The sequence below is a fragment of the Diceros bicornis genome, chromosome X (assembly GCF_020826845.1).
Source record: "Diceros bicornis minor isolate mBicDic1 chromosome X, mDicBic1.mat.cur, whole genome shotgun sequence".
NCBI classification, from domain to species: Eukaryota; Metazoa; Chordata; class Mammalia; order Perissodactyla; family Rhinocerotidae; genus Diceros; species Diceros bicornis.
Window position 1 is genome coordinate 30367310 of NC_080781.1, and position 72089 is coordinate 30439398.

Consider the following 72089-nt stretch of genomic DNA (forward strand, 5'->3'; position numbering starts at 1 on the left):
GTCTTCAACCCACCCTTTTCTTCCTTCCTCAATTTCCATCATCCATTCAGTTCCTCCTTCCTCTTTCTCCTTTTCTTCTTCCTTCCCTGCCTCTCTCCCTCTCCCCTTCTCTCTCTTCCCTCCTTCCTTCCTCCCTTTCTTCCTTCCTTCCTCCCTCTCTCCCTCCCTCCCACTCTCTCTCCCTCCCTTCCACTCTCTCTCTCTCCTTTCCTTCTTCCTTCTTTCCTTCTTTCCTTCCTTCCTCCAAAATTTAAATTTGAAGAGGACAATGTAAAAACTTGAATGTTATTTCTGGGCTTTTGGAAATGAAAATACTGAAATACAATTCTTTCACATTTAGGAAAACAGCTGGATTAATTAGTTCCTGGCATTTAATTATAAAAATAATAGCATAGGAAACATTTCGGGAAGAGTATTTGGAGTAAGAAATGGGAGTGGGAAGTAAGCAGATACTACTGAGTCTGTTGACAGTCTCTCTACCAGCAAAATAGAACAGCCTATTTCTCTCATCTCTTCCATTTTCCTTCACCATTACCAGATGTCACCCTGTAGCCATCACTCTGAGCTAATCCTGGGGTATGATAAAAAGCTGGACCCATGAGAAAGAAGATGGGAAACTGCCTCAGGACATAAAGGACTAGGAAGGATGAGAAAGGTGCAGCAGAATGAAAACTGGTACCAGCTATGTGTGAAAGGAAAAGAAGTCCTTATGAAGAGAGACGGTGAATAACCCGTCTGATTGTTTCTGTGTGTTCATTTATTCAAAGCCCATCAGTTGATCAAAGATGATCTATTTATTACCATGAACAATGAATCTCCCCTGGCATAGAACATTTTGGAGACAGTGCCTTGCAGTGGGCCATTCAGAGACCAGAAGTAATTTTCCAGCAAGGATCCTGAAACATCAGTACTTGCTACCTGAGTGGACTTACATCGATTACAGATTTGCATCATTTAAAAAAACATCTATTTAAAAACTAGAGACTCAAGCACAATATAGGTTAACTCCTTTTAGATTTAGTTTGGAAAACATTTTGCTTGTACATTTAAATAAGTATAGACAAAATATAGGTTCAATTCTAGTTCAAACAGGGTCACTAAACGGTCGGCTTTTGGTTTTTTAATTTGCAGGTTTAGTCCACAGTTCAAAAAAATCTCCAGAGTTCAGCAAATTATTGCCGGTTCATTGCAGTTTTTGACTCATGTTTCAGTACAATTACAGTTCCTACTTAATGCCCAGGGATGGTGGTATATTGTAAAGGATGGTTTATTTTTGTTATTTGGTTTGGCATACATTCTAATCCATAACATACAACACCATTTTTTTCCTTCTCACTAGCCTCCTGGTTAATCCAAAGTATCTAAAGAGGAATCCAAAGCTCCCTGTGTTTGCCAAAACAAGTTAGAATCATAACATTTGTCAGGTGTTTAAGAAGCCAAGTAACAAAATGTCAAAGATTGGCATGATGTTTGGATTTTTATCCTGGCTGTGCTTTTTTCCTCCAGAGATTCCATGAGGCTAACATTCCCAATTGAAGTTATCAGACGTTAAAAACTTAGAATGTCACTTTTGAGTAGTGGAGACCTAAATGTGTCAAGTAAATCCCTAAACGTGCCTTAGCAAATGCCATTCACATAAATTCATCTGGATCCACTTTATTGGCTTGTTGTTTGGTAGCCTTTCTTCCTTTTAAACTCCTGGCAGCTCTAATTTTATTTTGTCCTTAAACTCTGGTTTTTGCTTTCCACCAGCTCAGACCTAATTTTCACTGAACACAATTTAATGTCTTACATCAGTCAGTCCTTCCCAAAGGTGTGTCTTTACCATATGCATTGCATTATGTGGGGGTTTACATCATTCTTAAGCTTTTTACCCTTCCCCAACTTCAGGCTCACTATTTAGGTCTCTGATAGTGCCCTCTTCACCAACTTTTTTCTCTTACTTGACCATTTTACTCAATGTTCAGGTCTCTACAGAATGTCAGCTCCTCTGAGAAGCTTTTGCTAACTCTTTCTCAACTGGCTTAGGTACTTTGCTATCTGCTTCCATTTCGTACTGGAATATCCATGCTGAGTCTCTTATAACACAGTGTTATAATCACAGATACTATGACTGCACCTGAAAATTTCTTGAATAATGAGACTCTTATCATTTACCATCCTATCCCCAGAGCATAGTACAGTGGCTTTTGAAGCGTGGTCCCCAGACCAATGACAACAGCATCACCTGAAGAAATGAGAGTTCTTGTTAGAAGATTAATACAGTTTAGTTGAATGAATAAAGGAATGAAGTTCAGTATTAGGATGTTAAACCCCTGTTTATTCCTGTAAATAATTGGGCAGTGATACCTGTACCTCGTATATGGGGAGAAGCAGAGAGAGTGATCCTTCCCCATAAGGGAAATAATAATGATCCTCTGAATATTATTCGAAGATGCATAATAAAGAGAATATGTGTCAGTTAGAGGTGGAGCAGGTCAACAATGGATGTGTAAAGCAAGGACAGACAAACTCTGGCAATGATTATCCAAGCTCTATCCAGGGAAGGCACCATTTTGGCCAATGAACTTGAGCCATTAAAGTCCCCTTGGCAAGTCTATTACTTTTGTAGACTATCTCAAACCAATGTATGCCATTAACCATTCATACTATGTAACTGCCTTTTTGTGTTCTGATAATTCTTTATTTATCTTCTATGAATGTCTATGCACTGGGTAAAGGTCATCCAGCACACTTTACTATTCAAAATGGAACCCATCTCTCAGATGTCAAATTCCCCTGCCTAGACTGAGCAAGTGAAAGTTTATTCTCACTATTCTTTTGAGTTGTACTCTTAGAAGCCTTTATGTCATGTTTATATTCATAACAATCCCATGAGATAAGTACTGCTATTATCTCTGTATATGAGGAAAATGAGGATCAAAGAAGTTAAGTAATATGCCCAAGCTATGCAGCAAAAAAATGGGAGACTCAGGAACTGAACAGGCCGAGGAAGGAAAGGACTCATGAGTGAAGCGGAAATGTAATGGGCAAGAAGGAATACTAAGTTAGAAACATCATTGAATTTAGGAAGGTGTAATAGGAACCTAATACAAGTAAGACAACAAGAGAGCAAGAGGAACCCACATGTTGAAGAGTTTGCTATATTTAAAGTGGACCATAGCAAATTTAAGATATTTTCTTGTTCAATTTTTTTTCTTTTTGAGAGGAAGATCAGCCCTGAGCTAACATCTGATGCCAATCCTCCTCTTTTTTCTGAGGAAGATTGGCCCTGAGCTAACATCCATGCCCATCTTCCTCTACTTTATATGGGACGTCGCCACAGCATGGCTCGACAAGCAGTACGTCAATGGGCGCCCGGGATCCAAACCAGCGAAACCCAGGCCACCGAAGCGCAGCATGCACATTTAACCGCTTGCGCTACCGGGCCGGCCCCATCTTGTTCAATTTTTAAACCTCATTTGCCTTTGACTTGATCAGAGTTTGTTCATTTGAAACAAAGGAGAAGGCTATATCAATGATTTCCAATGATAGCAGTATTACCTCGAGGAGGTGTTTGGGAAATGTTAAATGACATTTTTGCTGCCAGAAAGATCAGAAGGCACAGTTGGCATTTAGTTTGAGAAATCATCCATGTGTACACAAGGCAGCCACACACAACAAAAGCTTCCCACATTCTCTACACGAATTTCAATTATCTCTCTGGATATTCTTGCTGGTAAAAATCCAGTCTCTGACTATTTGAGCCTGGACCTAATGTGACCCTCTTCAAAGGAATGTTGTGAGCAGCGGTTCACCATTTTCAAAGAATTATGTCATCCGAGAATATACCAATTATAGTTAACTCACCCAAATAGCACTACTGTTTCAGGCAACGTTTGTATATACACTGATTCTCAGTCTAGGAGTGAGCATCCGACCACAGTCATTAAGGACTTCCACTCTGGTTGTGCTGAGGAAAAAAAATATAATATTTTTACTAAGAATATATTTTTCTTTTATATTACACTTAGAGTATTAACACACATACACTATTATGTTCAAGTTAGATTGTATTATCTAAGAATTTTATTTTAGGGTGATAAAATATGTTTTAAAGTTGGGACATTAGTTTTGATGGGGTTGAAAACCTATCTCTAAGATACTCAGATAAAAATCATTACATCCAGCAAATGTCTTTATATAATTGTGATTGTTCAATCATAATTAAAAAAAAAATAAAACTTACAAGAGAAAAGGCTACTCTGTGAAAGAAAAAAGACATTTCTATATAAAAATATGAAATTATACCATCTAGTATTTGTTGGTCAAATATTCACTTTGGAATTGAGGTTTGTATTTGTGAGGTTTAGAATTATTTTTCCTATATTTCAAATTCAGTTCACGGATACTTTGTTTATAATTGAAGGAAATTTTAATCTGGCAACTCACCAGTACCTCAGACTAAGAGCTTTACATGAAACATATCCAATTATATTCCCAGAATAACCACGGGCGTGCTTCCAAAACACAGAGGTTTCCATTTTTCTGCAGGCCTCCATTTAGCAAAGTGAAATCAAAGTGGTCTCTGCATGGTAAAAGATCAATTACAATGTGGGAGGGAGAACTCCACTCTTTAGATCTTCAAATTCTCAAACTGCAGGCTTGGGTATAATTCTCTGATGGACCTTGACAGGACAACCACTTCCCCAGCATCAGAAGCAAAAGGAGGATTTACTTACTGTTTTGGAGTCCTGATGAAAATGATTTCGTTTCTTTCTTTGTGCATATTTATTACCCTTCAGATCACTGCTCTGTAGTGCCAACACGTGACTCCACCTCAGGATGGAGCACAGGAAATTCTTGTTCTGAAACAGATGATTAGGAAAAATCAGACAGCATTTGAAACAAGAACATGAGGGTGAACAAGACCTTCTGAAATGACATATCACAGAAAGTAGAGTAAAATAACACCACTGCTGATTGCTGAGAGTGGAATTATGTCAGATAAGAAGAACACTCATGAGAAAGTAAGAGGATGAAATGCAGCAAAACATTTCTGGGACGTTTCATAAATCTGGATTCTCACACCTGGCTGCACAGTAGAGTCACCTGGAGGGATCTTTGACAACTACCAACTCCTGGTCCCTAATCCCAGAATTCTTATATAAGTGATCTGGGGTAGGGCCCAGATGTCAGTATAAGTTCCTTGGGTGGCCCTAAAGTTCAGTCAGGTTTAAGAACCACTGACCAGCCAATTCATCAGTATCCCTACAGTTCTGACAGAAAGCACCTATGGGAGATTAGCTAATTTGAGTGTTTACCTCAATCCAGATATGGTTTTGCTGTATACCTTGGGGCTATGTGGCCATCTTTTCCAATATTAATAGTATTCTCTCTCCCTTCTTTCCTTCCTTCCTTCCTTCCTTCCTTCCTTCCGTCTTCCTCCTTCCTTCCTTCCTTCCTTCCTTTCTTCTTTCGACTAATATTTATTAAGTGTTTTGCTGTCGTTGGTGATATGCCAGTCGCTGTGCTAGGCACTGGGGAAATAAAGTCTAACAAGCTCTACTCTGTCCCTGAGGTGCTCCCAATCTAAAGTTCTTAGGAATGGACAGAGATGGACCAGGTGATATTTTTCAAAATCATATTTTAAGTCACTACGCATATTGAGGCACTCCATCAAAAATAACAAATTTGCTCATCATATTTTGTCAGGAAAACTATAAGTTTCTCTATCTTGTTGCTTATTATCTTCATAATATATCTTGATTGGCATTCTCTTATTTTTAATCTAAATTCATGATAATTCCTGACAAAGAAGGAAATGTCTCATACATAACAAAAGGAAAACTTAGTGTCTGTGATTTTAGGAAGTAATTTAGTAGTATCTCAAGATTTTCATTGGTAGATGCAGACTCCTCCCCATTAATTTGAAATCGGAAGTTGTGTCACGTGCTATTAAGAAGGAAATTAGTCTTAGAACTTTACTGAGGCTATATTCCATATATTAGTTAAATGACCAGATCATGTAGGAAGAGGTATTTTAAATCATAAATGGATGGCTATGCTTATTTTCTCAATCAGTGCTTTTACTAATTATTAATGTTTGCCCGCCCTTCTATCTAATTTGCATACTTTCCACAAATATGGAACATCTTTGAAATTAAAAATAGAAGCTATTTCTATTAACTTGATGGTGGTGATGGTATCATGGGTGTTTGCACATGTCTAAACCCAACAAATTGTACACATTAAATATGTGCAGTTCTTCGTATATCAATTATACCTCAACAAAGCTGTTAAAAACAAACAAACCAACAAAATAGAAGACAATAAAAATGATACATAAAGGAAGTGATGCCAATGGAAATATTAGAAAAAATGAATCTAGGGTGGGGTAGAAACAGAGGTATAACCTTGATGAAATGATGGAAGTAGATTTCTGAGAAGCACTTCAAGAGCAATAAGGAAAGCTGAGGACTATCAGGCCTTGAAACTATATTCTCTTACATTTGCTACAGGGATTAAGACAAATGTTTCTACGTGGGACCGCTGTTCTGATATGTTCTCTTGTGTTGGAGCAGAGCTAATGTCATTAGGCAGAGGGGTTAAAATTGCTGACTCAGTTGTACCCAGCCAACCTCTAAATGAAATTCTACAATAAGAAGAATCTAAGTACCCTGCCAAGTGCCATGCAAACTTTAAAAAAATTATCTCATCAGTTTAAAATATTTGAACATTCCCCTTAACATATTTTATTTATATATACACTTACACACACACACACACACACATATACATAATAAAGTATATAAAGCATAAAAATTCAAATAGAAATGTAAAAGAATGAGATAAAAACTTAATATAACTAGAGTTTCATTATTTTCCTTCTGCACTCCAACAGATCTTCTTTTGCAATCGCTACTTTGGATACCATTCCTCTATGTTAGTCTATTTCTGAGATCACAATGGTTAGGCTAAGATGAAAGGAGCTAACAAAAGGCTAACTCCTTCCTTTGTAGACAAAAATAAATTTTTAAATTTTAAGGAAACTATTTTATCAGTATTCCAAGTAGATCAGAAACATAGGACAAACTTAACTTTCTACTACCAATACTTACTATGGCCTAGTCCTGTTTTACCTCTGCATTTCCATTTTTAACTGCTTTATATTACCTTTAATTAATATTTAATACTCTTAGTATGAAAAGAAAATGACATTTATTTGATCTTGGTAAAGAGAGAGAAATTTTTTAGTGTCAGACCAGGAAAGAGTTTTGACAATTAATATCGTGTATAGTAAAAGTCCCTGAATAGAACCTTACCATCAGCTTGTTGGGAAACTGAGATGGCCGAGTGAGGTTTTCATATGTAGGTGAATCACTACCTAACTAATCTTCAAGTCATAAATATTTAGCAGTAAATTTTTAAACACTTCATTTCTAAGACATTTTCATAGCCACATTCATAAGTTAATTTTTACACCAGAATCTTGTTTTCTAACATTCACTTACATTTGCTAAAAGAGAAGTTAAAACCACACTATTCAATATAGCAAAAATATGATTTCTTTAATATTTTTTTGTTTTATTGCAACTTCAGTTGCAGAAAGTGGAATTACTAATACACTTAAGTTATAGCATAATACACGATCATTTGTTCACTGAAGCAGCATTTTCCTCTTGTTTTCCTACTTTAAACTCCAACCCCCTTTCCCATTTTCCTTCCATATACATACTCACTCTACTTTGACATCTTGAATATGCTTATAAATTACGTAGTGATGATTTGTGCTTCTATGTGCTTTCTTTTGTAAATTCCACGTAAAGTCTATCTTTATTTCTCCTTAAAGACTGAACCAGTTCTCCCCAAGCTAAGCAATCTGTCACTAAACCAGTGATTTCTCAAAATCTTTGGTCTCAGCAAGCCTTTATAGCTTTTAGTTGAGGAAACTAAAAATCATTTGCTCATGTGAGTTCTATCTATCAACATTTATAGTATTATAATTTTGAACTAAAAATAATTTAATTATTTATTTATAAATTCATTTAGAAATGTTTCTGACCTTACGGACTTCCTGAAGGAGTATCAGAGACCCCCCATGTTTCTGTGGACCAACCTTAAGAATTGCTGAACTAAGCAATCAATTCTATCTCCGCTTATTATATCTCACATTCTGACATACAGGTCTGGTTCTAAGCTCTCATTTCTATTCTATTGGTCTATTTATTTCCTGACCTTTAGTTGTATAAATAAGATGAGAGAAACTATAAATTACGTAAAATTTATAATATTGTACCAGAATTGAGTCCTGCATTTCAGAAATTTTATGTGACCATTTGTGATTTACTTGTCACCTCTGGGCATCAGTTCACTCATCTGTAAATTAGGAGGTGAAGAAGATGTTTCTTAAATACCTTCCTGATCTCTCATTCTATGGTATAAACAAAGTCCAGCACTAACCAACATCAGAGCTCACTGAACACCGAGCAAAATATTCATCTTGCCCTCTACCTGATAGTTGCCATTTCCTCATAAATATTCATTTATTTTCAATATTAATGTTAATTTGCATAGATGAGTGTTCTGAGGACTAAATAAAGTAAGACACATAAAACACTTAAAACAGTAGCTGGCAAAATAAGCCAGACACAGAAAGACAAATACTGTATGATCTCATATATATGTGGAATCTAAAAAAGTCAAAATCGTAGAACCAGAGAGTAGAATGGTAGTTGCCAGGGGCTGGGGGGCTGGGGAAATAGGGAGACGTTGGTCAAAAGGTAAAAACTTCCATTTATGAGATAAATAAGTTCTGGAGATCTAATGTAGAGCCTGGTGGTTATAGTTAATAACACTGGACTTGAGGGGCCAGCCTTGTGGCTTAGCGGTTAAGTGTGCGTGCTCTGCTACTGGCAGCCTGGGCTCAGATCCTGGGCCGCACCAATGCACCGCTTGCCTGGCCATGCTGAGGCCGCGTCCCACATGCAGCAACTAGAAGGGTGTGCAACTATGACATACAACTATCTACTGGGGCTTTGGGGAGAAAAAGGGAAAAAAAAGGAGAAGGATTGGCAATAGATGTTAGCTCAGGGCTGATCTTCCTCACAAAAAATAAATAAATAAATAATACTGGACTTGAAATTTGCTAAGAGAGTGGATCATGAGTGTTCTCACCACACACACAAAAAAGGGTAACTATGTAAGATGATGGATGTGTTTAATTATGAGTTAGAAAAATTCACTGCTGCCACCAACTGAATATTAGGAAAAACTCCAATTCTTCCTTCCTATGTGTCTTTTTCCATTACTTTCACACTACTACCACACTCACACAGAACACTTCACTTCTGATGCTTCTGGTCACCGAATGTGGGGATTTTTCCCCACACCAAGCAACTCTCTGGGGCACCAGCTAGGTGTCCTAAAATTTAACCAGTTTTGACCCTATCCACCTGGAGATAGTGTCAGATCCCACAGGTTAAAGATTCAGTCCCACAAAACTGCCCTCTTCCCCTTTCAGATGCCAATTGCAAGTCCAGGCTGTCATCTGTGCTTCTGACCCATTGGCTATAAATATGAGGTTCCCATAACCCCCTCCTTGGGTTCAATTAATTTGCTAGAGCTGCTCACAAAACTCAGGAAATCTGTTTACTTATTGTTTACCAGTTTATCATAAAAGAAAATGATAAAGGATACAGAATAACATTCAGATGGAAGAGATACATAGGGCAAGCTATGCGGGGAGGACCACGGAGCTCCCATTGACATCTCAGGGCACACCACTCTCCCTGAATCTCCACCTGTTCACCAGCCTGGGAGCTCTCCTAACCCTGTCCTTTTGGGTTTTTGTGGAGGCTTCATTACATAGGCATAGTTGATTAAAGCATAGGTCATTGGCAATTGATTCGACCTCCAGCCCTTCTCCCCTGCCCTGAGGTTATGGGAGGTGTGACTAAAAGTTCCAACCCTCTACTTATGGTTGGTTTCCCTGGCAACCAGCCCCCATCCTTAGGTTACCCAAGGTCTTTCCAAAAGTCACCTCATTAATATCACAAAAGACACTTTGATTACTTTTATCACAGGAAATTCCAAGGATTTTAGGAATGAGGTTGAAGATCAAATATATATTTCTTATTTTAAATCACAATATCACAATTAACTTGATTGTGGTAATCATTTCACAATCATCCAATTGTACATGGTAAAAAAAATCACATTGTACAACCTAAATATATGTGATTTTTTTGTTGTTAATCACATCTCAACAAAGTTGAAAAATAAATAATAAAATAAATATAATAAAATAAAATAAAATACAAAGAACTGTAGCTGGCATATGCTATGTTCCCAGTAGATATCAGATATTATTTTTGTTGTTATCAATGATGTTATTGTAATCATATCATCTGGAAACATATGTCCATGAGGGATAAGTTAGAAGTTCTAGGGAGCCGGCCCTGTGGCTTAGTGTTTGAGTGCTCGCGCTCTGCTGCTGGGCACTGACGCACTGCTTGTCTGGCCATGCTGAGGTGGCGTCCCACATACAGCAACTAGAGGGACGTGCAACTGTGACGTACAACTATTTACTGGGGCTTTGGGGAGAAAAGGGGGAAAAAAAAGGAGGAGGATTCACAATAGATGTTAGTTCAGGGCCGGTCTTCCTCAGCAAAAAGAGGAAGACTGGCATGGATGTTAGCTCAGGGCTGATCTTCCTCACACACACACAAAAAAATCTAAGTTGATATTAAATCAAACTAGAGTGTTATAGATTTAAGATGTTAATTATAATCCTCAGGGTAAACATCACAAACACTATTATTTATATTATTATTATTTTTTTATTTTTTGGTGAGGAAGATTGGCCCTAAGCTAACATCTGTGCCCATCTTCCTTTACTTTGTATATGGGGTGCTGCCACAGCATGGCTTAATGAGCAGTGTGTAGGTCTGTGCTCTGGATCCAAACCAGTGAACCCCAGGCTGCCGAAGCAGAGCACGCAAACTTAACCACTATGCCACCGTGCAAGCCCCATTATTTTTTTAAATACATTATATAAATCAACGATATTATATATTTTCAATTTCACAATTCATATAGAGTCATATCGCCATAGTACATCTACATGTCATTAAAGTTAAACCTAATACGTCTCTCACTAAAACTAAAACTATATATTTCCGTTTATTCAATCAGGAAACAAAGGTCTTTTCCTTTAAATATGACTAAAGACTATTTGAAACAACATTTTCCACAAGTGTGAACATTCCAGGAAATAATTTTTCAATGTGCGGTCAGAATTAGTGAAAAAATAGTGAAATTTGTAGTTTAGTTAATAGTGATGTACCAATGTGAATTTATTAGTTTTTGATAAATGTACCATAATTACATAAAATGTTAACATTAGGGAAAACTGTGTGAAGGGTATACAGGAATTCTCTGGACTATCTTCACAACTTTTCTGTAAATCTAAAATTATTTCAAAATAAATTTAAAAAAAACAGTCAGATTTTGTCTCCAGCCTCTGTGCCTGATATAGGTACCTAATAAAGATTTGAGGAATAAATGGAAGTACACCTGGTCCCATTTCTTTATGCATACTCTTCTCTTTCCTCCCTTTGTAAGAGGTTCTCCCCCATCTATACTTCAGTCTTTGAGAGGCAAGCAGGGAGGCAGTCATGGGCACTCCCACTGACACTCAGGACTAAGGATGGCTTGCCATGACACCCTCCTCCACCAAAGCCTGGTATGTTCAAAACAGCATGGGCTTTGGAACCACACATACATGGGTCCGTGTTTCAGCTCAGCCTTTTTTTTATGACATTTAACCTCTCTGAGTCTCAGTTGCATTACCTGTATGGATAGAAATTATATTTGCTGTGCAGAGCTGATTTAAAAATCAACTAAGACACATAATTGCTTGGCAAATAGTAGGTTTGTAATGTTAGTTTCCTTTCCTTTCAGTTTTTTGTTGATTTTAGGGAGATGACTTTATTATTGGGGAGGAATGACTTATTCATTATGAGGCTGGCCAATGATAACATGGATCTTTGGAAGACACTGGACTCCCCTGGCCAGGTATAGGAGATGGAATGTCTGCTCCCAGTATACCCAAGCCTTCTGTTATCTGATAAGGGAGGCCAGACTAGCCAAGGCAAAATGAGAAGGGGTTGCAGTGTCCCTGCAATGCGCCCTCCCAGTTCTGTTTGTCCATTCACTACTTCATTCATTAATCCAACACTCCATATACTTGGGTGCCTACTGTATCCAGGCAAGGGGATAGGTGCTGGGACTCAGTGGTAAACAGACTTGGCCGCTGCCCTCACAGAGCTTTCAATGTAGTTTATGGATGAGGGTGAAAGGAGAGACTGGCACAGATCACAATGACCCTAATTCCAATTGTGATAAGGGCTATGAATAACAAGTGTGGGCTATGAAAGGGAATAACTGGGGGATCTAGCATAGTCTGGAGGATGAGAGGGTTTCCCTGAGGAAGTGACATTGAAACTGAGGTACAAAAGACAAACGGGAGTTACCCAGGTGTTATGGGCTGAATTGTGTCCCCTAAAATTCATATGTTGAAGCCCTAACCCCCAGTACCTCATAATGTGGCTGTATTTGGAGATAGGGCCTTTAAAGAGGTGAGTACGTTGAAATGAGGCCCTTAGGGTGGGCCCTCATCAACCTGACTGGTGTCCTTATATGAAGAGGAAATGTGGACACACAGAGAGACAGCAGGGATGTGCACACACAGAGGAGAGACCATGTGAAGACACAAGAAGGAGACCGTCTGCAAGCTGCGTAGAGAGGCCTCAGAAGAAACCAAACCTTGATCCTGGACTTCTTTCCCCCAGAAATGTGAGAAAATAAATTTCTGTTGTTTAAAATTTAAAATTAAAAAAAAAAAAAAAAACACAGAGGTTCACCTGCATTATAATGATCTAGGACAGTTTTTTAAATGTAGATTCCTAGGACTCATATCAAACCTAATAAATCAGAATATCAGAAGTGGGCCTTAGGATCTCTAGTTTTAGAAGATTCTCAGGTGTCGCTTTCCTTTTTCAAAGTCTCAGAACTATAATCCAACAGCCTTTCTCAGCCAGGATTGCTTAAGGAAATTAAATCCTACAGAAAATTATTTCAGTGACTATTTTATCAATTCTCCCAAAGATGGTATATAGCCAGTATAATTCTAGATGTATAGAAGGTAATTTTATCCATTACATACAATGGATGTCTTAGGGCAGTAAGGCTTAATTCTTTCAAGAAACCCTGGTTGAAAAAGGCAACTATAATGCAAAATAAATGGCACAGTAACTATTTACCATGAATCATCCAAACAGTAGCAATAATAAAGACACTAGCCAGCATTTTGACCTCAACTTTACTATTAACCAGCTATGTATCATTAGACAACTCACCTAACCACTTTTAACCTATTTCCTCAACTGAAATATCAGTGGAATTAACAAATGACCATTAATAAATTTTCTGTGACCATTGGTACATGGGAGAAATAATGGTACTTATCTCAACGTCGTATAAGTTCCAAATGAAATAATGTAATATAACAGTGTGTAACAAAGAGCCTATCACATAGTAAAAGTCTAATAACTGTTATGTTTTCTTGTTGCTGTCTGTTATCTATATTATACTCCTGTAAATGATATTTGATACCTCTAATATGCCCAGGAGCGAATATTATATACTAAAACCAGAAAATTCTCGTAAGAAGTAGTAACTAAGTTTTTTCTTTTCTTTTTTTTTTTTTTTTAAGGTAGATATACCTGCATGTTCTTGTTTCCGTACTTGCTGCCAATCAAGGCCAGGAATTGGAGATTCCAAGGAAATAACAGACTTCCTTATCAAGTTCAAAACTCTCAAAATGGGTTAAAGTTACTCTCTCCTCACATAGATCACAGCACTCAAAGGGGTTTGTTCTTCAGAATAAACACATTCATTGTTGTTGTTTTGCTTCTTTTGTTTCCTCTCATGGTAGAGCACATATTTTTACCCTCAAGTGGGGCCTGTTTTCCGGGGAAAAAAAAGAGCTCATGCTTTGTCCTTGATGTATGCCTAGGGTCTCACAGCTGCACAGAAGACAGCTTACTTCAAAGCATATCACCAAAGCTTTGAAAATTAAGTAGAAAATATTAAATAAATTTAAACTTCCTTCTTTTTTGTTTGTTTGCTCTGTTTTGAATCTTTGGATGGTGTATTGGTCAGAATTCTCCAGAGAAACAGAACCAATAGGATGTGTATATGTTTTGAAAGATATTTCTTATAAGGAATTGGCTCACGTGAATATGGAGACTGGCAAGTCCAAATCTGCAATGTGGGCCGGCAGACTTGAGACTCAGGAGAGCCAACTGTGCAGAGGAAGTCTGAAGGCAGTCCGCTGGAGAATTCTCCCTTGCTCAGGGAGGCCAGTCTTTTTCTATTTTCGGGCCTTCAACTGAATGGATGAGATGCAGCCACATTTTGGAGGGCAGTCTGCTTACTCAAAGTACACCTCTTTAAATGTTAATCTCATCCAAAACCACCCTCCGAGTCGACACATAAAATCAACCATCACAGACAGTATGCAATAGGGAATACAATTTGCAACATTCATTTTAAAGGAATATGCAACACATAATTCTGTAATGTAAAGCCTGAAATTTCTTAATTCTTCCTTCTTATTTTATTCTTGACTTGTTGCACGATGAAGATGAAATCAGTCATATGCACATTTGAGGAGTGTCGGATATAGGTGAGCATTTAAAGTTAAATTAAATGAGATTGCCAACAGAGTAAACATAGATAGAGAAAAGAACAGATCTGAGACCTGAACTCTAAGGCTTTTCAACATTTAGAAGTTAAGGAATTCCAACCAAGGTGACAGAAGCAGCAACAAATGAGGTAGTAGGTTAAAATAAGACTATGTCATGACCTGGTTGCCAAATAAAGTTTCAAGAAGGAGCTGATCAACAGTGTCAAATGCTACAAGAGGAAAGATGGGAACTGAGTAATGGCCATTGGATTTAACAATGTGACATAATCACTAACCTTACAAGTACAGTTTCTGTGCATGGTAGAAACGAGAGAATTGTGCAACCATCCAATTCTGCGACAACTGGTCTCCCTATTCTTATTTGACTTTCTCAAGTTTATTTTTTGACCACTTGGCATATAAGAAGCTCTTTGATAAGGGGGTTAATCACTCAGATATGTTTAGAAACACTGCATACACATCTCTCCTTGGAGAGTCCTGAAGCAAATGAGCATACTTAAATGACCAAAGAAATCCACAAATAAACCTGTTTACCTCCATTTCACCTAGAAACCTTATTTCCCATAAAGCTCGTGTGTGTGTGTGTGTGTGTGTGTGTGTGTATGTGTGTATATTAGATTCATGACTTCTGACCTATGAATCTGAGCTGAAAGTCAAAAAACGTGCTCATCTTTGGAGTAAAATATCAATATGTGAGTTTGCTAAGTAGCATCTTAAAATTTTAGCAGATGATATTAAATCCAAAGAATGTATGAATTCATGCCATAAGAAAAGAATATAGGTGGGTCCTGCCTGTTGGTGCAACTGTTAAGTGCGCGCACTCCACTTCGGCAGCCTGGGGTTCGCAGGTTCAGATCCTGGGCGCACACCGACACGCCGCTTGTCAGGCCATGCTGTGACGGTGTCCCATACAAAGTAGAGGAAGGTGGGCATGGATGTTAGCACAGGACCAACCTTCCTCCACAAAAAGAGGAGGATTGCCATCTGATGTTAGCTCAGGGCCGATCTTCCTCACAAAAAAAAAAGAAAAGAAAAGAATATAGGTGCATGCTTTATAAAATAATATCAGATACAATGTTTACCTTATGTATTTATACATATATGTATATAATTTTTTAGCGAAGGTTTAGTTTTACAGAAAAATTTAGCAGAAAGTACAGATAATTCCCATATATTCTCTCCCCATCCCTCCCCCACAGCCACTCCACCACCAACACCTTGCACCACAGTGCTTTATTTGTTATAACTGATGAACCAACACCGATTCATCATTATCACCCAAGTCCGTAGTTTACATTAGAGTTCACCCAAATTCTATCAGTTTGGATATATGTATCCATCGTTATAGTATCATACAGAATAGCTTCACTACCCTAAAAATCCCCTATGCTCTACCTATTCATCTCTCCCTTCCTTCAAACCCCTGGCAGTCACTGATCTTTTTACAGTTTTGCCTTTTCCAGAATGTCATATAGCTGGAATCATAAAGTACATAACCTATTTAAATTGGCTTCTTTTGCTTAGTAATATTCTTTTAAGTTTCCTTCATGTCTTTTTGTGGCTTTATAGCTTATTTCTTTTTAGCAATGAAAAGCATTCCATTCTCTGGATGTGTTACAGTTTATTTAACCATTCATCTACTGACATCTTGGTTGCTTCCAAGTTTTGTCAGTTATGAATAAAGCTGCTATAAACTTGTGTGTAGACTTTTGTGTGGACATAAGTTTTCAACTCATTTGGGTAAATACCAAAGAGTGTGATTGCTGGATCATGTGATAAGAGTATATTTAGTTTTGTAAGAAACTTCCAAACTGTCTTCCAAAGTGGCTGTACCAGTTTGCATTCCCGCCAGCAATGAATGAGAGTTCCTGTTGCTTCACATCCTCGCTAGCATTTGGTGTTGTCAGCGTTTTGGAGTTGGGCCATCTATTAAGTTGTAGTGGTATCTCATTGTTTTAATTTGCAATTCCTTAATGCAGTGCAATGTTGAGCATCTTTTCATATACTTATTGGCCATCTGTATATCTTCTTTGGTGAGGTGTTATCTTCTGTACTTTAAAAATGAAAACTAAAAGTAATTAAAGTAACATAGAAAAATACTAAAAAAATAATTTTGAAAACAAAGGTGCTTCCTCATAAAACAAAGATGTAAAATCAATAAACAATTATCAAATACCTATTTCTTACAACACTACATTTAGTGTTATGGGAAATAACAAACAAATAAATAAATAAATAAAACAGCTGCTGTGGCTTCCCTGGAGATTGCAGCTAATAGAATATTCATTACCTTGTAAATTAACCAAAGTAGAGCTCTACAGAGCCCCTGGTAAGAAAAGACTAGGTTCTAGGAAAACCAGTGCTAATCTACTGATGTAAACCATCTTGTCTTAGGCTATTGACTTCATTCAAGTGAATCAGTCAAAAATAGAAACAAAAAAATCCTTGCACTTTTAAACAGTCTCTCTGACTACTATAAGAAATTTTCCACTCAAATGTGATGAATTATCTCCACATTACAATGAGATTCAACAGATGCATTCAGAATTTCTTTACTAACCAAGGCCTAACAGGGAAATTCCACAGAAATGTGTGATAGGTTTAAAAACAGCAATTAAAATAACTTAGTTTCGCTTAGTTTACTTGTGGCTCCTGCGAATGGTAATGAGAAGGATGGGACTGGGAAGGGAAGAAATGAGGACCTCTAATTACAAAAAGAAATACATGTATACATACATAAAATGAAATGAAATGAAATGAAAGGGGAACCTACGTGTATAGAAAATACGAGCCAGGAAGGTTGTGTCACTGAGTATTAGAACACAGAAGGATAGAATGTCACCCCTTCATTTTCTCCTTGCTCTCGTCATGTTTGCTACTGTGGTCACACAACCTTCAGATACTTTCCACACAATCATTCTGCTTGATTTGGTGACTCCTGGTGGGTACAGTTTGTAAATAGTTTGTTGAAAGTTCCATATGAGTAGTGATTGCTTCAGGAAAACTGCAGGAGTCTTCAGGATGAGTCAGGCAGAAGGTGGGATTGTGGGTGGTTACGGGAAAGCCTATGTACGAATGAACCTGCACTTAACATCGGAGTACTGGTTTAAAAGAAATAATCTGACATCATCATTTTCCTCAAAGGAAGAAGGTATGGAAATAGCATACTAAAAACTAAAACAATGCCAAACAGCTTGGAGAAGTGTTTTCACCAACAATATGCTCTACAGGGTAATTACACATTTTAATGCTATGAATTGAACTGTATCTGGAGGTGGGTATTGACCGATGAGTGAAAGCCTCTGGAAGGACATTTGCATGGCTCCTTTGTCACTGTTTGGTATTGTTCTCTCCTATCTCTCAGGATGCAGCACATTTTAGTCATCCTTCGAAGATGTGGCAGCTTCATGAAAACAATCTACTGAACTGTCTACATCACATCTTGCCTTTCCTGGAGAATATCGGAAAAGGAATATATCTAAGAACCACTCTGCAAAACATACTCAATATGTAAATTAAGTTTGATAAAGTAATAAGCAGCTTGGGGGAACAATAACACATTTGTCAGCCTCCTTGATTCACCAGAATGACAACAGCATCCAGAATTGGTGCTGAGCAGGAAGAGGAGGGGAGTGGGTGGAGGAAGAAAGAGATAGCTACTCTCTCTGAAACCCTCATGACAGAGAAGAGGCCTTTGGCTTGGCAAGACATCCCCCTAATTGATTCTTAACCTTATTCCAAGGGACCACCTTCAAGGCTCTATTTTCTTAGGTTGTACTATAAATTCCCTATCATTCATTTTTGGGTTGCTTGAGAGTCAAGAAGTTTAACAGAGAGGCTAGATCAAACCCTCCAGACAACAACTATTGACAGCTTGTTTCCCCAGCTGGTTTATGAGAAGTTGAGTGTTGTTGTGGGAAGAGCGTGGTCCTTGGAGCAGGAGGTGTGGTCTGAGAACGTGGTTCACTCTGCACTAGACCCTGTTAACTTGGACAGACGATCGGCCCTTGCTGAGCCTCAACCTTTTCGTCCATGACGTGAGAGTATTTCTCAGACCTGCCTCACAGAATTATTGTGAGAAATGCAGGAGATGGTGCGAGATAAAGCCATTTGTGCAAGGTAAAGCACCACACAAATACTCATTAGAATTTATTTTTAAATTTTCTATAAAACAGGATGAAGATTTGACCAGGATACAGACCTAATCCTCCCAGAAACAATGAGAAAATTGAATCTAGACAATTATGGTGCTTGTTTTGTAATTTTTGTATCATCTCCTCTCTTCAAGGGCAAACTGATGACTTTCTTTGCATACTATACCCATTCTCTTTGCTAATCTTTAATTCACATTCTCCCAGGGACCCTAACCTCTGTAACTCCCTGTCTAGACGTCTGAATGACTTTCTTTCATCCTTGGTTTTCTAACACTGTCAGTACAAAGTAATTGATAGGCAGATCTAAATAAACCGTCTACTAATCGATGATAAGTGATACCAATATTCACTGCCATTGTGTAGGGGCAAGGTGATGCTTTGCCAAAGTGCCTTGAAAGGGAAGAAGATGCAAGGTTAGAAGGCACTTCAAGGATCCTTCCTGATGATGCTTTGGCCTTCAGTCAAGAAAATATTTAAATCAGTCTCAAACACAGATGGTAATTTAGTTTTTAGGGACCCATAGGAAAACAGAGTACACACACACACACATAAACTTTTCAGTAATTAACAATTCTAAAGATAAAAAATGATAATGTTCATGCCAAAATGATATGAAAATTATGAGGCCATGTATATCACTATATTTAAGAAATTATCTTAATTTTTTAGTAGATTTTATTTTTTAGAGTAGTTTTAGGGTCACAGCAAAATTGAGTGGAAGGTACAGAGATTTCCCATGTAACCCCTGCCCCCACATGTGCACAGCCTCTCCCCATTATCAACGTCTACATGAAATTTTTATGAACATATTGAAAGCAGAAAAACAGAAGGGATGGTTTTGAGAAGGGGAGAGAGAGCACAGGAGGGTAATTTGAGGGATAAAATGATTGAAGGGAAATAAAGGGGGAGAAACACTCGATATAATATCAGAATGAGAATTGAGCAGGGGTGTGGGACTGGCAGAACTTTCTGTTTTCCCTCCTTTTACACCATACTGCCTTGTGTTTTAATGGTTCCTATCTGAGGGTGCATGTCCTCCCCAAGAATGTGAGAGATGCACGATTCTCAATATACTGGCCAGTGCACATTTCGTCGAGATATAGCTCACCATTGCTGGTGATATTGCTTCTACCTACATCATAGAATATAGTTACATTTGTTGTATATTTACGCACTCATATTTGTGCATCCTTGGCCAAGCTCTGAACTTGGGGAGGCTCAATAGTATGTCTTATTCTTTGTGTGTGTGTGTGTGAGGAAGATTAGCCCTGAGTTAACATCTGTTGCCAATCCTCCTCTTTTTGCTGATGAAGGTTGGACTGAGCTAACATCCATGCCCATCCTCCTCTGCTTTATATGTGGGACGCCTGCCACAGCATAGCTTGATAAGTGGTGTGTACATCCACGCCTGGGATCTGAACCCGTGAACCCCAGGCCACCAAAGTGGAGTTACAAAGTTCTACACGTCATAAAATGACATCGAATTACACAGAAATATTTTACCCATGTCAGTTTCCTGATATTTTACTGTAATCTTGCAATATTTAACAATTTGGAAAAATCGAATGAAGCGTATATAATTATTTCAAAAATCTTTAAAAAATGGAAAAAAGTATAAATGATCTAAATAGTTAAATTAAAAACCAAACTTTGTGAGTTTGGATAAAATAGCAAGATGCAATACATGCTCTAGCCAGCCCTGGTAATCTAATGGTTAAGATTTAGCACTCTCACTGCTGAAGCTCAGCTTAGTTTCCCAGTCAGTGAACCACACTACCAGTCTGTCGGTTGTCATACTGTGGAGGCTGCCTGTTGCTGTGATGCTGAAAGCTCTGCCACCAGTATTTCAAATGCCAGCAGGGTCGCCTGTGGTGGACAGGTTTCAGCAGATTTTCCAGACTGAGACACACTAAAAAGATGGACCTGGCCACCCACTTCAGAAAAAAATTGACCATGAAAATCCTCTGAATGGCAGCAAAGTGAGGGACTGTCAGATATAGCACTAGGAAGTGAGAGGATTGTGCAAAAAGACTAGGCAGGGTTCCACTCTGTTGTACACAGGGTCGCTAGGAGTCAGAATCAACTTGATGGCACTAACAGGTACATGCCGCCTACCAGAAATGTGCTTCAACTCTAAAGATACAAATGGATTAAAAGTAAAGGATGAAAAAGTTATATGATGATAATACTAGGCAAAAGGAAATTTTAATAATGATATTAATATCAGACAGTGTTTCAGAGCAAAGACTATTGTCAGGGATAAAGAAGGTGCTTTCACAATAATAATGGGGTCAATTTATCAAGATGACATAATCTTGTATGTTCATGCATCTAATAACAGAGCTTCAAAATACATGATACAAGAACTGATAGAACTACAAGGAGAATTAGATAATCCAAAATGATGGAGATTTCAGTTCCCGTTTTTCAACAATTGATAGAGCAAGTTTGACAGAAAATCAGTAAAAGTATATAAAAAAACACTATCAACAATTTTGACTTTACTGGTATTTACAGAACACTCCATCAACAATAGCAGGATACACATTCTTTTCAAGTGCATAGTGGGCATTCACCCAGATAGAAACTATTTGTGGCTATAAAACAAATCTTGATATATTCACAAATATTTAGGTAATAGAAAATATCTTCTCTGACCATACTACCTAAATTCAAGACTTATATACAGCTACAGTAATCAACATGTAGTGGGACTGGCATAAAAGTTGACAAATAGATCAATGGAAGTGAACAAAAATTCTAGAAATATACTCACACATATTTCAAAAAATGACTTCTGGTAAAGGTAAAACGGCAATCTAGTGGAGAAAAAATTTTATTCAATACATGGTGTTGGCACAAATGGATATCCATATGTCAAAAAATGGAATTTGATCCATACTTTGTGCTATACACACAAAAAATAACTCAAAATGCATCATAGATCTAAATGTAAAACATAAAATTACAAAACTTCTACATAAAAACTATTGTGACCTTGGGTTAGGCAAACATTTCTTAGATGTCACACCAAAGGCATGATCCACAAACGAACAAATTGACAAATTGGATTTCATCAAAATGAAAAATTTGTGCTCTGTGAAATAGTCCATTAAGAGATGAAAAGGCAAGCTACAGACTGGGAGAAATTATTGGCAAATCGCACATCTGACAAAGGGCTCGTGTCTACAATATGTAAATAACTCTTAAAAATAATTGATAGTAAACTAAACAATCCCAAAATATTGGGCACAGACTTGCACAGACACCTGACTAAAGGAGATATACAGAGGGCAAACAAGCACAGGAAAGATGTTCATCTTCAATACTCACTCGAGAAATGCAAAACAAGGTCACAACAGTGTAATATTACACATCTATCAGAAGAGCTAAAATATTTACTTAAAATATGATAATACCAAATGTGAAAGAACTACAACTCTAATGTACTACTGGTGGAGGTGTAAAATAACACAACCACTTTGGAAAACAGTTTGGCAGTTAAAAGTTAAACAGACATCTATCATACCTGTTCCACTCCTAGATATTTACCCCAAAGGAGTAAAAGTATACATCCATATAAATACTTGTACATGAGTGTTTACAGCAGCTTTATTTATAATAGCTCCCAAGTTGAAACAATTATAGGGTCCATCAAAAGATGAAGGAATAAATAAATTGTCATATGTCTACACAGTGGAATACTACTCGACAATAAAATGAATAGATTAGTTTTTTACAATAGTTTTAGATTTACTTTAAAAAGTTGCGAAGATAATTTCCATATATCCCACACCCAGTCTCCTCTACTGTTTTACAGTTTCATTGAGGTATAATTGACATTTCAAAAAACTAGACATATTTAATGTATATAATGAGTTTGGTGATATTCATACATCCATGAAACCATCACCACAAACAAGACAAAGAATATTTCCATCACCTCCATCAATAGGTGAAGGAATAAACGAATTGTCATGCATCTATGCAATGGAATACTACTCCACAATAAAATGAATGGATTATTGATACATACCACAACATGGGTGAATCTCAAAATAATGACTGAAAGAAGCCAGACAAAAAGGATTGCACACTGTGTGATTTCATTTATATAATATGGCAGGAATTGCAAACTAATACTGTATATACTGACAATAAGGCCAGTGCTTACCTGGCAACAGGAGTGGATAGAGAGAGGAATGAGGGAGGGCTTACAAAAGGGAAGGAGAAAACTTTTAGGGGTGATGAATATGTTCTTTATCTTGATTGTGGTGATGTTTTCACAGATAATTGTCAAAACTTACCAAATGGTACAGTTTAAATATATGCAGTCTATGGTATGTCAATTATACTTCAATAAAGCTACTTGAAAAAAACATTAAAAAATTAAACCAATACTACAATTTGGAGGAGTTTGGCCTGCAAAAATTGCCAATACAGAGACTTCTGAAAATGCAACAGTGACTCAACAAAAACTGTGCATCTAGGAGCTGACTCTAATTTTCTGCCCCCAGGAAATAGAAATGATAATTAGCCCAATTAGCCTTATCGTGTAATTAGATATATGGGCTCCTCATTGCCAATTAATTTCATTTGAGAAGTGAACTACAAAGACACTCTTACGATTTGAAACTTGCGGTATATAAGATATTCATTTACTGAAAACATGGGTTTTAGCAGGAGGAAAGTAATGCTTATATTTGGAATAATGATGGAATCTAAGAAGATGAGACCATGCAGAAAAAATTGTCGTATACATTCACAAAATAGTGTTTCTTAAATGGAAATTCTCTGGGCAGAAGAGTGTGAAATGAGAAAAAATAGACTTGTGACTGAGTGTAAGGAATTGGGGAAAAAAAGAGGAGAAAAGAAGAAAAATATATGCATAAGCTAGAATTTTAGATTTTTTAATACCAGAGTTACCCAGAAGAAATATGTATTTTGGTGTTTGTTTGAATTATTGACAAAGATAAATATACTTATACCAAACTAAATGTTTGCACAACCTAAAAATAAATAGTCAATTAGAAAGTTTTTAAATGTATAACCAATTATATCAAGTCCTAAAGATATATTAACCCAATAGAAAAAACTAGCTAAAGTTTCAAATTGCTTCATGGGTTTGACTAAGCGTACAGATGATTTTTCAGTGTTATTAGTATGAAAAGGCTTATACTAAACATTCCTTTTTTATGTATTCAAATACATGCTCAAAGTAGACGTTTCTACCATAAGGAGCTAATATATTTATCTCTCAATTATGATCACAGAGCAATTGTTCCAGTTAACTGAACTGACCACATATTGATCCCCCCAAATTAATTTAGGCACAAACAAGAATTTATTGATAACTTTGCCAGGAATTTTATATGAATTCTTTCAGTATATAATCTTTTTTTTTTTTTTAATTTTTTGTTTATTGCAGTAACATTGGTTTATAACATTGTATAAATTTCAGGTGTACATCATTATACTTCTATATCTGCATAGATTACATCATGTTCACCACCCAAATACTAATTACAACCCATCACCACACACATGTGCCGAATTATCCCTTTCGCCCTCCTCCCTCCCCCCTTCCCCTCTGGTAACCACCAATCCAATCTCTGTCTCTATGTGTTTGTTTATTGTTGTTATTATCTCAGTATATCATCTTTAATTGATACAGAATACAGAATTGAAAGAGAAAAGTGTGCAAAATTGCCATAAATTAGAGATGAAAGTGGTATTCTTTTTCCCTTTTCATAAGTGAGAGGCTCTCAAATTATTTGAGCTGTGTTCCCCAGAGTACTTATAAACCCTATCCCTGTCCAAACTGAAATAATCAGTATTCCCTCTTCATGTAAAGAAAGACCAACGAAGCACAGGAGGAACAGGACAAAACAAAGAGACATGGAACTCAGTGAAGGTTGTAAGCAACTGTTCACACCAATATTTATTGTTTTATCCAAATAAAAGAATCTTCGTATGTATCATTTAAAAAGGGCATATTGCTTGTATATAAAAAAAATCTACTTTCTCTGAGGCATATGCATACTTCTCAGTGCTCCTTTATATATTTCCCTTCTAGACAACGAGTCACTATTTAGTTTTTTAAAAACCATATCATTTAAGAAAAGGTTAAAGAGTAAACAACCGATGGAAATTTAATAAGAACAGTAAGACACTAAATTGTCAGCTGGTCAGATTCCATTGATCACAGGAAGTCATGCTGTGCAAATGACCCCTTGAAGAAACCAGACTCAGAATTCATCCTCAGAGTTACTTTCCTCCAACCGTGCTTTAGTGGCATAATTTTCTCTACTTGCTTCTCATCCCTGGAGGCAGCACCTACTGCACAAATACAAAAGGTCCCTCTGTTACTACCACGTTCATTCTTCATTCAGTTAATTGTTTAATCATGCACACAGCTTAACAGTCATTTGTTGCAAATCTATTATAAGCCAGGTCCCAGCATCGTACTAAATAATGGGGATATAAAAACGAAGGAAATTCAGAACCCCATCCCATCCCTGGGAGAGTTCACAGTCTATCAGGAATGACAATTGTGGGGTCACAAAATGGGGTCAGTAAGTGAATAATAAGCAAAGCTAACTTTTATTGAGCACTTCAAATGTACTGCTTTCTGCATTAACTTAGTTAATCCAGCCAATAGACCTTGTGGTAGGTATGATCTGTGGCCTCATTTTACGGATTAAGAAATTGAGATTTAAGGAAAAGAACTTGTTCAAAGAGCAGATAAACTGTGGAGCTCTCACTGAACCTGGGCACTCCAGAACCTACGTTCTCAGCCCCTGGTCCAGAGGACTGAACACACGCCACCCGCAGTCCTAGTGGAGAACATCACTAGGGAGTCACTTGAGTTGGGTCTAGAAGAAAGAAGAGAGATTTCTAAGAGGATTTGGGGGCCATAAAGGTGGCTGAGAGTGTCTTCTTGGCCGAGGACGGAATCGAGGAATCAAGGAACTTAAACAACAGCCTTGAAGGAAAAAGAAGTCACTAAACTGTGGGATGAAAGTGTTACCTGCGATGGGGAGCAGTATTGCCTGGAAAAATGGCAGAGGAAGGGGAGGTTTGAGAGCCAACAGGTGGCTGCTTAGGAACAGGCTCCTAGGCCACCTGACAGTCATCCTGCCCTCGCCTTACCTCAGGTGAGGCCCCTGCAGAGGCTGGGGTGGGCACTGCTGCTGCATGATTCCTGCCTCCACTGCTTGATATTTTTGCCCCTTCTTCTGGGCACCGTGGCTATAACCAGTGCCCACGCTGCTTCTGCTGGCTATCACTGCTGATGCTTCCTGGTCCCTAAGTGCCAAATCTCTATTTTGTGAAAAATTTCTTTTCTCTTCTGTGTTATACACTGTTAGGTAGGGTAGGAGAAGTGCAAGTCGGGGAATGCAAAGACCCACTGCACTCTTTTATTTCCTAAAGAGGTTTTAGTGAAATTAGCTCTTTGAGAGCACGCTCACATTTTTTCCCTCAAGCTCAGACATGAGTTCATAAAGGGTTGCTCTTTAGACACATCTGAATATCATCCTACACTGGAATTAGAATAATTCCTCTGCCAGCAGATTAAAGCTTAGCTGCCTGCTTGATTAAGGATTCCTTTAAAAAGATTATCTCCAAGAAATTTCCTACGTTCTTCTCGTAATCAGGACTCTGGTGGCCCACGTAGCTAGTTCATTAGGTAGCATGGACAGGCATGAATCCTGCAATGCATGAAGCGTAGGCTTAAGCCTCCCCTGCCACTCCCACAATCCATTCACTGAACCTGAAATAACGAAATAACCGGGGCCATACCTACAGGCCTCTTCTCCCACTATTCCTCCATCAAACTTCCCCAATCTCCCAGCATCCTCTGCTCGGCATTGCAAATACAAACATGGACACGTTGCAGTCTTTGAAAACAAAGACTTTACAAATACAAGAGGGGGCAAAAATCAATTGTAATAAAACAAATCGTAGGTGTGCACTTGGTAGAGCGTTAGCACTAAAGAGGGAAAAATCAACTGTCTGGAGAGAGGGGCGTGAGTGGAGAGGAAAAGCAAATGTACTGTTTAACCAGAGTCTTGAAGGACGAGTGGGAGATAAGGGTGGGGATGGCGGGTGTAGGTAGGGCTAGGGAGGGGGGAGGGGTTGTCAGCGACCTGAGAGACAAAAGGGAAGGTCCAGAGGCACATGGTGGATGCTCAATAAATATTGAATTGGTGGGGGAATGTGTGAACGGGTAATAAACTATATTTTTATAATATTTTACTGCTTTCAAAGTATTTTTGTGTAATTACTTTATTTACTCTTCACAATACTCATGTAAAAAGGCGGGGCTTTCAGGTCATATTTTAGAGATGATGAATTTGAGGTCCTAAGAGGTGTAAATGACATATTCAATGTCACAGGAGTGACACAACTAAAATGCTACCCAGGCCCCATAACTGTGCCATTGCCACTTCAATGACTGCAGAACATCAGTAACGACCTCCACCTAAAGCAGCACTGGGGGCAGAATGGTCCCCTGACTCCTCGATCTCTGGGTGGTAGTGCTTCCGCTTCCACTTTAGCTCTTAGTTTAGATACAAAATGGTCAATGCTTTGTTTGGAATGCTCTTTGCTGTTAAGATTCCTGACATTACACCCCCCCATCTGAGAGGCCAGAACAATTTATTTAGACATCCTAGCTTTGAGAGAATCCCTGTAGCCACATCTGTGTTCTGAAATGCTGCTATGAAGCCAACAAGCTGTAATCTCAAGCCAAATTCCAATATTGAAATTTGACGTGATGAAACAGGTTACTACCTCTACACAAACTCATAATGCACAACACTGTTTATTCTATTGGAAGGTGTTAACATTAATGTTTTCCTTCTGGGTGAGAACAATCCGCTTTGTCCTCTAATAGATGCCACTTTCTTTCCACTGGCTATTGGCATTGCTGCCCATTGTTGAAATTAAATCTTGAGGTTATCACCAATGATTATGGCTGTGAATGTCAGCGAATGTCAGCAATAGTTGGCAACAAAGCCAACATCCGGGAGTTTGTTTGCAGAAAGGGAGCAGCCCAACTCAGGAAAATTAGGTAGAGTAATTGGTTGTGCATGTCAAAATTCCCATCAAAGATTGATGTAATACAATAAGAAATGGATGAAACCTGGGGGGACATCATTCATCAGAAGAGTTATCAGATTGCCTGCCCAAACCATCATTGTCAACTTTGCCAGAAAAATACACATATCATAGAGGAAACGGGAATACAAATGCTGCATGACCCTTGTCTCAATATGTTTGGGATATATCGTGAAGACAGAAAATGCAAAAGTTAACCCAAAAGTCATTGCAGGGAGAAGACTCCACTTAGACTACTAAGTGGAATGGCAAAATGATCCATGTGACAATGAAACAGGAAGGACTAACTTCATGGGGGAAGATTGATGATAGGATTACTTTGAAATATCTCTCTTTTATACAAATCAATGCTTGCAGCTTCATGAAGTGTTTTACTTATCCTGAATATATGAATTGCAAAATTATGTTCTTTTTAGTTTTTCTGATCTGTTATCATAATAGTATTTATCCCATATCAATTCCATGCTCCATTGAATCTATGGAATATTGAAGTTTTCTGCAAAGAAATGCCCATCAAAAAGAACAGGTCATCAGCCTTCTAGGACTAAAAGTATTTCCAGACCCATACAAAGGAATTTTAAAGGAGATATCACCTTTTAAATTGGCTAATGTAGAATCAAGGAATTATTTTTGACGGAAAAGGCTTTCACAATGCTCTTCAAATTTCACTGTGCCAGCAATCACTATCATTTATCTAAAAAAGAGTAGATCTAATTAATTTGAAGTTGATGATGATGACAATAGCAGTGGCAAGGAAGTAATGAGTCTTGGCCTAGTCTTTGAAATGAGAAAATTGAAGACAATGGCAACTCATTCACTCAAAAAGTATTTATTGAACAATTTCCTTTTCTAGGTCCTGAGGACAAAAAGAAATAAGGTATGTTCCACTCTAGTAAGAGCAGAGCAGAATCGAGAAAAATGGACACACCATAGATTTCAAATATTAGCTTCATTTCATAAGAAATGAGTAAAGCCAATTTTTTGGCTATAAGCTTTTATTCTCATATCTTTATATGTAAAATGAGAGATTTAATATTGCATGCATATATTTTTATTTATTTGGAATTATCTTTTATTCTTGACACAACTGGATAGCATTAATTATTTTCACTAAGGATAAAATTATCTTACGTGGATATAGTCGCAAAGTCTTAATCAAAGTATTCTTAAAACTTTTCTCCCTGATTTTCAATTTGGCAATATATTTGTGAGTTTTACATAGGCTTTCTTATCTCTAATTCTCCATTTTTATTTCTATTTTCCAGTTTGACTTTTCAGTTTTCTGAACTAGGCACCTTAAAAACACATTAAGATATTTTAAATATGGTAAAAAAAATAAATCACTCATTCCCAGAAAAAAAAAAGACTTCATTTTTGCATTACTCACTTTCAGAATTTCAATGATTGCAACTGTTGACTGCACTCACCCACTAGCTGACCAATATCAGGGATTGTAAGATATCATGAAGTTATGCTATGAAATCACATGTGAATGACACTAAATATAAGAATTACAAACTGACAAAGGATTCCTCTTTTCCCTGCTTTTCCCTTCCTTCCTTCCTTCCTTCCTTCCTTCCTTCCTTCCTTCCTTCCTTCCTTCCTTCCTTCCTTCCTTCCTTCCTTCCTTCCTCCCTCTCTACCTTCCTCCCACCTCCCTCCTTCCTTCTTTCATTTCTTCCTTTCATCCTTTCATTTGTAATTTCCACTCTGGAGGGCAGTCTATATTGGTTTATATCCCATCATCTGGCAATCCAATTCCAATTTATTACAGTGGTGTTTTATCACACCCTCATACCTTGACACTCTCCAGGAGTGTGCTGAGATGGCCTACTCCTTGATCAAATTCTGAGTAGGGCGAAGCACATAAATAAAAGACTAACTATAATGCAGTATGTGAGTGCTCTAAAGGAGCTATGTGCAACATGCTATGAGATGATAGGAAAGGAGGCAATTGATTCTAACTGCGGGAATTTGGGAGACTTCCTAGAAGAGGTAACATTTGATCTTGCATGGAATAGTGAAGAGAAGTTTGCAAGACAGACAAGATGAGGCAGGATATTCCATTTAGAAGGGGGTAGGGAGAAATGAGATTAATCTAATCAACATCAACAAAACTAATTAGTTGATTTAGTAGGATTTTTGTGAAACCCTACTTTTAATTATGTATTTATACAGTCAGAGTCTGATCCTACGTAGTCCCTGATGGAGTTAAGTGAGACATAAAATTTCATGCTGAGACTGCATTCAAAGGATGCTACACTTAGTCTGAAAGGACAAGCAAGTGCTGTTGACCATCTCATAATGTTGTTCACATGGTGCTGTCAATGCCAGGGTGGCCTGGATTGCCCTCAAGGTGAACAAAGGAGATCCAGGAAATGCCAGTGGGTCATGATGACAAGATGTTGGGGTAACATTCTGAAAACTGGCATTCGTAGATGTTTGTACTCTGATTTGTGAGATTTCTCAGAAATCTGAAACCCCTTTATCTCTGTTGTAATATCAAATGGCTTGTGTTGGGTATTATTTGAGATATTTAAATATTTTGTTACACCTCAAATAATATTGATGGAAATCCTCATCCACATGTGGTATTTTCTTTTAGGAGCAAGGAAGGAGTATTCTTCATGTTTATATTAGATGCTTTCTTTCCCAGATTATTGGTATCTACACTTAAATATTTTATGTACCTCCCAGGTTGCATGCATTATGATTTAATTTTTCTTGTATAAATGTATTTTTATGTATTATTGGTTGTCTACTTTTTATGTCTCTATAAATACAGACTGGAACTCACAGAATAGGTGTATAGGTATACAAAATTGTGAAAAAAAGTGTTATTTGTTGCTATATTTCCTTTACATTATTGACATAGAAATTGAAAATCATAAACTCAGGAGTAAAGTAATCCAAAACCATCTGAATGCAATGAGATTCAAACGTTTTAAAAATTAGAACTTTATAGCTGAATGTCATCTTAGAAATGCTCTTCTGGACTTCAGTCTCCTAATATTGAAAACAGGAAAGTGAGGTTAAATGATGCTATATCTTCCTCAGATTCCTCAGTTATTGTAAAAATCCTGGGATTAGAATATCAATTTCCCAACTCCCAGCCTCCTATTTCTTCCCCAGATCTATTGTTGGTACCCCTATATAACTCACTTTTCTTTAAATATAATAAAATAGAAGTTCAAAAGGGCCCTCAAAAATCACTTAGTAATCCTATTCTTCCAATGGGTAGAGCTCTTATTTTCTGCACAGACTTTAAGCTATTAACTTCTAAAGACATGGATATATTGTAACTTAGAGTATAATTCAAATGTCATCTCCAAATTGTCATCTTCCCCCTTAAATAAACGAGAGAGTTTCATTCTTGAATGCAATGTTATTATATCTTTTTTGTTGTTTCTTATTTCAATATTCAACAATTATTTTTTTATTGAGGTAACATTGGTTTATAATATATACATTTTAGGTGTACATCATTACGTTTCTACTTCTGTATACACTACGTTGTGTTCACCACCAAAAGTCTAATTTCCATATATCACTGTACAAATTGTCCCCCTTTACCCCTTTCACCCTCTCCTCGTCCCTCTTCCCTTCTTGTAACCACCAATCTGTTCTCTGTATCTGTTTGTTGTTGTTTGTTTGCTTTTTTATCTTCCACATATGAGTGAAATTATACAGTATTTGTCTTTCTCTGTATGACTTATTTCACTTAGCATAATACTCTCAAGGTCCATCCATGTTGTCATAAATGACAAGATTTCATCTTTTTTCATGGCTGAGTAGAATTCTGTTGTACCACATCTTCTTTATCCATTTATCCATCAGTGGGCACTTAGGTGTTTCCAAGTCACGGCTATTGTAAATAATGCTGCAATGAACATAGGGGTGCACATATGTTTTCGAATTAGTATTTTCATGTTCTTTGGATAAATACCCAGAATTGGAATAGCTGGATCATATGGTAGTTCTATTTTTAATTTTTTGAGGAATCTCCATACTGTTTCCCAGAGTGGCTGCACCAATCTACATTCCCACCAGCAGTGTACGAGGGTTCCCTTTTCTCCACATCCTCTCCAACACTTGTTATTTCTTGTCTTTTTAATAATAGCCATTCTTACAGGCATGAGGTGTTATCTATTGTGGTTTTGATTTGCGTTTCCTTAATACTGAGTGATGTTGAACATCTTTTCATGTGCCATGTTAACCATCTGTACATCTTCTTTGGAAAAATGTCTGTTCAGATCCTCTGCCCATGTTTTAATAGGGTTGTTTGTTTTTTTATTATTGACTTGTATGAGTTCTTTATATTTTGGATATTAACCCCTTATCAGATATATGATTTGCAAATATCTTCTCCCAACTGATAGATTGTCTTTTCTTTTTGTTGATGATTTCCTTTGCTGTGCAGAAGCTTTTTAGTTTGATATAGTCCCATTTGTTTATCTTTTCTTGTGTTTCCCTTGCCTGAGGAGACATGATATTCAAAAAGATACTGCTAAGGCCGATGTCAAAGAGCGTACTGCCTATATTTCTTCTAGGAGTTGTATGGTTTCAGGTCTTATATTCGTCTTTAATCCATTTCAAGTTAACTTTTGTGTATGGTGTAAGACAGTGGTCTACTTTCATTCTTTTGCATGTGGCTGTCCAGTATTCCCAGGACCATTTATTGAAGAGATTTTCCTTTCTCCATTGTGTGTTCTTGGCACCTTTGTCAAAAATTAGCTGTCCATAAATATGTGGGTTTATTTGTGGCCTCTCATCTCTGTTCCATTGGTCTGTGTGTCTGTTTTTGTGCCAGTACCATGCTGTTGTGTTTACCATAGCTTGGTAGTGTATTTTGAAATCAGGGAGTGTGATACCTCTAGCTTTGTTCTGTTTCTCATGATTGCTTTGGCTATTTGGGGTCTTTTGTTTTTCCACATAGATTTTAGGATTCTTTGTTCTATTTTTGTGAAAAATGTCATTGGGAGTTTGATAGGAATTGCATTGAATCTGTAGATTGTTTAGGTAATATGGACATTTTAACTATGTCCATTCTTCCAGTCCATGAGCATGGAATATCTTTCCATTTCTTTGTGTCTTCATTTTCTTTCAACAATGCCTTATAGTTTTCAATGTATAAGTCTTTCACCTCCTTGGTTAAATATATTCCTAGGTATCTTATTCTACTTATTGTGATTGTAAGTGGGATTGTATTCTTGATTTCTCTTTCTGCTAGTTTGTTGTTAATGTGTAGAAATGCAACTAATTTTTGTATGTTGATTTTGTACTCTGCAACTTTACTGTATTTGTTTATTATTTGTAATAGTTTTTTGGTGGATACTTTAGTGTTTTCTATATAGAAAATCATGTCATCCACAAGTAGTGACAGTTTTGCTCTTTCTTTCCTATTTGGATCCTTTTTATTTCTGTTTCTTGCCTAATTGCTCTGGCTAGGACTTCCAATACTATGTTGAATAAGAGTGGTGAGAGTGGGCATCTTTGTCTTGTTCCTGTTCTTAGAGGAATAGCTTTCATTTTTTCACCATTGAGAATGATGTTGGCTGTGGGTTTGTCACATATGGTCTTTATTATGGTGAAGTACTTTCCTTCTATACTCATTTTATTGAGAGGTTATTTTTTATCGTAAATGGATACTGAATCTTGTCAAATGCTTTCTCTGCATCTATTGAGATGATCATGTGATTTTTATTCTTCATTTTGTTAATGTGGTGTATCACATCTATTGATTTGTGAATATTGAACCATCCTTGCATCCTTGGAACGAATTCTACTTGATCATGGTGTATGATCCTTTTAACGTATTGTATTCAATTTACTAATATTTTGTTGAGGATTTTTGCATCTATGTTCATCAGTGATATTGGCCTGTAATTTTCCTTTTTTGTCTTGTTCTTGTCTGGTTTTGTTATCGGGGTAATGTTAGCCTCATAAAATGAGTTAGGAAGCATCTCCTCCTCTTCAATTTTTTGGAAGAGTTTGAGAAGGATAAGTATTAAATCTTTGAATGTTTGGCAGAATTCACCAGAGAAGCTATCTGGTCCTGGACTTTTGTTTTTGGGGAGTTTTTTGATTACTGTTTCAATCTCTTTACTTGTGATTGGTCTATTCAGATTCTCTATTTCTTCTTGATTCAGTTTTAGAAGATTGCATGATTCTGAGAATTTATCCATTTCTTCTAGTTTATGTAATTTGTTGGTGTATAGCTTTGCATAGTATTCTCTTATAATCCTTTGTATTTCTGTGGTATCTGTTGTAATTTTTCCTCTTTTGTTTTTGATTTTATTTATTTGAGCCTTCTTTCTTTTTTTCTTATTGAGTCTAGCTAAAGGTTTGTTTATATTTTTTAAAAAATTAGCTCTTAGTTTCATTGATCTTTTGTATTATCTTTTTAGTCTCCATTTCATTTATTTCTGCTCTGATTTTTATTATTTAATTCCTTCCACTGACTTTGGCTTTATTTGTTCCTCTTTTTCTAGTTCTTTTAGGCGTAATGTTAGATTATTTATTTGAGATTTTTCTTGTTTGTTAGTGTAGGCCTGTATTGCTATAAACTTTCTTCTTAGAAACATTTTTGCTGTATCCCATAGATTTTGGTATGTTAAGTTTTTATTTTCATTTGTCTCCAGGTATTTTTTGATTTCTCCTTTGATTTCTTCATTGATCTAATAGCTGTTCATTAGCATGTTGTTTAATCTCCACATATTTGTGACTGTTCCAGCTTTCTTCTTGTAGTTGATTTCTAGTTTCATACCATTGTGGTCGGAAAAGAGGCTTGATATGATTTCAGTCTTCTTAAATTTGTTGAGACTTGTTTTGTTTCCCAACTTATGATCTATATTTGAGAATGTTCCATGTGCACTTGAGAAGAATGTACATTCTTCTGCTTTTGGTTGGAATGTTATGCCTATATCCATTAAGTCCATCTGATCTAATGTTTCATTTGAGGTCATTGTTTCTTTGTTTGACTTTCTGTCTGGATGATCCATCCATTGATGTAAGTGGGGTATTAATGTCCCCTATTATTATTGTGCTGCTGTCAGTTTCTCCCTTTAGGTCTGTTAATAGTTGTTTTATATATTTTGTTTCTCCTCTGTTAGGTACATATATATTAATAAAAGTTATGTCTTCTTGATAAATTTTCCCCTATCATTATATAATGTCAATCTTTGTCTCTTCTTATCTTTTTTGGCTTGAAGTCTATTTTGTCAATATAAGTATAGCTACACCCACTTTCTTTTTGTTCCCATTTTCTTGGAGTATCGTCTTCCATCCATTCACTTTGAGCCTATATTTGTCTTTAGAGCTGAGATGGGTCTCCTGGAGGCAGCATGTTTTGGGGTCGTGTTTTTTAATCCATCCAGCTACTCTGTCTTTTAATTTGTGAATTCAATTCGTTTACATTTAAGGTGGTTATTGATATATGAGGACTTAATACTGCCATTTTATTTTTTTTTCTGATTGTTTTATATTTCCATTGTTTCTTTTTCCTTTTCTTTCTGTCTGCCATTTCACTTTGGTGATTTTCTGCAATATTTTTCTCAGTTTCCTCTTTTTTTATGTTTCATGTCTCTGCTCTGAATTTTTGTTTTGTGGGTGCCAAGAGGTTTGTATAAAAGGTCTCATAGGTGAGATAATCCATTTCCTGCTAATAACATCTTATCTTCATTTTCCTATGCTGGTTCTGTCCTTTTCCTCTTCCTCTTTTATGTTTTTGTTGTCAAAAATTATCACTTTTTGTAGTGTAAATTTGTTACCAAATTTGTTATAGTTATTTTTAATGCTTCCTTTCCTTTTAACCATTATGTTATAATTATTAATGTATTTTTACAGAGAGTTGCAATTTTCTCATTCCATCTGTCTATTTATCACCTTGCTCAAAGCTTTGTATAACTTTGCCTTTTTGTTTCATAAGAGAGAGCTCTTTTCAACATTTCTTATAAGGCAGGTGTAGTGGTAATGAACTCCCTTAGCTTTTCTTTGTCTGGGAATGCCTTCATTTCTCCTTCATATCTGAAAGATAACTTTGCTGGATAGAGTATTTGACTGTGTTTTTATCTTTCAATATTTTGAATATATCATTTCACTCTCCCCTGGCCTGTAGAGTTTCTGCTGAGAAATCTGCTGATAGCCTAATAGGGATTTCCTTGTAGGTTATTGTTTTTTTTTTTTTCCCTAGCTGCCTTTAGTACAGGTAAGTGTACTAGTACCTCTTTCTTTGTCATTGATTTTGGACAGTTTTATTATCATGTGTGTTGGAGAAAGTCTTTTTGTGTTGAGATAATTAAGTATTCTATTAGCTTCACAAACTTGTATATCCAGTTTCTTCCCCAGGTTTTGGAAGTTCTCAGCTATTATTTCTTTGAATAAGCTTTCTGCTCCCTTCTTTCTCTCTTTTCCTTTTGGGATACCCATCATCATTATGTTGCCCTCTGTAATGGAGTCAGATAATTCTTCTAGAATTTCTACTTTAAAAAAAAATCTTAGTTCTCTCTCCCCTTTTACATGCATCATTTCTAGGTTTCTATCTTTGAGCTTACTAATTCTCTCTTCCATGTGGTTTCCTCTATTTCCAATGTTTTCTAATACATTCCTCATTTCATTTATTGAGTTCTTCAGCTCCAGAATTTCTGTTTGGTTCTTTTTTAGAGTTTCAGTCTCTTTGGTAAAGTATTTCTTCTGTTCATTAACTTTATTCCTGAGCTCATTGAACTGCCTTTCTGAGTTTTCTTGTAGTTCATTGAGTGTCTTCATGATAGCTATTTTGAGTTCTCTGTCATTTAGATCACAATCTTCCATGACTTTAAGTTTGGTTTTGCGAGAATTGTTATTTTCTTTTTATGATGCCATGTTACCATTGCTTTTTGTGGTGCTTACTGTGTTATTCCCCCGCTGGTGTATTTGTTGTAGCAAACACGTTTTTTATGTATGTATGGCTTTTTTTGATTCAAACTATTCAACTGATTGGAGGTTAGAGGACTTTCTTTTGTTTTTCAGTAGGTAGCAGTATAGCGCTAGTGTTTGTTTTCTCTTACCCGAGCTGCCTGTGGCTATATTTGAGGATCTGCATGTTCCAACCTCCACTGGCTCTATTAGGGGTGTCGCTGTTACTCTTTTCATCATCACCTGTACCTCTGCGGATCACTGATGGCTTGCTGTTGCCAATGTTGCTGCAGTCACTGGCTTTGCTGCCAAGGGTACAGGGAAGTCTGATGCCTCCTCTGTGTCTAGGATCAGCTGGGTCAGAAGCTCTGCTACTGTGGTGGGGGGAGGAGGGGGGGGAAGGAGTCAGGTTTGTGGGATACCACCTCTGCTGTTGTCTGTTACCTTGTGGCCACAGGCACTACTGCAGTTGGGATGTTAGAGTCATGTGTGTGCCTTCACTACTGTTACTAGACTCTAAGCTGCCACTGGGGACCTGGGATCATGGTGCTCCACCACCACTGCTGCTCCACACCCCATAGCCACAGGTGCTGCCACAGCTGGATGGCTGGAGTTGCACATGCACCTCTGCTGCTGTCCACAGGGTTCTCTGGGGCTGAGGACAGCTGGCTCAGCTGTTTCAGCTTGGGGTCCAGGGTCCTAGGCATCACCTTTGCTGTTCCCCTGCTTTGTTGCCTCTATGTGCTCCAATCACCCACCTTTACATGTATCTCCTTGTATGTATCACTGATGTGTGGATCCCTTTGGCATCCTGGTGTGTTATGCAATGCAGCCATTGTTGGGTTATGGATGTCTTACTCACTGTAGATCGAAGGGGAGAGACAAAGTGATCCTCTCATGCTGCCATAATGATTACATGTCTGGACTATTATTATGTCTTGACACAAACATTACTCTGACATTACATTAAAATTTGATAAGAAATGGGGTATAATGTCCATAAATGATTCAGGGAAGTTTGTCAGCAACATAACCATTCGAAAGTAAACGAATCTTATTACTATCCTGGAAGGAGCAATATCATTAAAGGATGCTTATAAATTGTCTCAATTGCCAAGGATTCATCTAATCCAAATGGGTTGTATGTGGCAGAAGTTTTTTTTCTGGGATTTTTGCCGTGAAAAATCAGTCTATATATATTCTTGCAAAAAAAGAAGCAGACTACTCAAAGATAGCCATCAGTTCCCTACAGTTTGTAAGTCAACTCACAAAAGCACTGGAAACTATTTCACCTGTAAAATCAGACATTCAGCAGAAAACTCAAAAGTCTGCTACAGTTGAATTTGGTGGAATGCACATAACTGATATTGTTATATTACTCAACAAGTATCAACTGAGACCATACTCCCTGTGGAGCACTGTGCAACGAATGCACTTTTGCAAATTGGGCTTCAATCTCTATTGGGCTTCATGCTGTCTTGGGACACCCTCTCCTACACTTAGAAGGAGGATTTCGGAGGCAGGGTGTCTGGGTTCCAATCCCTGCTCTGGCACATGCTAGTTGAACAACTCCTCTCTAATCCTCAGTGCCCTTATCTATAAAAGAGAAATAAGAATATGTATCTCATAAGGTTTAGGGAAGGTAAAATAAGATAATACTTGTAAAATACCTAAGCATAGTACCTAGAATATAATGTGGAGTTGGAATATTTAAGCATCAAATTGTGATTCACTTTGGCTAAAGTAAAACCATAAGCAAAATATTTTAATAATATTCAATGAGAAACCTTTAGGAGAGGTAACTGTTTTTGACACAAGTGCTTTTAAGTATCCAGGATACAGCGCTCTTCATTAATCCTTATTGAAAAGATAATAGAGAAGGTTAGAAAATGTTTATGGATCAATTACCATAAAGGCACAAGGTAGAAAGAGCATTAGATATGTACTGATTTAACTAAATCTATAATATTCTTTATCGTGTCATTGTAAAATTGATTTTTGAGCAAATTTGTTGCAAATGGAAGAAATTCTTTTGTAACATTCTGTTTGCGTTCTTGGAGTTTTATTTTTATCTTCAGTGCAATGTAATCATTAACCTCAAGACTCTAATCACTAAGGACTTGTTGTGCATGCTTTTTATAGAAAATGCTATTTGTTAGAATATTTATTATAGGAAATTGGATTTACTCACCAAAATTGTAAAGCACGCACTAGCCTTCTGATGTTTAATTCAATATTTATGTCTGTCCTTGCTAAATGTTGTAACGCATCTACTATAATGTGGAATTGATTTACTTGTCCATCAGAAAGCTTTTTAATCTTAAATTTTTCCTTTTGAAACTTTGCAAAAATAAATTTGTGACTCTTAACACATTTCTCTCTAAACAAAACACAGGTATTCTTTCTTCTACAATGAACGGTAAGTACAAAACCAATGTTGACTGTGGCTAGTTATACTTTCATTATTCATTCTCTCTTCCTTTATTTGACAATTGCTTTAAGGCTGACAGGATAATGAAAGTGGATTAGTTTTGCCATCTCTTAGGTGAAAGAAAATTTAACACACCAGAGCTCAGAATCAAGTTAACTGTCCTGCTGGCACCTGGGCTTTTGTCTTAATCATTGTCCCTACCTTCCTATGATAATTGCCTACAAATATTGAGCCTTCCCCCCCAACCTTAGAATTGGGGACCGTATCTACTCTTGCTATTCACCTTACTAAATATTGGTATTCTGATAAGAAACCCAAGCTATGGCTTGTACCCAGCACCTGCTGAGAGTTCTTCCCATGTCCCAATGCTTGCTGGTCTGTCTGCATCTCTGAACAAGATCTTCCACAAGATTCCCTGGGCATTTGCCTGCCAAAGAAATGACAACTAAACACTGGCTTTTGTTATATTGTGCCTCAATTACATGCCACAGTGAAAAAAAGTAAATGTAAAATCCTGCAGTTTGAATTACAGACCTGGGATTGCTTTTCCCTTTGAGTGTAAGGACCATCCTAGCTACTGGCATCAAGAGAGAGGGCATCAGTTTAGTAATTGGTTAGCCTTGGGAATAGAAAGGTAAAGAGAAACTCAGTTGGTGAATTTGCTAGTTCCCTTTATCTCCACCATTGGAAACAGCCAGGGTTCAATTGTGACATGAATAAACTACAGTTAAAGAGCAAACACAGTCTAACAAGTATAACAGAGAGACCCTGACTTTAGTGTCGCTCTTCAGCAGATGAAGGCTAAATTACTGAAAACATTAACCTTGAACCACTAGTGTTAGAGGCTGATTCCTTTTTTATTTTTCCCTAAATATGGCTTTATGAAGAAACTTTATAAGTTGTAACATATTTATGGAAAGACAATTTTATTCATTATTGAACAAAATATGATAATCAGAACACATCAAATAATAACTTTACTTTTTGAAAAACAAGCTGAAAGCTAATCTGTGAATTTACTCTTTGTTTCACTGCTGCAACCCTAGACTGTATCACAGTGGTTTGAACCCTAGCTGCCTACATTCCCACAAGTCACATAACGTCTTTGGCCGTCAGTCAATCCATCTGTAAAATGATACTTTAAAAATAGGATTCTTCAAAAAGAATAAAATATCTAGGAATAAATCTTACCAAGGAGGTTAAAGACCTATTCAATGAAAACTACAAGACATTATTGAAAGAAATCCATGATGACATAAAGAAATGGAAAGACATCCCATGCACATGGATTGGAAGAATAAACATAGTTAAAATGTCTATATTACCTAAAGCAATCTACAGATTCAATGCAATCCCAATCAGAATCCCAATGACATTCTTCATGGAAATAGAAGAAAGAATACTAAAATTCATATGGGGCAATGAAAGACCCCAAATAGCTAAAACAATCCTAAGAAAAAAGAACAAAGCAGGAGGCATCACAATCCCTGACTTCAAAACATACTACAAAGCAATAGTAATCAAAACAGCATGGCACTGGTACAAAAACAGACACACAGATCAATGGAACAGAATTGAAAGCCCAGAAAGAAAACCACACATATACGGACAGCTAATTTTCTACAAAAGAGCTAAGAACATACAATGCAGAAAGGGAAGTCTCTTCAATAAATGGTGTTGGGAAAACTGGACAACCACATGCAAAAGAATGAAAGTGCATCATCCGCTATCGCCATTGACAAAAACTAACTCAAAATGGATAAAAGACCTGAAGGTGAGACCTGAAACTATAAAACTCATAGAAGAAAATATAGGCAACACACTATCTGGCATTGGTCATAAAGGAATCTTTTCAGATGACATGCGTACCCAGACTAGGGAAACTAAAGAAAAAATAAGCAAGTGGGACTTTATCAGATTAAAGAGCTTCTACAAGACAAACGAAACCAGAATCAAGATGAACAGACAACCCACCAGCTCAGAGAAAATATTTGCAAAACATATATCTGACAAGGGGTTAATCTCCATAATATATAAAGAACTCACACAACTGAACAACAAAAAAACGAACAACTTGATCAAAAAATGGGCAGAGGAAATGAACAGAGACTTCTCCAAAGAAGATATACAGATGGCCAATAGGCACAAGAAAAGATGTTCAACATCACTAATCATCAGGGAAATGCAAATCAAAACAACACTAAGATATGACCTCATGCCCGTTAGAATGGCTATAATCACCAAGACAAAAAACAACAAATGTTGGACAGGATGTGGAGAAACAGGAACCCTCATACACAGCTGGTGGGAATGCAAAGTGGTGCAGCCTCTATGGAAAACGGTATGGAGATTCCTCAAAGAATTAAAAATAGTAATACCCTATGATCCAGCCATCCCACTACTGGGAATCTATCCAACGAACCTGAAATCAACAATCCAAAGAGGCTTATGCACCCCTATGTTCATTGCAGCATTATTCACTATAGCAAAGAAGTGGAAGCAACCTAAGTGTCCCTCAACTGATGATTGCATCAAGAAGATGTGGTATATATATACAATGGAATACTACTCAGCCATAAAAAAAGACAAAATTGTGCCATTTGCAACAACATGGATGGGCCTGGAGGGTATTATGTTAAGTGAAATAAGCCAGAAAGAGAAAGACAAACACTGCATGATCTCACTCATATGTGGAATATAAACCAACACACGGACAGAGAAAACTGCATTGTGTGTATTGTGGTGACCAGGGTCAATGGGGGTAGGGGGGTGGGCACAAGGGGTGAAGGGAGACATATATATGGTGATGGACAAACAAAAATGTACAACCCCAAATTTCACAATGTTATAAACTATTAAAACATCAATTAAAAAAAAATAGGATTCTTGAGAAACTGAAAAGTGAAAACATGTGTGAAGTGCCCTGCAGGTTCCAGGCACTCAGTAAACACTCAGAGCGTGAAGTCACTGTTACTGACCACAGAGCTGTCACACGCACCTGTGTTTGTGTATCACACCTATGAACTGTCTGACTCTTAAGCTCCAGGACTCCAAATTTGTTCTCTTCCATCTTCTACCGTTGGCAGCCCCAGGTTTCATCACCCATCATGCTTCCCGGTTTTTACTGGACACTTTCTCAGTGAACCTAAATTTGTACCATGTGGTCTTTCACCCCTTACAGGGGAAGCTGCAGTCTTAGCAAGCTGGAAGTTGGTGCTAGTTCAAGCTGTTGAGGCTCACATCTCCTCTTGATCTCACTCCTAGGCCAGTCAGCTTCCTGGACAGTCATCCTCTGAGTAGCTCAGTGGGGAGAGGAAAAAAAGATTTTCTACCCTCTTTCACTTTGTTTTGTTTTTGGCTTTTGTTTTGGCAATGTTGAATTTTATCTGAACCCTGTGCTCCTGGAAAACAGTGACGGCTGAAAAAATCCACTCCCCCAACTTTGTATTCAGAGAATGGCTTACTACAAAGAAACATCCTTCCCCATATGACGTAGATAAGACTCACAGATGCTTCCTTTATTTACTTAAGACAAAGCTAGACACACGCCTTCCAAATTCCCCTTCTTGATCTCATAAATGATTAGCTGAACTGCTTGTTCCTATTGATCAATTGGAATAAAATGTTTGCTAATCAAACTTAGGATACACTTCTTTCCTTCCCCCAGACTCCTGACGTTTGACCCACCATCAGTCTGAGCCAGCATACAGCCCCTCCTGAAAACAGTGGCCTTAAGTTAAAATTTTTCTGATGTAATATTCGTTCACACCACCATTTCATCCCACTTCCCCGCATCTAATTCTTTTTAGCTTTGTGTACTTCTCCTTATAAAAGAAAAACCCTTTTGCCTAACCTTTGAAAGGCCTGCAGATCTCTTGGTAAGAGGTTCTCTCATATTGTAATAGTCCCTTTCCTCCCTCTTGAAATAACCATTTTGGGTAAAGTTTCTTTTTATCTACATCTGGATGTCTTTTTTATTCTACAATTTATTGGTTTGCTTTTTGGAAGGGGAGCTGGGCATGACAGATAGGTGATGAGTGGTCAGAAAACTAATAGAAGACAGAAGTAACGAAGCAAATATGTAGATTTTGTGTGTTTCTTTTCATAGACAATGTCCAGATGGAAATGAGAGGTGGAGTGAGAGCAGAGTTGAGGGAGGCATTCCCAGAAGGCTGTAAGGTAGAAGCAGGCTCTGGGTCTCTTAGTCCCAAATTGGGTTCTGTACTCAGATTTGTAAGTACAGTAATCTGCCTTCTGGAAGTAAAAGATGTCTAGAAACACTGCCCCTCTTCATCCTTTTTCCCCTTGGGAGCCTAAGTATAAATCTCTTTACCTTCCTGGGACTTTTCTCGATGCTACATTCCCCTAACCTGTGCTGTCCTACATCTAGGACCATGCTCTGTATTTTGCATAGTTCCAAAACAGACAGACTCTTCTGCCTCTGTTTATGTTACTCAATTTCCTCCTAATCCATTTTCCTGGGGGCTCCCCTTGGCATAACAAAGGAGAAAAATGAGAAGAATTGAGGGAAATTGTTTCCTTGTTTGTTTGTTTGTTTAAAAGAGCATTAGAAATATCGGTCCTTATTTCTTCCAGACCCAGTTCACTCCATGTCTTAGTCCATTTGGGCTGCTATAACAAAATACCAGAGACTGAAAGGCTTATAAACAACAGAAATTTATTTCTCACTGTTCTAGAGGCTAGAAGTCCAACATCAGGGTACCAGTGTGGTCTAATGCAGGCCCTCTTCCAAGTTGCAGATTGTCCTTATATCCTCACATTGCAGAAGGGGCAATCAAGCTCTCTAGGGCCTCTTTTATAATGTCAAGGAGGGGAAAATTTTCCACTGCCCCTCTTGGTTCTTTTGGATGGTCTAATAATTGACACAAGACAGATTAACAGGAGAAAAACAAATTTAATTATGTATGTATGGAGGTCTCATAGATATAGGACCCAAGAAGTGACCAAAGCAGGCTGTTTATATACCTTTTAGACAATGAAACAATAAATTTGTGAAGAACTGACAAGATAAAAAGACTTAGGCGTGGGTACTAACTAGTGAAGAAACTAAGCAGAGTTTGTTTATATAGCTTTCTTGGCCCTGAATTCCCTATCTCTGGAGGTAAGGATATCTCTTTACCTTCTGGTGCAGGGAGGTTACCTTTCACATGGGAGATTTATTTTCTGCTTTCAGGGGGACAGAGAGAAGGATCAGAGTGTCCTTCTTGCACCACCTGTTTCTCAAGTAACTTTAATTCAAAATAATCAATATGCCACTTTTGCATATTTTGGGGTGGCCTGACCTAGGCCCCATTAATAAGGGCACTAATCTCATTCATGAGGGCTCCACCTTCATGACCTAATTATCTCCCAAAGGCCCCACCTCCTATTACCATGACCTTGGGGGTTAGGTTTCAACATGTGAATTTTGGGGGGACACAAACATTCAGATCACAGCATCCCAGAGCAGCTGAATCAAAATCTGCATTTTTACAAGATCCCCAGAGGATTTATGTGCACATTCAAGTTTGATAAGCACCGACTTATAGTATTAGCATATTAAAATTGTGTTCTCTATGATTGAACCACGTATAAAAGTTCAACATTTCATTGAAACAGGGAAGCTAAAAGATAGAGGTTTGCATTTACTCAGGGCCAGCATAGGAATTCATGCCCATGATGTTCCTGTATCATCCCTCTAGTCATTACCGACCGTTGGCATCTTCTTGTATTGCCACAGCAGGGTGTTGTGTCTGGGAGTGAAAGAAGGATTCTAGAGCCATAGATGGTGAAACTGGGAAGGTGTATGCTACCCTCTGCCTCCTCTGTAGAAGAGGCTGAATCCCTGGGTAAGAATGTTTTCTGTCAAGTCAGCAGGAGCCAGAGGAGACAAGAGGAAATAAACCTTGGACCAAGCTGATGAGCTAAATTTCAAAAAAGGCCAGAGGTGTGTCCAAGGCCAAGGGACAGTTTAAAAAAAATGCCCAAGGATTCCCAGAGTTTACCGTTGTATTATTTTGAAATTTAGTCTTATCAGTTCATTCTCACTTCCAGGGCAGAATCCCGTTGGAGTAGACCATTTTCTATCAACACCATAATCACATTCTATTCTTACCATTCTTTTTACTGAATTTGCATTATAGAGACTTACATTGATTGTGCACTCACTATGCCCTAGGCACTATAGACATAGTGTCCTATTCAATCTTTACAGTAAATGAGGCATCAGTGAAGCATTATTATTTCCTTTTTACAGATGAGGAAACTGAGACTCAGAAAAGTTAACTTACAGGAGATTCTAGAGCTAGCAGGCTGTGAAGCAGAAATTTAAATCACTCCAATTAATTATATCTGACTCAAAACATCCAACTATTTCCATTATACCGTGATGCTTCACCACATTCCCAAGTATAGTCTCATCTTCAATTTACACAAAACATTTAATTTTCCTTTTTTCTGCTCTATATCTGCATAAATAATAGTAGTTTAAAGTCATGTGTTACTTAACCATTTAACCATTTTATAAAGCCTATTCACATATTTTGTTTCATTAGTACTTCTCAACAGTTCTGTGAAATAGGCACAAATGGTATTATTTTCTCCAGTTTAAAGATGAATTATTTGAAATTCAGATAGGTTAAGAAATTTTTATAAATTGAGGTAGCTACAAAAATGGCAGTGTCCAGATCTGAACCTAAAACTTCGGATTCCAAATCTATGACCCTCAGAAATATATCACACTGTTTCGGTCAAGTCTGTGTGTCTCTTTGGATATTGTGGTGTCTAAGAAAAGCATCATAATTTATTAAAAATATTTTTATTGTGAGGCAAAATATGTACTGGGGAGAGAGACAACAGAAAAATAAGAATGTTACATTCAGCCAACAGTGGGGTGAGAGTTAAACTACTATATCCAAAAAATATTTGAAATAAATTCTAAAAGTTATTTTTTTACCTTCTTTGATTTTATTACTCTATTGCATATAGAAAAGCACATAAAATATACATGTACAATGTAACAAATGATCAAAATGTAAGCATCTAGTCAAGAACTAGAAATTGCCAGAACATTCAGACTGTAAGTATATCTCTCAGGAAGAAAAAAGAGATTCCGGATGGAAGGTCCAAGATGAAAGAAAAGAGTAATAGCAAAAAACAGTAAATACATAAGTAGATGCACATTGATCGTGTTAAAATATTAATAATGTCTAGTGGATTTATATATAGAATTAAATGCATGGCAATAATAATTTATAAGCTGAAATGGGATAAATTAAATTACAGTGCACTAAACTCCTTGCTTTATTTGGGAATGAGGTAAAAATATTGATTGTCTTTATTTTTTAATCAACTTTATTGTGACATGTAATGCACGTATAGAAAATCCATAAAATGTAAATACATAATTTAATGGAAAATTGAAAAGGGAATACCTGTGTAACCATCCTATTTTTCTGCCAATCACAATCTCCTTCCTCTCCTATACTAGAGTGAAGCTTATTCCGTGTAGTGTAAGTGCCTGACCATTAGCTCTTTTGATAGTAATGTAAGTGCCTGACATTAAGCTTTTGATTGCCCAGGTATACAATTCAAAGACATCCATCTGGAATAAACTCATTGCCAGATACACAAATAGATAAAGAGCCAGGCCGCCCCACCCATGAAGTTCCCCTTTTAGAAAGCTCTGGGTGACCTAGATAACTGACCGTTTGTTTGAGTGACCCTGCTTTTCCCTTCCTGTGCTTTAATTCCCACTCCTGTGTTTTAAATTCACCAATAAAGAGTGAGCCCACGAAACCCTAGGCCCCCACTCTCAACCCCAATAAAGGCAGAATCCCAGGTCCGTGGTTGCTTTCTCCCCACCCCTGGGGTGGAGAGGAAAAAAAAAACTTTGGAAAAAAAACCACTTCTTTTTTCAAAGTTCCCTGATGGTTGTTGCTGACATGTGTCTTGCAATTATAATAAGAATCACAAGGGCTGGTCCAGCCACAATATTGACTCCAAAAGGGATAACGTCTGTGGGGGCTCACTATGAGTAGTATGGGCCCAGGTGAGTGCCCCCAGCATTCCTAGCCAATAGCATCACTGTTGATAGGCCGAGACTGACTTGAAACATCCTATTACAGTAATCACTTTCTTCCTTTTTTTTTTTTTTGCTAAGGAAGATTCTCCCTGAGCTAACATTTCTTGCCAATCTTCCTCTGTTTTGTATGTGAGCCACCACCACAGCATGGCCACTGACAGACAGTGGCGTAGGTCCATGCTGAGAACTGTACCCAGGCCGCTGAAGCAGAGTGTGCCAAACTTAACCACTGGGCCACTGGAGCTGGCTCTCCTTTTTGTTACTAGAACAATTAAATATATCAACTTTATGGCCAATATTTGTAAGTATTCTGTGTGTTAATGAAAATAATGTATATTGTGTTGTTGGGTGAAGTGATTTACACACACACACACACACACAAACACTACACAAATGTAACCATTATGCCATGTTTGTTAGTGATCTTCTATATCCTGATTGATTTTTTGTGTGGTTGTTACGAAAAGAGGAATATGCTAAAATCTCTCAGATGACTGTGGGGTTTATCCATTTCTCATTGTAATTTTGTATATTTTGCCTATGTGTGTGTGTGTGCGTGCATGCACATATGTGCATGCATGCATGCATGTTGAGGCCATGCTATTGTTTTATCTTCCTGATGAAATGCATCATTCATCTTTTTGAACTCTATCTCTTGTAATGCTTTTTTGCCTTAGCAAATCTACAGCAGGGCTGTTTATGGCCATATATAATTGATTTTTTTCTTTTTCTTTTTTCTAAGACTCTGCTCAGCACCAAGATCACTTTCCTGCATCCTCTGGGGATAAGTTTAGTTCTGGTTTTCTCTAATATTAAGGATGTAGCCCTTTTGGATCACAGACTCTCCTGCTTGGGCAGGCCTTGAGCCTTGACTACTACACCCCTGCTTCCCTCTTTCCCTCATTCCTACTCAAGCCAGAGAATCTAATTCCCAAAATGAAGGAAGCACAAAGTCTCTGAGGATTGAGGGGGCGGTGAGCTGAGACTAATTGCTCTGCTTTACAAGTACAACCTTGGCCTGGAATTTTTTCATCATCTTACCTGCTCTTGGATGTTTTTAAAGCGATGTTTTATAAATTTTATTCAATGTTTTGAGTTATTTTTAGTGGGAAGGTTCATCTAAATAATTTAGCTTACTTTAACCAGATATCAAAATTCAACAAATACAGCATTTTAGCACAGAATAAAAAAGTTAACTGCATTTCCAAAGAATTTTAGAACTCTAACGTAATCTTCTTGACGTCCAAAGCTTTTGACTAAAAGTTGAGCTGCTTGAGAAAATTTCTGTTTTTTGTCACCCAGTCTGTAATATTTTGTTATGGTAGCCCTAGCAGACTAAGGCAGATGATATTGGCATCACTGCCAAAAGGCAATTGACCTTAGATATATAGGTTTATTTCTAGACTCTCAATTCTATTCCTATTGGTCTACATGCCTCTCCTTATGCCAGTAGCACACTGTTTGAATTACAACAGCTTTTAAACAAGTTTTGAAATCGGGAAGTGTGATTCCTCCAACTTTGTTCTTTTCTCTCAAAATTGTTTTGGCTATTTGGAGCCTCACACCATTCTATATTAGTTCAAGGTTTGGCTTTTCCATTTCCGCAAAAAAAAACACATTGGAATTTTTATGGTAAGTACCTTGAATTTGTAGGTTGCTTAGGGTAATTTTGTCATTTCAACAATATTAAGTCTTCCAAACCATCAACATAAGATATCTTTCCATTTCCTTATGTCTTCATTAATTTCTTCAGGTCGTCTTGATGAACTAACTCATTTGCCATAATATAAAATCCTTCTTTGTCCCCGTAATGGTTTTAAAAAAAATTTAAGTCTATTTTGTCTGATATTAGTATAGCCACTCCAGCTTTCTTTTGGTTACTATTTATACGTAATATATTTTTCCATTCTTTCAATTTCAACCTATTTGTGTCTTTGGATCTAAAGTGAATCTCTTGTAGAGGGCATATAGTTGAATTGTGTTTTTTTTTATAATCCATTGTGCAAATCTCTGTTTATTGCTTGTGGAGATTAACCCTCTTACATGTAAAGTAATTATCTAAGAGGAAGGATTTACTTGTGTCATTTTGCTACTTTTTTTCTGGGTTTCTTATTCATTTTTTCCATCATTTCTTTCATTTCTGCCTTCTTTTGTGCTTAATTTAATTTTTGAAGTGTACCACTTTGGTTCTTCTCTCATTTTCTTTTGTGTGCACTAATAAAATATTTTCTTAGTGGTTACCATAGGAATTACAATTAACATACTAAATTTATAACCATCCAGTTTGAATTAATACCAACTTAGCTTCAATAGCATATACGAACTCTGCTCCTATAAAGCTCCTCCCACCTTTATGTTATTGTTGTCACAAATTACATCTTCACACATTGCGTGCATATTAACATAGATGTATAATTATTATTTTATACATTTGCATTCTAAATCATGTAGGAATAGAAAAGAGGAGTTCCAAAAAAAATTCAATTGTACTGTATGAGTTGTTTTGCAGAAAATAGTCACTATTTTGGGGTACTAAATTCTGGACAGAAACCTAATCAACATATTCATCAAAGGGTAGAGACATCTGATAACAAGTAAATAATTTTTCCTTAATCAGGAAAGCAAAATCGTCCTAGGTAGAGAAATATTTGAGTATAGTCACCAACCACAAAGGGGCACATATGCCCCTATCTTTTTGCCTCTGTAACTGAACTAAAATTAGATCTTGGAAGCTTTCATTTCAGCTCAGTAGTGAAAAATTTAATCTTTCAAATTGAAGGTAAATTCTGATTTGAAACTCAGTCTCTTTTAGGGTAGCACTTTCTTAGTTCAGGAATTTCCTGTTTCCCCTTTCCTTCTATTTGGCCTAGAAGTGATCTATGTTCCAGAGGGATTTATAAATAAGCTTGAACTTGGGAATATTGTAACTTATTATGTATAACTTAACACTGGAACCAACTGAAAACTGGCTTTGGCCGAAATGAATAATCTTAAACGGTGTTATTGGTTGACATCTATCCACTGCCTCTGTGGCTCAAACGTCCATATCCCTCTGCTTTGCTGTGCCCAGTTTATTGCAGATCAATATATGTCTTCATTTTCTTTCATTTTCAGATCTCTCCAAGTTTCCAGCACACTTATAGCCATTTTTATGTCCCTCTGAATAGTGTAAGCCACTTTTGGATACTCCTCCACCCACCACATTGAGGACGTATACTCACAACTTGCTGCTCTAAACTGAGGTGCCAAAGTAGCCCTGGGACTTCTCCAGGGACCTTTCACAAACCCCTCTTTATGTTTGGTCCCACTGAACCTGTCTGGATTTCCATCATACAACAAGCCCTAGGAAACAGACCAGGGACATTTAATCCACAATTTAACTTCCTCAATCACTTCTGCCAATTATTTTTCTTTCCCTAAAGTAAATGCATGGATTCTGTATCAGGACAGGGGCAGGAAACTGTTCTCACATCCTTATGCAGCCTTTTGAGTAGAATACATATAGCATAAACTCTAGGCCTGTTCCCATCGAGGCTAAGTTTACTGGAATGCCAGGTTTTCACAACTTTTGTGTTTTCTATTAATTTAAAAAATCTACTCAGAAACTCACTTGACTTCTTTATTCTCAGCAGGATTAGCCCTCCTCTGACTCAGTTAACACCAATGACTGAATGGGTGAAGTATTTCAGGTTATAAAAAAAATAGGAGAAAGAAAAGCCTTGATTATTAGCAAAATATTGTCTCCTGCCAAACCCTTAACAAAGACTTGTGGCTAATTGGATGACTGGACTTAAGATATTTATGTTAACATATGTTTAGGGTATTTTCTTGTGAGAAAACTGAAGTTCTGATATGTTAAATGATTTGCCTGAGAGCCCAGTGCTGATTAATAGCAACTCTGGATACAGAAAAGCACAATAATTTTCTATTACTGGACACTCTAGAACTAGAGTAGGAGAAATGGAAAGGAGCTTCTGGCTAGCTCGATGAGTCACAAACACGACTGTGCATTAGAACTGACCACAGAGCTTTTGAAAAATATATAGGACTCTCCCACAGCAAGCATGCCGATTCAGCGTGTCTGGGTAGGTTCCATACCACTGTATTTAAAAATAATCTCCTTAGATAATTTTTATGCTTTAAAAAGTAACAAAAGCTCCAGAGCACGTGTAATGCACATCCAATCTGCTCAAATAGTACCTTTGCTGGCTGTCCTTGCATCAGTTCTCTCTTTGCTTCTTTTAGCTCCCAAAGACCAAATGGGAGGCAGCTAAGGTAGGCTGATCTGATATACGCATGGCTTGAGGCAGTGGCTTTAACACTTCTGTGTGCTTCAGGATCATCTAAGATATTGTTAAAAATACGGTTATCAAGCATCACTTCCAAGTTGCATGAACTGCCTTATAGACACTTGATAATGGGTAATTAATAAATGGAGAGAGACTAGAATTTGATCTGAAGACTGCTTTTATTATAACCTGGAAGTGAGGCTTTGGGTCCTATTTAACCCTTACCCACATCAAACCTTTGGCTGCTCTTGTGTATCTACCAAAAATAACTTAAAAGATGTGCATAACAAGTTGGTTTCGGTCATAGGGTTTATTCACCCAAGTGTTTGCCTCTGGTAGTTGAATTCTCCTTCCTTTGGAGGCTGTAAACAGCCTGTCTCCTGGCCCTGCCTTTGGAACATAGTCTGGCAGTGAGCAGGAAGTGAGCCTACTTGTCTGTTGGGGGATTTGGCAGGATGGCATGTCAAAACATTTTCCAAAGTATTTCTGAGCCTGCCCCTGGAAACATGAACTGTCTTCCAAGCCTGAAAAATGAGCTGTGATGTTTGCTCAGTGGAGAGTTTGAAATCACTAAATTTGCTGATTGATAAATGCCTGTTTGGAGAATGGAGGATGCCTTCCAAGCACAATCTGTCTCTCAACAATTCTCAGAGAACACAGATGGAAAGAAAGTTTGAGCCTCAAAAGCTCTGGCAGCCCAAGAGTTTGCATAGAGTTTAATTACTTTGCAGGTAAAACAGGGAACAGATGTATCACACCAGGTCCAGCAGTAGGGTGAACCTCGGTATCAGCCCAAACCATCACTTCTTGGCTCCTTGTATGAATCCCTGTGAACACAGATTTAGGAGGCCAAAAATCTGTGTGGTGAGCTCCATTGCCTGTACTGCCAGATGAGGCAGGTGAGAACCATTAGGAGAAATACCCCTGTCAGCGTAACGATGGAGGCAGCCTCCCAAGGCCCAGCAATTTGTGTGTCTCTGTGTGTTTATTATGTGTGCATATATATTGTGTGTGCGTGTGTTCAGAAATCTTAGGGACCTTTTTTATCTAAGTTTGAAACTAAGAATTTTTCAAATAAAAATGTGTTTTGGAATAATTTTACATTTATTACAGAGAGTTTCTGTATACCCTACCACCTAGTTTCTTTTATTGTTAACATCTTAAAAACCATGGCAGATTTGTCAAAACTGAAAAAACAACACTGGCACATTACTAATAACTAAATTACAGACTCCATTTGGTTTAATTAGTTTTTCCACTAACGAAATGTTTTCTGTTCCAGGATCTAATCCAGAACACCACGTTACATTTAGTCATCATGTCTCCTGGGGCTCCTCTGGACTGTGACAGTTTCCTGACTCGCCTCATTTTCCATAACCTTGACAGTTTTGAGGAGTACTGGTCAAGTATCTTGTAGAATGTCCCTCAATTTGAGTTTGTCTGATGTTTCCTCATGATTAGACTGGGTTACGGGCTTTTGTAAAGAATACCACAGAGGTGAAATGTCATTTTAATGACATATAAATATGTTCATGCTATCAACATCACTTATCACTAGAGATTTTAACCTTGATCCTGGACCAAATACTAAGCGTTTGCCAGGTTTCTTCACTATAAAGTTATTCTACCTCCCTCTAGACCTTTTTCTTTGGAATCAAGTCAGTAAGTCCGCCCACACTCAAGGGGAGTCAGGGGAATTTAGATGCACTTCCTGGGAAGTATGTACATAAATTATTTGGAATTTTTCTATAAGGAAGATTTGCCTTCCTTCCCGTAATTAATTAATTAAATCATTTATTTATTATATCAGTATAGACTTGGGTATACTATATATATATGTATACATATATATATAGTATTTTTTTAAGTTTTAGATTTCTTTAATCAGTGTTTTATACTTTTCTACATATAGATCCTGCACATATTTTGTTAGATTTGTACCCATGTACTTCATTTTTGGGGTGCAATTGTAAATGGTATTATCATTTTTAAATTTAAAATTCCCATTATTCTTTGCTGGTATATAAAAACACAATTTACTTTTGTATATTGACCTTGTGTCATGTGACCTTGCTAAACTCACTTATTACTTCTAGCAGTTTTATAGTAGATTTTTTGGAATTTTCTACATAGACAATGATGTTATCTGAGAATAAAGAAAGTTTTATTTCTTCCTTCCCAATCTGTATATCTTGGATTTCTGTTTCTTGCCTTACTAATCTGGACAGTACTTATAATAAAATATTGAACAGCAGTGGTCAGAGAAGGCAACCTTGTCTTAATTCTAATCTTAAGGTTAAGGCATTCAATTTCATACTTTCTAGTATAATGTCAGCTGTAAGTTTTTTTCTAGATTTCTTCAATTAGGCCAAGGAAACTCCCTTTTGTTACTCGTTTTTGAGTGTTTTTATCATGGATGGATGTGGAATTTCGTCAAATGATTTTTCTCCATCCATTAATATGATCATATTTTTAAATATAATGTGTTAATATGCTTAATTGATTTTTGTATGTTGAATTGGCCTTGAATTCCTGTTTTGAACCCCACTAGACTGTGATGTATTTTCATTTTTATATGTTGCTGGATTCAATTTGCTGATATTTTCTTATGGGCTTTTGCATCTATGTTAATTAGAGATATTGATATGTAATTGAGTTTAATTTTAATGCCTTTGTGTGGTTTGGGTATTAAGGTACTGATGGCCTTATAAAATGAGTTTGGAAGTGTTGTCTTCTCTTCTGTTTTCTGGAAGAGGTTGTGTGAAATGGTCTTATTTTCTTCCTCAAACTTTGGTAGTGATTCTACAGTGAAACCACTCAGACTGCATTTTTTGGGGGAGGGATTTTAACTACTTATTCAATTTCTTTAATAGATTTGGGACTATTCAGGTTACCTATTTCTCTTTAAATGATTTTTGATACTTTGTGTCTTTCAGGGAATTGGGCTATTTCGTCTAAGATTTTGAATTCATGGGCATAGAGTTGTTAATAGCATTCCTTATTATCACTTTAATGCCAGTGGAATCAGTAGCGCTGTCCGCATTTTCATTCCTGATATTGTGGATTTGTGTTTTATATCTTTTATTCTTGGTTATTCTAGCTAAACGGTCATTAATTTCACTGATCTTTTCAAAGAACCAGCTTTTATTTTCATTGATTGTCCCTATTTTCTATTGATTTCTGCTCTAATTTTCCTTTCTACTTCCTTTCCTCTTCTTACTTTAGATTTGCTTTTCTCTTCTTTTGCTAGTTGCCTAAGGTAGAGTTTGCATTCTGTATTGAAACAGCCCTCTGATGCATGCTAAAATTTTGAAACGGCTACATTGTGTGATCAAATTCTTGTTTTCCTGCTGGGCTGTCCTCTGAAGATCCATCTTCCTCCCAAATATTATTCCACACTAATGTTATTTAAGTAATCATAGATGAGAGGACCTCCTTCCACTTGTACGCAATGCCCCTTTACCCACTTGCCCTAAACCTCGTATGTACACGATATTCCAATAAAAATTTAAGCAAACCATTACTGAATTATTTAGTTAATTGCTACAGACTCTGGTTTTCTGTTTTTTCCTCCTTCCTTAATTTTCACCCTTTCTTCTATTTCTCATAGCTTTTTCCCTTTAAATTTTTTTCCATCCATAGTCTTCATTCTTTGCTCCCTTACCAGGGATGCTTCACTCTTGCAACAGAGGGGCGTCTCAGTGCCTGTCTCCTTCATTCCCCTAAGTCATGCCATGTCTTGAAAAAGGAATGACCTCAGATAGCTGCTGAACTTCAGTGACACTCTCCCCCCTATTATTACACCTAGCTTTGCAGACGTGAGGGCTTCAGACTTCTCTGTCTTAGTGCCTGTGACTTCTTGAGTGGAGGAGGAGAAGTCCAAAGGGATGGAGGAGAAGCTCTGGGGTCTTCAGTGTCAGTGGCGTTAAGTGGGAGGGTAAGAAGTGGAGACTTCCACTTTCAATCTGAAGCTAGCCTTCTAAAGTATTTGAAATCAAATACACTTCACAAATGTGCTCTTCATGGAAATTCATATCCTCTCTGCAAATGTAATTTTATTCTACATTTTTTTGAATAATAATACTAGTGTTATTATATTGAAATTTTTCTCCTGCTCTAGGTTATATTACAGATTTTCTTCACGTTAATTAACAAGGAGTGACCTCACATTCCTTTCTACTCTCCAGACTCCTCCCTGGTCATATGAGGGCATCAGAGCTTTTGTTTGTCCTACTGCAGTCTATTTTCCTCTTACTGTACTGAATCTGTGAACTTTCCCTCCCTTTCCTCTGATTTTCCATGAAAATCAATAAATACTCTCAACTATAATCTATTAAACTATAAGATAAAATTTGAAAAACATAAGAAAGCACTATCTATGCTTGTGTGTGTGTGTGTGTGTGTGTATACTGATTTATTTAACCACTACCTTTCTGATGGATATCTAGATTCTCTTTTTTTTCTTTTTTGCTATTACAAATAATGCAGCAGTGAACCTCCTAGTAATTATATCTTTGCATATATGCGTAAGTATTTTTAGAAGAATAATTGCTGGGCCAAAACGTATGTGTGTTTAACATTTTGATAGATATTGCCAAAATTATCTTTTAAAAATTTTCTAATTACACTCTCACAACAGGATGAGAGAATGCTCTTTTCCTTACAGTTTCACCAATAATTGATGATAACAAGCTATTACATTATTGTACAATCTTATAGGTGAAAAATATTTCACTCTTCTTTTATTTTGAGTTTCCCTGATAATAATCAATGAGGTTGAATATATTTCATATGGCCATCTGTCATTTATATTTGCTTTTTTGTGAATTTCAAGTTTATGTTCTTTGTCATTTTTCTATTGAATTGTTTGGCTTTTCCATTTAATTTGTATGTATTTATTGTGCATTCTGGATATCCATCCCTGCCGGTGGAATATTATAAAAATATTGTCTCCCAGTCTTTTATCTTCAAACTTTATGAATTATTTTGTCATACAAATATATATTTTAATAAGGCACATTCTGTCAATCTTTTTCTTTATGGCTTTTAGATACTGTGTTTTGCTTTAAAAATAAATACGTGCTTAATACATACATTCACATGAAGGTACGATAAATAAAATAGAAAGTTACATATAAATTTTTGACAGTGGTTACATCTAAGGAGGGAAATATAGAGGGAGGCGTGAAGAGAGACTTTTAAGTTTGCTTTTTATATGATTCTGAGACAATGCATCGATGTTTTATAAAATACTGTATCTATGGATTAGTTGTATAACAAAAACCTTTAAAAGCTAGATGAAAAAATGAATCTTTCCTTTTCCCATTTTCTATACTTCTACTGTTATTATTTTTTCCCTCATCACTCCATTCAAACTGTTCTTGCCAATATTATTAATGATCTCTTAATTCTCAATGCAGTGGACAAATTGTCATATTTCCTGTCCTTACTCTGCATTTGACATCAGAATCTGTTCCTTTCTTGAATGTTACTGAACTTGATTTCTTGTGGTACCATTTTATTTCAGTTCTTTTCCAGATCCTCTGACCACTTTTCATTTTTCATTGCTTATATCTGAAGAGTTGATCTCCTCGAACAACTCTCTGCTCATTCTTACTCTACAAACTCTAATTCAGTGACTTTGTCTACAATAATGTTATTAATAGCCACTTACACCTTGATGACTCTTGAATCTAAATCTCTATCACAGATAAGGCTCCCAGCTCCTTGATCCATAAATCCTACTGCCAGGTAGACATGTCCACCTAGATATTCTATAAGTGCCTTAAACTCAACATGCCCAGACTGGAGTTGATTAGTTCCATCAAAACTCCACCATGAAACAGTATCCCTTATTCTAACTGAGGATATCATGATCCAAGAAAGCTTGAATTCATTCTGTCCACCTTTCTCCCTATATCATGTTCTAAATTCGGCCAATTATCTTCCTTTCCATCCCTCACATTCATACTGTTCCCTCAATCATGCTAATCTTGCCTTAATGCAGGCCCTGATTACTTCTCCTTTGGCCTCTTTACTTTTTTACTGCCTCCACCTTACTTAACTTCCATTCTTCTCCATACTATCTTGCTAAAATAAAAATCTAATCATATCACTTCCTTGCTTAATATTTTCACTTGTCCATCATTGCCTGTAGGAAAATTCAAATTTCTATGTTGGCACAATAGGGAATTTATGAGTAGACTTCCACCTCATCCCTTACTACATACCTCCTTTTGAATCCAAGGATCTAGCTTCTATTGAACTACCTAAAGTTCTACATGTTCCTACCTTCCATATTTTGCACATATTCTTTCTCAGAGGATCACAATTCCTCAGCTCTTCCATGCGTGAAATCTTAATCTTCTTCTTGATCCAACTTAATAATTCTCTTCTCTACAGTGTTTATGCCCTACTGCCTCTGAACCTGAGACACAGTTGATTCCTCTTCCTTCTAAGTGATAACTGTACTTAGAACACATCACTCTACTGTAATGATCATTTTACCTGTTACTCCAACTACACTCTGAAAGCTTTGAGTGGTCATATTTATCATGTTATTCTCAGCACAAAGCATGCCACTTGGCATATAGTAGGTGCTTAATAAATTCTTGCTGAATGAATGAAGAGATTGAAGATACCTCGCTTCTATTTCAGCGGAGATATTGAGTGAAGCAGAAAATGATGTACGACTTTACACGCTGTTATGGGCTGAATTGTGTCCTGTCAAAATTCATATGTTGAAGCCCTAACCCTCAGTACCTCAGAATGTGACTGTATTTGGTTATAGGCCATTTAAGAAGATGATTAAGTTGAAATGAGTCCCTAAGGGTGGGCCCTAATCCAATCTGACTGATATCTTATAAGAAGAGAAAACGCGGACACAAAGAGACACAGCAGGGATGCACATGCACAGAGGAGTGATTATATGAGGACACAGCAAGAAGGTGGCCATCTGCAAGCCAAGGAGAGAAGCTTCAGAAGAAACCAAATCTGTCGACGCCTTGATCTGGGACTTCTAGCTTCCATCACTGAAAGAAAATAAACTTTTGTTGCTTAAGCTATGCAGTCTATAGTATTTTGCTATGGCAACCCTAGCAAACTAATAAAACATAATAATACTAATATTTATATATTTTTCCCCCTGCTTGTTGTGTTAGCTTCCTATGGTACAAATTACTACAAACTTTGTAGCTTAAATCAATAGAAATTTATTTTCTCACAATTCTAGAGGCTAGAAGTCCAAAATTAGTATCCCTGGCGAAAATCATGGTGTCCACAGAACCATGATCTCTCTGAAGGCTCTAGACCAGAAACTGTTTCTGGTTTCTTCTAGTTTCTGGTAGCTGTTGGAATTCCTTGGTCATTACTCCAATCTCTGCCTCTGTGGTGACATTGCCGACTCATCTTCCTCCCTCTGCCTCTCTGTAAAGACACTTGTGATTGCATTTAGGCCTGCCTGGATAATCCAGGATCATCTGCCCATCTCGAGATATTGAATTTAACCACATCTGCAAAGTATATTTTGCCATATAAAGTAACATGTACAGGTTTCAGGGCTTTGATCTTGATATCTTTGGGGGCCATTATTCAGCCAACTACACTTATTTCTCCTTTTCTTTCTTCCTCCCTCCATCATTTTATTATTTCCTTCCCTTTCCTTTATATTTTCCATCCCTCTTTCCCTTTCCAACCTTCCTTTCTTTTTGAGCTTCCTTCCCAAAGTCCTCCCTTCTGCCTTCTCTCTCTTCTGAAAATGGCAAGGCAGAAGAGGCTGAAAGGCTGATCTTTTCCACCCTCCTCCATTAAGGTGATGACAGAGCTGTGACAAGGAGACCTCCCAAGCCAGGTCTCTTTTTCACTACATTACATACACTGTCTCTAGTTTAGATTTATGTAAAATCAAAGAGAGCCAAGCTGTCACCATGACACCGAATGAAGCTCCTCATTACTCTCAATACATTGCTCTGAAAGCGTTACATCTTAAGAAATGAGTGGCATTTCATACTCTGCTGTATCTGAGACATAGGAAATGCTTGACTGTGATGGTCATTAAAAGGATAGCCATGAGTGAGAGGAAACATGTTTTGTTAACACGTGTGTCAAAAAGCATAATATGCGCAGATTACCAACATAATGAGAGTGTTTTTTTAAATTGGCTGCTCTGAATTTCAATTATGAACTTAGTTTTTGTCACACTTCAGCTATGTCCTCACAGCACCCAATTCAAAATGAAAATATTAAAAAAAAGTCAGTTCACATGTTTGACTATGCAATGCCATAAATGTGCATATGGTTCTTCCCCAGCTGAATCAATCTGCTGTTTTGATATAATGTAGACACATCCATAGTTAAAATTTCATTTTTGTATCGCCAAGTGAATATTTTAGGAGGTAGAAGACTTGAATACTCTTAGGACTTTGACAGCCTCTCTGTAACCTGGAGACAAGTTACTTAGCCATAGCCCAAACCCACTAATAATAAGACTAATAATAGATACACTTATTTCACAGGGAATTATGAAGGGAGATTAAATTGCATGCAATACATAGAGGGAATTTTACAAGAACCAGCGAAAAGCATTTATTCATTTAATTTTTTAAGTGAAGTGAAATGGCAACGTCTGCTGAGGGAATGGGAAGCAATGCAAGCAATTGACCAACTTGATTTTCTCTCATGCGTATTCTTGCTTTTCCTCTAAATTAATAGGGCCTAACTCTGCTCAGCAACATTGAATAATCACATTTGAAGTTCTAATTAAATTTTGCTGTACTGTTGATTTTTTCTTTTATATTTATATCTTTCATATAAATTTACTTTCTTGTATATGGTGGGCTTATTAGAAATTGCGCTTTAGGGAAAATGTTTAACTTTTATTTTTTTACCTTTAGTAGTGATTTTCACTTGACGCAACTTAACTTAAAAGATTAGAGAGGGAGAGGCTGCAGGCAAGGAGAATAATTTGGGGGACACTGGCTTGAGCTTAAGTTGTTTCTGAGTGATAATCAAGAGAGTGGTAAATTATAAACAAACATGGTGCTGATTTTTAAAACTCTGACCCAGAATTGTCTATTACTCTTTTAATGATCTTTCTAACACATGAGAAATGAGTTGAATATTTTCTAAGTCTTGGACCTTTAGATGGGGTGTTTAGAACAAAAGTTATATCTAATGAAAATATCCGGCCAATGCCCATCAACCTTATTCACCATCTTATAAGAAGTCTGAAACTGCAATAATGATACCAGCTCAACACAACGTTGACATAAGGGAAGCCATATTATAGAAGAGAAAACATATTGTAACTTTGAATGACCTCTGATTAACTAACCCAGCTGGATATGCACCCTTCAGGAGATATACGTGATCTGTAGATTTTATGGCCCCTCCCAGCTATGATAAGACAATAACTTTGAGTTCCCTAGGAATGTGATCACCACTGGACAGAGAGTCTATGCTGATATCCATGACAACTGAAAGATCTAGTGTAGAGACTCTCAGTCTGTAACACCAGAGGGTTAACATTCCTAATCTCCCCCCACTAACCCACTGACCTATATAATTGCTTCAAGGTTCTGTGCCCCCCTTAAGAGGGTTCTTTAGGACATTAGCCCACCATCTTTCAATTTGCTAGCTTATCACTTAATAAAATGGCCATTCTCTGCCACCATCTTGCCTCTTGAAGATTTGCTTTTGTCTTGCAGTGAGCAGATCATGTCCTTTGCACAGTAGCAATAACAACAAAAAAAGAGACAGCAAAATGAATACTAAAGAAAAAGGTAGTTGAGGAGAATTTGCCAACATAATCTGCCTTAGAAATTTCTCCTGTGACTTGCAATAATTAGAGAACGTAGTGAAGCTGAGTCTTGAGTTTTGGAAGAGAAAAAACTCCTCAAGTCGTTGGGAACCACTGGAAAGTTGAATGAGATGTGAGTGAGGAGGTGGATGGGACAACTTGTAGTGTTTGCTGCATTTTGTAGGGTCCAACATGAAGTTATCCTGGGAGGAGATAATGTGCCATAACTCCCTACATCTGATTTGGTTTGGAAAATTACACCTAAGCAAGCACAGACATTTTCATTGGCCAAACAGACCTAGGGCTTGTTAATAACATTTTAATCAAGACTTTCCTAAAAGACATCCAGGATTACTGCAGGAGACAGAACTATGATCCCATGCAGAAACTAGTGGAAATCCGTTTCTTTTTGAGAGTGAAGGGGAGGAAGACTATCCTCTACCTACTCTGAGTCCTTTCTGGCTGGGCTGCAAATTAAATTGACATGAGACCAAATAGAAGGAGAAAATCAAACAAAGCTTTATAACATGTATACATGGGAGAGACCCACTGGGTAAATGAGTATCTCCACAGGATGGCAGAGGTTGTCACTTTAAATACTACCCTCAGCTAAAGACAAAGGAGGATATTGGGGGTGGTGGAGTCAGCTATAGGAGATTACCAGAAAGCACAGTAAACAAGAACATGCAGATTTAAGTCCTTGCCTTCCCTTCTGCACTGATAAGAGTTTCTAGAGATAAGGTCATCCCCCTTCTTCTTGGTACAGAGAGGGAGATACCTTTACAAATGGAGATTTCCCTTGTAAATGTAAATGTCTCTTACAAAGGGTAACTTCTACTTTTCAGAGCTTCTTTCCCTTCTGCAGTTTCTTAAAAGCAACCAGCCCAAAATTATCCTCATGCCAAAGAGACACATTTTTTGGGTGGCCAATTCTGATCTCCCACAAGAGGTACACCTGCCAGATTTAAATCAACTTTAAGTTAAATACCTCTTTTCCCTCATAGTCTAGGAACTTATGAAAATGACGTTTTGTATGTATTGTCATATTGTGTTATTTATAATGCTTTATTATTTGTGACTTTTTGATGTCCTATGATACCAAGCAATAAAATTCATGTTACCTCGCTTAACTAAATTACCTTCTGGGTTTTTTTTTTTGTGTTTTTGTTTGTTTGTTTTTTGGCTTTTATCTAATCCTACATTTTCTAATACTAAAGACTTTGTAGCAGTTTGTTAAACTCATGCGCCATGAACTTTGATTAGCTGGGCCAGCCTATTCCCATCATTGACTAGAAAGGCACCCTTAAGCCACTTTGTTAAAGGCTCTCTTTCAGTTTTCTTATTTTCTAAATTGGGGGAGGGAATTGCTATTTAGACTCCTTCTTGATAAGGTTGTGAGAATTTCATTCTATACCTTGTGTTGAGCTCATAGTAAGCATTCAAAAAAGATTAGCTATTATAATATTCAGTATATAAAACTTATTTCTCTTCTTTCAATGACTTGATTCTCATCATAAAACAGGGAACATCCACATCCTGACACAAGTTTCCTATCTGGGTTTTTTTTTTTTTTTTTTTTTTTTACCAACTGCCCCTTCTGCCCCTTTGAAACCTGTCTTGAAGACTTCCCTTATCTTGTATGAAAACTTGCTGAAAGAGTAAAGACTCTAAGTCTGACCTTCTTTTGTAAAGTCAAATTTCTCATTTCCAATTACAATTTTGTTGCTCAGATTGTTAGTGTATTTAGCATATCACTTTACCAAGACTATTCATTCAAAAAAGAGGAGGCAAAGGTCAGTATTTTAAGCTACTTTTCATTTTATTTATTTATTTATTTATTTATTTATTTATTTATTTATTTGCGTTTCTACTCCATGCCAAACACTGTATTAGGAGCAGAAGATTAAAGCAAGACAAAACAAGTAAAATCCATAGTTTTCCCCTTAAAAATCCTAGTCAGAGACTATACTAGAAATTCAACTTGAACAAATTTAGGCACAAAGGGGACTTTACTGACTCCAGTAACCAGAGGGAAGGCGGGCAGTGGTGCAGCCAGGCCTCAGAGACAGTGGGAACAGTGGTGCGCTCTTTGCCAGGCTCTGTTTCTCTGTGGTGGTCTCCTTTATCTTCTGTAAGCCAGCTTCTTCCACGAGTTCTTCAGCCTGGCTCCCACAGCTCTCATCCTCACAGCTTCACCATCAGAGAGGGGTTGAACAGAGCTGAAGTCCCAGGGAAGCACTCTGACTCCCTGGCACAGAGGCTACATCTGTCATTGTGTCTAGGAAGGTGCACAACTGTGATTGACAGCCTTCACTAGAATACCTTTGTTTCAGTGAAAGAGGGAAGATGATTGTACCAGAAGATTAGAGGTGATGCTTCCAGATGATGGTGGTAGGGATGGGGGCTGCTGGGGAAAATAAATAAAATAAAGTATATATATTGTCGATGCCAATAATCCATAACCAATTTAGAAATCAAAATTGGGGTGAATTTATTATGAGCCAACTTTTCAGGACCATATAGCCCGGGAGAGTCCTTTCACAAAGAAATGGAGCACTCCAAAGAAGTGGGGTGTACAGAGTGGTTATATACCATCAAAGAGCATGTATCACATATGATTGCAATGTCCCTTTTACAATAGCTGTGACATTGACCTGTCAGCGCAGCAATTGATCGACATAGCAGGTATCAGGTCTGCTGCCTCCGTGGGTGTGGATGGTGGCAGGTCTGTTGTCTCCAGTTGGGTGCTCACAGGATGAGCACAGCAATCAAATCCTAGCCTGGGGAGAAATGCTTACCCTTAAGGAAATGCCAATGTGGGGGAAGTTGCATTTATCTTAAGGGCATTGTTCTTGCCTTTGGGACATGTTAATTGCTTAAAGCAGATATACAACGAATGAACAGAGGCTACAGGCCCCTTTTTGGTAAAAAACAAGGTCAGGCCAAATTAGTTCTACACCAAATGGCTTCCTCATATGCTCCAATATATCCTATTGCTTGCCATTTATTTATCAATATCAAGGTAGTTTTGGTGTCCTGCCTGAATTTATGTTCTGAATTTCTAGTTTTCAGTCCATGTGACCATAGAGAAGTGATGTGTCTTCCCTAAGCCTTAGTCTCCTTATATGAAAAATGGGGATATATAATATTAAGTGCCTCAGGCACAGTGCCTAGCACACGTTAATCTCACAATAAATGAGACTTTTTATTCTAATTATCATGTCCTCTGCATTGGCCAAATGATCCCAATCTCTCTATTAAATGAAGCTAATACAACTTTTCATTCTGAAAGCAGAAGGCTGGATCAAATTCCCTGTGGGAGTTCCTGCTACCAACTTTATGACAGGAGCTGAAATGATAGCCACTGTGGGAGATCAAAATTGGCCACCCCGAAATATATCTCTTTACCTTGATTATTTTCTCTGAAAGAAACTTAAACCTTCCCCCAAACTTACATCTAAAAGTGACAGACTGGGAGGGTTCTTGCTAAGCTCATTCTTTTCAAAGTTCTGTTTACCAAAACATTTACATTTATAAGGGAAATCTCCATTTGTAAAGGTATCTCCCTCTCTGTACTGGGAAGAGGCAGGATGACCTTATCTCTAGAAACTCTTATCAGTATGAAAGAAGAGGACTTAAATCTGGATACCCTTGATTGCTGTACTTTCTGTCTCCCTCCTGTCTCCCTCCCCACTCCCAACATCCTCCTTTGTCTTTATCTAAATCTATTTAAGGTGAAAAACCTCCACTATTTGTTGAGAAACTCAGCTTCCCTGGTTTCTCCCATGTATATATGTTATTAAACTTTGTTTGATTTTCTCTTGCTAACCTGTCTTTTAATTATTTGACCAGCCATGAGAACCCTAAGGGAAAGGGTGGAGGGAGAGTCTCCTTCTTCCTCAACACCAAGATAATCAATATCATTGAGGTTGTTGGTAGCCTGGGACATAGTTAGTCTTGTTTTCCAGGAGTTAAGTTACCTCCCAAGGGTACATTTCTGGGTTCCTGTTAGGAGCTGTGGCCAACATACAGAGTCTCTTGAACTCAAATTGGCAAACCCCTGTGGACTTACCAGTTTTTACCATGAACGCTTAGACCGGGTGATAGGGTAAGGTCTGGGGACTTCAGAGAGCTCTTAGCTATTCTCACATTGACCTTTTCCTGACGACTCTCTTGGAACGCTGCTTAGGGCAAGCACTTGAGGGAAATTTAAGCCTTCTCCAGAGAAGTTATCTGAGCTTGCTAGGAGTGGGGAGTCAGTGGGCTGGGAAGGAGACAGTAGAATTTTGTCACTGCACACATCCCACGTGAGATAACAAAAAAATTTATTTCCAAAGCCCTCCGAAACTTAAATTCTTCCCAAATGTCTACTGGAAACAGCTTTAGCTATTTCTCTGTTTATTCATGTCTGGCAGAATGCATCCTGTGTAGCTTTTCTAATGCCTGGGATACTCAGAAGCATGGGACTCTCATGCTATTGGTAAGGGCAACGTGCCTTCTCTTCTTGCAATATCTGGAGGGAAAGGGTGTTTTCCTTATTTTAAGCGCGAAAGACTGAACTGTGGCTTATGCTTTGAATGTTAATAACAAGTATTTTGTGAGATAAAAATAGATTTGGAGGTAAGTTTCCCAAATCCACTGGGCCTATGCTTAGTTGAGACAGAAAGGTGTGAATGGATTCTAATATTATCCCATGGGGGCATTTTTCAAAATCATTTTTCACCCAGATATTATTTCACTTCAAGGAGAAGGTTTAAAACAGCCTTGTTTGGAGTTAAATACCTAGTTTTCTATCTGGACATAATCATTCTTCTTTGAAAGATCATTCACCTGTAAGTCCTTGGTTTAAAATTACTGCTGGATCCTGCAGTTTTCTCCTCCTCCCACCCTTCTTCCAATACATGGCTGAATATTGTTTGTGATGTTTTCCATGTAGGCATCTATTCTAGTCAATTTGGTTAACTTGTTCCCCACAGGAAGGAGAAAACCATTATATAGAATGCTGTATGCAGCATTCATTCTTTTTTTTTTTTAAAGACTTTATTTATTTATTTTCCCCCCAAAGCCGCAGTAGATAGTTGTCTGTCATAGCTACACATCCTTCCAGTTGCTGCACGTGGGACGCGGCCCCCGCATGGCCAGAGGAGCGGCGCACCGGGATCCGAACCCAGGCCGCCAGCAGCGGAGCGCACGCACTGAACCGCTAAGCCACGGGGCCAGCCCGGAGCATTTGTTCTAATTTCCTTTCATATGATGGATTGCAGATTTTTCTCTTCTTATATAACATCACCTTGGTGCTAAAGTGAACTATGAAGATTTACAGATCTCTTTCCAAAAAAAAAATACTGTCCATGTACTCTAAAGCACTAAAAAACTCACTGGAGAATGCAGCAGAATGAGCGAGAAATCTTGAAAAAATTCCCAGAAATAGCATTTTGGTTTGGTTGACCAAAGGGGAATAATCTGAAATGCTGAGCAGCACAACTGAGGTATTTCCATGACAATGCCATGCACTAAAATAAAACTCCCGTGACAGGTGTTTGAACCAGGTCAAAAAGGGTCTATTTGGACATGATAGACTGATTTCTGCATCGTAGAAACATCCCCCAAGGAGCTTGTGCTGTGTTGGCGAAAACAAGGCCATACAGGCTGAATTTGCATATGCTCTACGATTTTCAATTCTCCCCTCTCTAAGTATAACCTCCTGCTGCCAATGAATCCTGTTTTGCCTGGTAATCACAAGTCGCTTTAACAGTGAAGTTCCATTACTTTACCACTGATCTGCCACAGGTGGTTGTGAAAAGATGAATCATTTGTGAGTGCAATGAGGATATCAAATTCAAGACCTCAGTGCCTGGTTTACTGATCACTACACACTAGGTACCGCAACTCCCGATGGTAGCAAATGTCCACGGGTCCTTACGGGAAACAGAGAAAGCCCGTTTCCTTCTCAGTCTTGTAGGGTGACTCTATCTTCAGCTGCCAGTTACCAGGCTGTTGGTACCTGGTTAGGGTGGGAATTGCTTGCTCATAAGAAGCAGTTGATGAACAATAAGTCATAAGAACATCCCTGCAAATTCCTTCCAATAAATATGATAAGGCAGGAGAAAGCTGTCTGTTCCTTTTCTTACAAAGAAATTCAACAGTCTATTCCTGGGGAATAAAACTGGATCTAGGCAATCAATTCTGGCTACTTATGCTTTTACTTATGTAATCAAGTCTTTTTTTTTCTGAAAAGGGTGTAGAAATTTAGTGGACTATCCCATGCAAATTTATTATTTCTCTGTTCACTTTTTTCTTCTTGTGGACTTTCTGTTCCTTCACTCTAAGAACACCTTAAAGATTTTCCTTAACCTTCACCCATGGCCTCCTATTCTTCAGCATCACTGGATCACACACTCATTTAATACATATTGAAGTCCAGACTGAGCAGCCCTGACTTGCAAGTTGCTCGGCATAGAGAAGAGGACAAGTGGGAGAAACTCAGTCATTGCAGTGCTGTTCGATGAGTCTAAAACGGAGCACCTCCTGAGTCAGGTTGAGGACTGTGAAGAGGTTTATGGGGATGGGTTAGCATCAAGTGAGCTCATTCTTGAAGGACAAGTAAGGATTAGCCAGAAAAATTAGCATACAGGCAGAAGAGGAGGAAAAGAAATTCTTACAGGTGGAACTGCGTGGTCAAAGACTTGGAGGTTTGAGGGACCTTAGCACATTGAAAGAATGGAAGATAGACTAGCGGGTCTGAACCAAGTGATGTGTGCTTGTATGTGTGTGTGTGTCTGTGTGAGTGTGTGCACATGGTTATGCATGCTCAGCAGTGGCGGTGGCGATGATACAGTGGAAGATAAGTGTGTGACCTTATAGGCCACTTGGCTCAATACCGTGTTCAAATGTTTTCAGGGCATACGGAATAATCCCACTGCAAATAAGACACATGAAAACACTTCTATTCTCCCATGAATATGGGCATCAAATATGAAAAAAACAGAACCAAGCATATGATTGCCTTTGTATAGGCATAAGTCCAGAGAGAGATGGAAGAAGTTGAGGACTGAGGTAGAGGGGCAGTTTGTAAGCCCCTCTGTGCTGGATCTTTGCAGTGTGACTTCATTACTATTATTATTATTGCAATTTTTTTTGAAGTGCTGCATGCTTATACTGCTCTCAATGACAGCCCCAATACTCAACTAAAATCCAAATAGAGACTGACTCCAATTGATAAATACATTATGTCCCCAAATCCCATTTCTAAGTTAGCTGTTTTACTCACAATGTGTTTGCCCATAGAAGCAGTGTTACAAAAGGAAGCAAGCATCCCAGACCCATGTCCCAAGCCCATTTATCCATTATGTACTTGAGGAACAGTGCTCTGGGTCCCCGTTGCCATGAATGTCTGGTTGACACTAGCCATCTCACCCCCTGTATGGCACAGAGGCACTTCAGCCAACGTACATACAACAAAGTCCTCATCTTCCCTTATGCTCCTGACTTCACATCTGCTCTTCCTTCTCTGCTTCTATCCTGACTCACCGCAACTCCATCATCCAGATACCTGACTTGGAACACCTGCAGTCATTCCTCTTTCATATTCCATGTTCCATCAGTACTGAAGAAGGGCCACTCTAATCCATTCCTTCCTCAGTGCCCCCATTGCCCTAACTCAGGCCCTCATCTTTCTCCTCTGAATGAGTGGTTGCAATAGCCAGGCTTTCTTGCATTAGGCTCAGAGTGACCTCACTAAGATGTACTAACTTCACATCTTAAATCCTTCCAGTGACTCCATATTACCTTCCAGATGAGGTCCAATCTTATTAATGCCATGCATAAGGTATCTCTGCACACACCAACTTGTGCCTTACGTTCCATTTCCATGAAACAGTTGGCTGCCCTCTGGATGCATGTCTATGCCACACCTCCTCTATGATTTTGCACACTCCTCTCACCTTATCTTGTATCATCTCCTTGTCCTCTTTCAGAAATCAGCCCAGACATCACATCTGAAAGGCTTCTTTGTTTATTTAATCATTATTAAACAGGGACATATTAAACACGTGATGCCTGGCACTATGTGAGAACCTGGAGATACAATGATGAACAATAAAATAGTCTCTGCTCTCAAGAGTTTGGATGGAACACAACTGAGCAAATAGACACTTGAATACAGGTAATTAGATCAGGGAAGGAGAGACTGTATTGGAGCACTTGGCAGTACTTGATCAAAACTGGAGAGAGATTCTCAGAGGAAGTGACTTCCAAGCCTAGACACAAAGAATAATTAAGAATGACCACGAGGTGAATGGGGACAGAAGGAAGTAGGAAAGTGCTGTTCTAGGCAGAAAAAACAGCCTATGCCAAGGGCTGAAGACAGAGACTGCAACGTAATTTGTGGAGCCCAGTGCAAAATGAAAATGTGGAGCCTCTATGTTTAAAAAGTAGGAAAAAAGTGCTCTTAATGATGTTAAAATATAAAAGTGTTCCCTTCCATGGTCTCTCGCTCAACCTGTCACGGTGTTTTCTTTTTCTTTTTATGCTCATTAATGTCACATTTCCTCCTGTAAGGGAATACTAGAAGGGCAAGTACAAACCCTCATAGGTACCTGGGGACCTGGACTGAAGTTGGGAGCACATGTGGCCCCCTGGCTGCCTGTTCCATCTCCCACCAGCAGCCAAACCAATAAGACTTTTCAGAGTGGGGAAGCTGAGCCAGTCTTCTCACTTCCCATGGATCACAGATGAGCAACTCATAAGGGATTTAAACCTCCACCCTGGGGCACATTCAGTTCTTGCTTAAATTAGGGGTAAGTGAAGGGCTTGGACCCTCCAAGTTGACCCTAACGGGGTTGTGGCACTGACAGTATGGGGCATGGAGAGCCATTGCCATGCCTTATCACAGAATGCCATGGGGCATAGTCACCTGACCCCAACCCTCTCTGTGCCTCTGTCCAGGTCCACCCCCCATGGGGGGGAAGACAGCAGTGATTGCTGGATGGGTGAAGGGGAAGGAAGGGCTGTGTGGATCACAGAGCACCAGGGGTCAGGATCAGGCAATCCCAAAGAGGCCAGATGGTGACAAGAGCCGTGGTGGTCTGAGTGAAGGCTTCAAGCCCTGTCACAACCTCCATCGATGCATGTGGCTTCACTTAAAAAGCACAAAATCAAAGATAAATTTATTAAAAATTTCAATATGACTTCTGGAATAATGACATGAGGAGATGAGCTTTGTGGATCCTTTCTCCAGTGAAACAATCATAAATGGTGAAAATTATATAGATATTCCTGAAGCAACCATTTAAAATCTCTGGAAATTGTTCTAAGGATATGCATGAAGTTAAAAAATATATTCAAGAAAAACTACCAAATGTCAATAAGTACAATGAGAGTCTGTGGCATTTGAATCACACCCTCCTCACTACGTCCCGCTCCCAGCTCAGTGTGATGGAAGCTACACTATGATAGGATGCAGACAAGAACACAGGGCTGTCTCTCCTCCCAGGTCTTAGTTCAGGACAATGGTATCTTCCCCCTGAGGGACAGGCCACCAGCATTTCTCAATCCCAGCAGCTTGGAGTTGCAGAGGCTATATTCCAGGAAAGAGTAGGCTGAGAGATCTGGGGGGGTCTCTTTCTCCACCCAGCCTCCACTTCTAGGGCAGAGCCTCACTCCAGCCATGACAGGCCAACAATACTGGGGTTTCAATCACCATCACCCCAGCTCACTCATTGGGTGGAGGTTCTTTGCTGGAAGAAGTAAACCAAGAAGATCAGAGGATGGTACCTCAGCCCAGTACCCTGCTCATGAAGGAGACATGTCACTCTGAGAGAACTAGAATACATTTCATGCCCCCAGCTCTGGATCCGTGGTGGTTTTACTCAGGGGAAGAGGCAGGCTGTAAGAACAGAGAGCGCTAAAGCTCTCCTCAAGGGAAATTACTTCATTTGGAACAGAATGTGGGTAGTTCAAGGCTAAAGGTGCTCCCCACACCAATGGAGATTTTGGTAGTAATCAATTACAAGGAAGCTGGTTGCTCAATGAGAACAGCAAGCTAAACTCTAAACTGGCTAGATGTATGTCAGAGAGAATCAGGGAAGGACATGGCTAAGAAGATCCATCCTAGGGTTGGAACTAACCTCAAAGACGGGGCTCAAAGATTACCTCTGCAAAGGGACACAATGTAATGGGATCAGACTGTGGGGCAATTTACGCCTCAAGGCAGTACTGAAACTAATGGCAAAGTCAGCCAGTAATTAATGAAGCCTAACAGCTGCATGTGAATCCAACTGAAGCAGAGAGCTTAACAGAGAGATCAGGAAAAGAAACAAAGAGAGCTCTACTGACGCCACTGTCATCCCGGGGTGATGTGTGCATGTCCAAGGCTGTGCCCTCTGAAGAGTTATATCACAGGGTGCATCATATTGGGGAAATAGACTTCACTAAAATAGTCCAGTCAAACCACTAAATAAATAAGACAGCAAACAACAACAATGAGCCTGAGAGGGGAGAATTAGTATCCAGAGGTGCTACAATATATTACCTAAAATGTTTAGTATCCAAGAAAAGAAACAAGAA